Here is a 71,263-nt window from a genome sequence, read left to right as displayed (position 1 = left end):
ACTTTAATCTTTAGAATTGAATTTTTCAAACATTTTACTGATAATATCTCTGGCAGCTGACAGGAAGGTAGGATGGGATGGGACAGGAATGTTGGCAAGGAGCCCAGTCAGTGGTCAGGTGGGTATCCTGACAGGAGACAACGCTTGAGCATTGGCAGAAGCGGGTGGCATTCCAGAGCTCAGGCAGAATCCATGGGATTTGGGGCTGGGGAGGCGAGGATCCGAAGCAGAGAGCTACTGCCCTCCCCTGGCAGGTTCTGGGCAAACTCAGTCATGTTAGGCAGCCCTGGAAGCTCGCTGGTTCCCAGAACAGAGCCTGCTGCCGGGAAGCAATGTCAGGGGCTTCCTGCGGCTGCAACACAGCTTTTCATCTCATCTGCTTCCCGGCCCATCTGTCTCTGGCTCCCGTTTAGTGCGGTGCCTGGTGTAATCTGGAGAGGGAAATTGGCATCCTTCCTCTCTCCATGGCAGCAGAACAGCGTATGGAAGGTTGAGATGTACAAACAAGACCGGGGGCGTAGCTCCACGGAGAGAGGGCTCACCTAGCCCAATAGGAAGCCCTGGGTCGGCTCCCCAGCACGACACAAGGTGAACACGGTGGCGCAGACCTGTGGTCCCAGCACTTGAGGGGCAGGCGCAGGCATTCTGGGCTCACTGACAATAATGGGTAGGAAGCAGAGAACCCCGGAACAGGAGTTGGGGTGTGTGCAAGACGAGACCCAGTTCTGATTGAGGTTTTCCGGTCACTTTGCATCTGAGGGAGACACTGTCCAGCCCGGCACATGGCCGTAGACCCTGAGGACCACTTACGCTCTGCAACTGCCTGCTTCTGAAGCGAGAAGAAAGGATGACAGCCAGACATGGCGATACCGTCTCAAAAAGAAAGAAGGAAAAGTCTAGGGCTGGAATGATGATGGCTCAGCAATGCTCCTGCAAAGGACCCAGGTTCAGTGCCCAGCACCCCCATGGCAGCTGCTAACTGTCAGTAACTCCAGTTGCAGGGACAGGGAGTCCAGCAGCCTCCTTTTGGCCTCTGTGGACACCAGGCAGACATGTGGTACACATGCAAATGGACAGGCAAGAAAATGTTCCTACACATAGAAACAATTCTTTGAAAAAAAATTAGAGATGAATTATTTTATGATGTGAATAAAATTAAACTGATAATTTCCAAATGCTCCACGTTATCTCATAATCGTATTCTGATTCCTTCCAGCAAAATAGCTGAGAGCCTTTCAAACAGCAGCTTAACTCTGGCTGGAAGAAAACACAGTTCCAAGTTCTCTTTGATGTGCAGATGCATAGAAACAGAAGGTCTAATCTCAGGTAGAGGCTGGTGGAGTTCCAGGACTTCAGGCCGGCCTGGTCTGTATACTGAATTCTAGGACATCCAGGGAGACACAGAGAGAGAGAGCCTGTAGTTGTAGAATATTATTTTAAGGTGTGTTGCTTTCGTTTATGTTGCATTTGCCTAACTCTATGATACTATGATTCTTTGCCTGTCTAAAATACCTGATGGTCTAATAAAGAACTGAACGGGAGATCCCACCCAGCAAGTGCAAACCGTGGGATCCAGGGCAGTTTCTTGCCATTAACAATTTATATACAGTGAGCATGTACAAAGTGTGATCAAGGTTTAGGAAGCAGAGTCGGATCCTTTAGAAGGAACTTTAGAAACGGCAGGAAACCATTAGCCTCTGGAAGAACCTGGAGAGAACATGGGTCACGGTAGAAGGAAGGAGGCCTGACGTGGCCTTTAGTAGAGGGAGATGGTGTGCCAGGGGAACAGGAGCCAGGCAAACCAACACCCCCATCTTGGTTTCTTCCCATCATCAGCCTGGCTGAGTTACTGCCTCTGCCGGCCGAACCCGCGGTAGAAGTTGGTGGAAACAGGGCGAGTTGCAGGGGGGGGGATACAGGCGCCGCGAGGGGGCGGGGGAGGGGATAGAGACAGTATCGATGGTCTGGGCTGGGCATCTGGAAAGCCAAAAGTGAGATTTTTAAAAATGAAGAGCGGTAGAGCAGGATGGGGACGGCGGGGCGGAAAATGAGCTGCCCTGCTGATGGAGCTCAGGATAAGGCTGATTGCGGAGGACCAGAATGTTCTCTGATGGGCTTGGAAGGGCTTCCCGTGCAGCTGCCCGAAAACTGGTGTGCGACTCCCAAGTTCTTTTGGCTCTGTCCTTGGCCGAGGTCACAGACTTCCTTAAAGAGACAACGGGGGAGCAGTCTCCACCTTCCATCCCGCCCTGCTGTTGCCTCCACAGCAGGCAGACGCCATAAATAGTACACAGTCCATGATGGCGGTGCCAAAGCAACACTGTAGACACAGAAACGGGCAGTCTGCCAAGGCCTGGAAGAGGATCCTTGAGACTTTCTTTTATCACTTTGTGTTCAGATAGACATTTTCTTTTTCCCCGGTGCTGGGGATCAACCAGAGGGTCTTCGAGGCAGGCACTGTACCATGGAGTTACAGTCCCAGCCATTGATACACTTTTTTAAAATTATCTTTATTTTATGGTATAGGTGTTTTGCCTGTATGAGTGTCTGTGTGGGGGTGTCAGATCCTCTGGAAGGGGAGTTACACACAGTTGTGAGCTGCCATGTGGGTGTTTGGGATTGAACCCAGATCTTCTGGAAGAGCGGCCCAGTGCTCTTAACTGCCGAGCCATCTCTCCAGCCTCGGATAAATGTTTGCTGTATCTCTTCTGGAATGGGTCTGTCCCAAGGCCTGTTTCTGGCAGAGGAGCAGCCTGAACCTCTTTTGGAGTTCCAGGAAGGAATGAGTCAGTCATTACACAGTTAGCTCCTATGGAAATCTCAGGACAGAGGCTTACGTAACCAAGGAACCAAGAGATGGGTTTCCAGTTCCAGCCATTTTGATTTCAAGTATTTTTCCGGAAAATATGTTAAAGGGAGGTTTGGCTTTTGTGACAAGAACATATTCTAGTCCCCGTGAATGGAGATGAAGCTTGGCCACCGGGCAGACCTGAGTTGAAAAGTCTGTCATTAACTAGATGTTGGCTTTGCCCGTCTCCTCCCTTGTAATGTGGAGCCCTTGCTTCATGGGGAATGGCAGCTATTCTTGATCTGAAGGCAGCAGGAGACTGTGTCCCACACTGAGTGTAGTTTGAGCATGGAAGATCTCAAAGCCCTCCCCCACGGCCACACACTTCCTCCAACGAGACCACACCTCTTCATAGTGCCCCTCGCTGTGGGCCACGCATTCAATATCTGTGAGTCTAGGGGGGCCATTCCTACTAAATCCTTGACACCTAACATTCACGAAACCCCGAGTTGACCTCAGCACCACTTAAACTGGGTGTGGCAGCTCAGGCCTGTAATCCCCACACCCAGGGGATATAAGCAAGGGATTCACAAGTTCAAGGGCATCCCTGCCTGCACAGTGAGCTTGAGGCTAACCTGGACAACCTTTCTCAAAACAAAACAAACCAAAAACAAGAAGGATGGATGGATCGTGTGTGGCCCAAACCCACTCTTCTGAGCTGATTATCTTGACTGGGGGACGTCAGGTACTATGATAGGAAAGCTTGTGTCAATTTCACATATAATATGAATTTTGGATAACTGGGCTCACTGGGGCTGTGTGGTTAGAATGGCGGAAACCAACTGAATGACAAGTGGAATTCTCAAAAGCTTAAGATGTTTAACTTAGAGACAGCATTGCGGTGATAATACAAGTGCCATAACCAACTTTGACAAGATGTTGAGCAGTTGAGCACAGCGAGATTGATGTGGTTTGATGGTTGCCATGAACACCCCCCAAAATTACTTCACCCAACAAAAAGCAGGAAGCAGAATGGAAAGAACTATGCCAATATTCCCAAATATTGTCTTTAAAAGTTTGTTTACATTTAGAGGGGGATATGCTATAGAGATTTGCATTGGTATGGATCTTGGTTTATTGATACAAATTTAAGGTCAGTTTTGTTATATCTATATTTCTGCTCTTGATTAAGGTATTGTGTTTGTACAGCTCCTTTAAAATGCAATGTATAATTAAGAAATATAGATTAATAGATAATAATCTATAATAGTCAAGCTTATCGTCATGTTAGTTAGATTTTTCTAAATATACGGAGATGTATTTTGGATCGATAGGTATTCTTCAAACCTTTCAAAGACTACAGAATATGGCATTTAAAATGTTTTATGAATTTGGGGCTTTTCATGACAGTGAGATACATCTGCTCCTGGCAGCACCAATCTACTTTAAGAGAGAGAAAGATAGGCATCGAAGAGGCTCCTTATGGAGTTTGCTAGTCATTTGGGAAGAAACTGCTCTTGTCTAGAGTGCTTCATGGTATGCTGTAAAAGCTGGACATGCAGGACCCACAGAGAAATGACTGCTGAACTTGCCTAAAGGTGAGATGGTCCTTTGGGTTTCCTGCTTCATGAAGGAGTCTGCCAAACATTCTGCAGGACACAGAAGAAAGTGACTGGCAAACTGCCAATATAGGCAGAACTGTCTTTGAAATTTCCTGCTTCATGGAAAAGTCTACCAAATTCTATGATCCAATAGGTTGAAGATGGATGCCACAACATTACAGAAGAACTTTGGGTGACTGTCCAGGCAATGAGATGTCTCTGTCAATTCTAGAGTTTTAGAAGTTGCTTACAATGCATTTCCTGTTTACTTAGATAATATTATAGCCTTCTGGAGTCTTTGATTGAGTTGAAGAATTGATAGTTATAGTTTTCCTTAGTTATGATAAAAGATAAAGTAGATATAAATATTGTAACTATAATTCTTGCTTGATAACTGTTTTGTTATATGTAATTTTGCTACGTTAAAGTTAAAACCTTTTTTATTTAAACAGAAAAGGGGAGGTGATGTGAGAGTTCCCTATATGTGCTGTCATCACCATAAATAAATAAAAAAAACCTGCCTTGGTCTGTTGATAGGGAAGAACTTAAGTAGGGAGGGAAAACAGAGCTGAATGCTGGGAGGAAGAAGGGTGGAGTTAGAGAGATGCCATGGATCTGCCACAGGAGGTAGATGTGTTGAAACTTTACTGGTAGGCCATGATCTCATGGTGATGCACAGATTAATGGATATGGGTTAAATTAAGATGTAAGGGTTAGCCAATAAGAAGCTAGAGCTAATGGGTCACGCAGTATTTTAATGAATATGGTTTCTGTGTGATTATTTCCGTTCTAGGCAGCTGGGACAAACAAGCGGCCTTCCTATTATATTGTGGTGATACACAGCTTACTGGAGATGGGTTAAATTAATATGCAAAAGTTAGCCAATAAGAAGCTAGAGCTAATGGGCCAAACAGTGATTTAAATAATATAGTTTCTGTGTGATTATTTCAGGGCTGGGCAGCCAGGAACCAACAAGCGACCTCCTCACAACAAGGCATGTTGAAAACATCAGTGTCTGCAGCTATGTTGCTAACTTCATGGCGACCAGGGACAGAGAAAGAGGCTGTGAACCAATGTTTATCCTCAGGGACGCACTTCTTCCAAGTAAGTCCGTGTCTTTCCCCCGTTCCTTGACAACTGCCTACATGTATGCAATGTACGTGGTCAGTTTCACACACCTCTCCTTTCTAGTCCCAATGAGCTCCTTTTACCCAAGTTTCCTTTTTATTGTCATGTGTATTCCATTTGTTTTGTGGCCCACTGGGGTGGGGAGTCATTCACTAGACCGTGGGAAACTCACAACTGGCTACACCTCAGAAGGAAAGGGTCTTCCTTCCTCAGCAGCCACTAACTGCCAATAGCTCCGCAGGGTGGGGCAGCCCCCTCTCATCCAAGATGGGATGTTGATGAGCTACCCAACCCTTAATAATCCATTTAGCTATGACCTCGTCACCTGCTTAAACCATCGATGAAGTTGGGTATCTTCATGATCTACTCACCTCTCAATAGTGCCACTGTGGTGGTTTGGATGAAAATGGCCTCCATGGATGTAGCAGTTCAGGAACTGGGCAAGAGGCTGGAGATTAAAGAACACAAGAGACATGGGTCATTCGAGAAGAGGGAATGCTGAATGCCGTTTATTCAAGCTTAGAGAAAACCTTCTATTCCTAACTGCTGCACAGTGGAAATCCTCCAGGCAGGTGGGAAATTACCAGGTTCAAGACACTATAAGATAACCCCCAGGGTGGGCAGAGGGAGCACAGGAACAAACAAGATGTTTTGCTAGAAACTGCAAGTTGTCCTCAATATGAACTCTGGGAGGAGGAGTAGACCTGTGGGCTCTACACATGGACTTCTGGAGAGTGGCAGTATTAGGAGGTGTGGCCTATCAGAGTAGGTGTGACCTTGTTGGAGGAAGTGTGTCACTGTGGGGGTTGGCTTTGATGTCTCATAAGCTCACAATACCACCCTGATCTCAGTTGACTTCCTGATGCCTGCATGATGTAGAACTCTCGGCTGCCTCTCCAGCACCATGTCTGCCTGCATGTGCCGTGCCTCACCATGATGATAATGGGCTGAACCTCTGAACTGTAAGTCACCACAATCAAATATTTTCCTTTATAAGAGTTGCCATGGTCATGGTGTCTCTTCACAGCAATAAAAACCCCAACTAAGACACTGGTAAAAGCCAGGAGTTTGTGTCCTTAAGTACTAAGGGGAGCTTTCCTAGCAAAGAAAGTGCTGTTTCAGGGGTGTCATTAAAGCAGCGGTTATGGCCACTCAGAAGGGGCAAGGTGCAGAGGGCCCTTCACTGCAGGCCCGCAGACCCTGGGATTCCTCAGGGAACTGGGGCACTTTTCGGAGAGAGGCTCCATGTGCCACACTCTGAGCACAAGAGTCCGTCAGCCCTGTGATGCCATTGCGACTCTATTTTTTTACCCTTTGTGTTTTTTTGAACTTAGCGTCACCCCAAAGGCAACCTGGTGGGAGGGACCTCTGACCGCGAGGTGGTGGAGTGCGAGGGTCCTAGAAATGGGCGGGAGTAACAGAACCGAGCTGGCCAATTTTCTGTAAGTGCCTGATGGAGGTGGAGAAGTTAGGGGGAGGACGGGTCATTTATTCAATAGCTCATTTGTTTGGGAAATTTTATTCATTTCTGATCCAGGAGCCCTCCTAGGCATGGGGGAGCATGCAAAGGGGAGGGAGCATAAAAAAATAGAAAAATAGACATTTTTTTGGTCTGTTTCAACAAAATTTACAAACCCAACCAGGCATGGTGGCACATGCCTGTAACCCAGACTTTGGGAGGTGGAAAAAGTTCAACATCATCTTGGGGTACTGAAATGTGCCTAGGCTACTCTAGACTGTCTTGAAAACTAACAAAAAGAGCCGGGCATGGTGGTGTATGTCTTTAAAACCCAGCACTCAGAAGGCAGAGGCAGGTGGATCTCTGTGAGTTGAGGTCTGTTTGGTCTACATAGGAAATTCCAGGGCAGACAGGGCAACATAGAGAACCCTGTCTTGAAAAACAAAACATAACCAAATTGTAAAAATAAATAAACAGGGGCTGGAGAGATGGCTCAGTGGTTAAGAGCACTGGTTGCTCTTCCAGAGGACCTGTGTTCAATTCCCAGCAACCACGTGGCGGCTCACAACCGTCTGCAATAAGATCTGATGCCCTCTTCTGACCTGCAGGCAGGCATACATTCAGGCAGAATATATATACATAATAAATACGTCTTTAAAAATAAATAAATATTTTAAAATTATAGTTCAAAGAGGTGAACAGAGGTTAAAAAATGGATGTAATTTAGTGGATTGGAGGTCAAGGTTGTTTTCTGGAGGCGGTGTGCCTCAGCTTTGCCGTCACTGACAGTGTCTGAGGCACCTTTGGGGAGGATTCGCTTATTTGGCTAGGAGTTTCGGAGGCTTCAGTCAACGCTCTCCTGGCTCCGTTAAGTTCCGGCTCACAGCAAGGCAGGAGCACAGTAGAGGAAGCTTAAGATGGGGGACAGCCACTCACATCACAGCCGCCAGGAAGCAAAGAAGAGGAGCACGAAGGGCTCAGAGCCCCCATGCCTTCAGATTCCACCAGGGACTCACTTCCTATCCTGGGCCCTGCTTTTTAAAGTTCCACCGCTCTCCCTAAATTTTTTCAGAGCTTAAGTTCAAGCCTGTGCCATCAGTCCCATCCCTGGGGACAGAAGTAGGCGAAGTCAAACCAGAGGTTCTCAAGGAGAAAAGACCAAGTTCATGATTGTATGATTAAAGCAAACTGTATTTGGGGGTGCACTCAGGACTGGCCAGTTGGCTGTCTCCCCGTAAGTCAGGATTTGAGAGAACAACCCTTGCTGGCCTCTTGAAATCCCTTTTATAGGTGAGAGAAGGTGTTTACAGGGGCCAAAGAGTTGGCTGTTAGACACTGTTAAACACAAGGGAAGGGAAGGAGCAAGGCAAGGATATACAAACAGGCAGACGGGGGTCACAGTTTACATCAGACCTAAGAAACAGAAACATATTTGTTGCACGAATAATAAAAGCCTGCCTCTATTCCTGCAAATGGGACTTCTTCACCCCCTCTGCCCGGTTGCTGTGAAGCCTTAGGCAACAGCCGGGGTAGAGTGGTGCCGGCTCACGGGAAGACAACTCAAAACCGCTAGTCGTTCGTTACCGTGATTGAGACGGTTATGACCGAAGAGGTTGTTAAAACTAAGAATAGCTGAGTGCATAGGCGGTGTAATCTTTATTAATATTCTCTACCCCAACAGAACCATGCCATCCAGTAGGGATCACCTAGCTTAACCAGTTCCGGAAGTAATTGACGTGCTTCCTGATAATTAACACTGTGGATTAGTGGTGCCCCAAGGGAAGGAACAAGAGAGCAGTAAACTTTAATAAGGACTCCAGGGAACGGCTCTAGAAGGGAGGGGTTGCCGAGGCAAGCTGAACCTGGTGGGGAGGAGATAGAGAATTGCGGCAGGAACTGGAGGCCTCTAAACATACTTCAGGTACCGTGACACACTTGGGATGTTTAATGGTACTACCTTGGATGTTTAAGGCCTTTCCCGTGAGTACAATATTTCAGAATGAAAAGGGAACTTTGCTGTAAAGTGTTGGGGGAGATTAGATCACACTGTGAACCCCGAGTTTGCATTCATATTAATTAATAAAATTAACCTTGGGTCAGGAGGCTGAGTTAGCTACTAATTGACGGACAGTCATCATAGAGCCTCAGGGGGCATCTGGGAGAGACAGAGAGATGCCCCAGAAGCAGTGGGGAGGGATTTTGAGTGGCATGGGTTTTCTGTGTAGCCTGTGGACCCCAGAGTACTCAGCTGGCAAAGGGCAGCAGGAGGATTCTAATCTAAACCCTAATCCAGATTCCAGATTCTGTCCGCCAGCTACCAAGCCAGCGATCCAAGCATAAATGTCATTGTTGTTCACTGTTCCCTTTTGGGCTAGAGTGTTCTATCACTAAAGTGTAATAGCAACCCAGGCACTTCTCTCTCTCTCTCTCTCTCTCTCTCTCTCTCATCCCTAACTCCATCACTTTGGCTTAAAAGTGCTCCCTAAAGTTCAGGCGTCAGAACTTAATCCCCAGCACCACAGGGCTAAGAGCAACAGCCTTTAAGAGGTGAATAGGGGAATAGGGTCCCGGGGGTCTGTTCTCACAAATGCTAATGTGATCATCTCCAGAGTGAGCTTGTTAGAAACATGTCTCTGTGACTCTCCTTTCTCTCCATCCTCCCTCAACCCCCCCCCCACTTGTGGGCCACGAGATAAAGGACGGTGCTTCCCAGATGCCCCCAGGTGCAACATGTATCCTTCGATTCCAGCCTCCCCAGCCTCCAGAGAGGAGCCAGTCACTCTGTTCACCGTGAGTTACTGAATCTCAGAGATGGGTGACGGCAGGCTGGACTAAGACAGTCCCCCCCCCCGTTAGGAAACAGCTCGTGGCCAGCGAGGGGCGTTCATCTGCTAAAGGCAGTTTGAGCCTTGGAATCCACATGCCAGAAGGAGGAACTGACCTCTGACCTCCACCCACGTGCCACAGCAGGGGAACATTACACACATACAAATTAGTAAGCATGAAAGCAAATGTTGGGTTTGGTGTTGTGTGTACAACTGTAATCCTCGTGCTTAGGATAGGGCTGGGGGACCTCCATATTGAGGCCAACTTAAGATACAAAGTGAGCCCCCCCCACAAAAAAAAAACAAAAAAAATTCTTACATGCACTTTTAGTCGGTAGCACGCTATTTTGGTTCATGCCATACCAATTCAGCCATTTCAAATTGTTAGGTCATTAGCTTGTACTGATTGTTTAGCACTGTGTAGCAAGTCATCCCTAACTGTGGGAAAACAGCAAACACCGTCTCAGTCTCTGTGGGGAAATACTTTGCATGTGGCCGTGGCTCTGGGTTTATTAAGAGGGCCCTAACCTCAGCTCTCAGCTGGGCTGTGCTCGGCCTAAGGCTGGGGGGGAATTGGGTGGGGGGGACTCTCCAACCTCACTCCCAGGCAGCAGGACCCAGCTTTTGCTAAAGTTCCAGCTTTTGAAGCCTGTCCTGGAACTAGCTCTACCAGGCTGGCCTCGAACTCATGGAGATCCGCCTGCCTCTGCCTTCTGAGTGCTGGTATTAAAGGTGTGTGCCACCACCACCCGACTCGAATTGGGGTTTGAAACAGAGAACATACTATGAAGGACGCTGTGGTGGCTATTCAACTTGACCATATCTGGAAGTAAGTAAATCACAAGTGTCTGGGCACACCCGTGAGGGATTTTTCTTGATTGGCTCATTTGAAGTGGGAAGACCCACCCCAAATCTGGATCTTCTGAGGTGGGAAGACCCACTTTAAATATGGGTCAGGTTTTCTGCTGGCGGCCTACGTAAAGGACAGGGAAGAAGGAAGTTTGCTTTTTGCCTGCTTGCCCTCAATCTTGCTAGCAAGTCCATTCCTTGGCTGGCATTAGAGCCTGCTTCTTCAGGATTCCAGTGTGCACTGAAGACGAGCTCAGGCATCCAGCCTTGTGGGCTGAACTGGATTTGTGGCCCTTCTGTACAGAGCGAGCCATTGTCTGATTAGCTGCACCACAGCCTGTAATCCATTCTAGAAAATCCTATACGTCTATATGGAATTTATTTTATCCATACAAATGTATATATGTGGGATTCAAAAGATCCATATATATATATATATATATGTGAATATCTACATGAATCCTTTTCTTTTTTTTTTTTTTTTGGTTTTTTTTTCGAGACAGGGTTTCTCTGTGGCTTTGGAGCCTGTCCTGGAACTAGCTCTGTAGACCAGGCTGGTCTCGAACTCATAGAGATCCGCCTGCCTCTGCCTCCCGAGTGCTGGGATTAAAGGCGTGCGCCACCATCGCCCGGCCATGAATCCTTTTCTATCTATCAGTCTATTCACTCTGTAGTCTCAGTTACTCAGGGGGCAGACGCAGGGCCAGGGCCAGGGGATCTTGTGTTTAAGGCCAGCTTGGACTACACTGAAACATCCCCAAAAATAAACTGACCAAACAAAAATCTTAGAATTAACTTTTTTTTGGTGTTGGGGACTGTTGATCTCAGACCCTGATTTTCCTCTAAGCAACTTGATTTCCTGTGTTTGCAGCTGATCTGAGCATGAGACCCCCAGGAGCTCCTGATGGCAGGGGAGTGGCTTCTGGTGGGTTTGGCTGGGGCCTGGCAGTTAATCATAAGTTAAGGATCCATATATAAGCCGCCCTAGTACACAATAAGGGGGCCATTTCTGTTTCAAGGATGATCCGTGTCTCTGTCTGTGTGTCCTTGTGTGTTTCATTCTCCAGGCTCTTGCCCGGCTCGCCAATGGTCCTGTAGTGCAGGCTCCGTACTACATGTGTAGTACCGAAGTACACGTAGTAGTACGGACGGTACATTTTGGGTCTTTGTATGTATAAATTGCAACCAGTCCTAGTGGTTAGTATTTACAGAGGAGTAAATCTAGCCAGTAAGAAGGGGTCCTGAAATTCAAGTCAGGTAGTCCATCAGATCACAGCCAGTGCCTCCTACTCCTCTTGGAATGACTAACTTAGCAACCCGTAGTAATATTTCATTTGTATTTTAACAAATAAAGTGTGCCTGAAGATCAGAGAGTAGAACAGCCACCCCGGTTAGCCTTGCAGACCAGGCCGTGGTGGCACACACCTTTAATCCCAGTAGCCACACTAGTTTGCCAGAGAAACGGGGTGGTAGTGGTGCACGCCTTTAATCCCAGCCCTAGAGAGGAATATAAAAGGGGAAGAAACAGCTCTCAGACACAGTCTCATTCTGAGACTCCTGGAAGCAGGATCGTCATTTTGGTCAAGACAAAAGCTAGTGGCTGGCTGCTTTGCTTTTCTGACCTTTAGGTTGAACCCCAATATCTGTCTCTGGGTTTTTATTAACTGTGCTAAAGGCAACTTTTTTTTTCTTGCTTCCTTACTTACCTGAGAAATATTTATATGTTCTCGATATAGTAGGAGCTCAAATAAACAACATCTTTCTCAACCTTTCTGTAATTTTTACGCACACACACTTACATGTTTGCTTTTTCGAGATAGGGTTTCTCTGTGTATCAGCCCAGGCAGTCCTGAAACTCGCTCTGTATACCAGGCTAGCCTCAAACTCACGCTATCTCTCTCTCTCTCTCTCTCTCTCTCTCTCTCTCTCTCTCTCTCTCTGCTTCCCGAGTGCTGGGATTAAAGGCGTGGGCCACCACTGTTTGGTTTACTTATATGTAATATATAGCCACACATAATTTCCCCCTCCCCCATTTTGAGATAGAGTCCTGGGCTGACTGTGAACATACTAAGGAGCCAAAGATGGCCTGTAATTTCCAGTCTTCCTGTATATGTCTCTTCAGTACTGGGATTAAAGGCATTAAGGCACAACACCAGGATTTTATTCATTGTTACTATTGTCTGTTTTCAAAAACGGTCTTGCTGTGTAGCTCTGGCTGGCCTGGAACTCTCGATTTTCTTGCTTACTTATGCTTGTAAGTCCTAGGACAATACTTTCCCACAGATTCTTAAATAAGTAAAGCTATAAAGTTAATGTGCCAGGCATCGTTCACAAAAGTAAACAGATCCCCAGCGTTCACAAAAGTAAACAGATCCCCAGGTCCGGGTGCAGGCATCCTGCAGTGTTGGGCCGCGCAGGGTGTTTGGATCTCCACCCTAAGAGAGCACAGCAGCCAAGGAACGTTCGATCCAGGTTTCAGTGAAGCCGACCGGGAAGCCCTTGACTGCGCAGAGGCCATGAGTTTCTGTAACCCACTCTCAACTGGTTGGGAAACAGGCACATAGGGTAACAAGCCACTAAATCACTGGGCCTAGCAAGAAAAAAAAAGCAGCATCTTCAGGAAAGGGCAGTGGTCTGATGGACTGGCAGACCTGAAACTTGGAGGAAGGTGGGGGATGGTGCGCTAAGGCGAAACCTGAAAAACTAACAGCCGTGTTCAGTGACCGAGAGGGAACGCTGTGTGCCTGAGGGCGCTTGGAGGGACACTAAGAAAACACGAGGTGACCATGGCATTCCGGAAGGGTAGCTCCGCTGTCGATCCCCTCCGGGCAGAACTCAGGCGGGCGAGACGCTGGCACGTGGGGCAGAAGGAACAGGAAAGCGAAAAGAGGCCGGAGCGAGCCAGCTCGCCACCTACCCGCCGCGGCTGCTCGGTGAGAACGCGGGTGCGGACGCCGGGCTCCCCGGGATCCCTGCAGCAGGGAGGTACGGAGCGCCCGGAGAGCCCGCCGGGTGTGCCCATGCTCGCGCGCGCGCGCGCGCGCGCTTTTCCCGGACTAGCCGCTCCCGGGGCTCGCGGGCTTGGGGGCGTGGTGTGTCCTGGAGGGGGCGTGTCTGGGGCGTGGCCTCGGGCGCGGGCGCCGCGGAGGGAGGGTGTCGCGCAGAGGGAAGCGGCCCGCGGCGGAGGGAGGGGAGGCCGAGTCCTGGAAGTGGAGCTCCGCGCTGGGACTGGTTCCTTCGCAGCCATTTTCTGTCCAACCAAACAGCCGATTGGAGACGGGAGCCAACCAGGGCTGCATTGGAGGTTTGTGTCTCGCTTCGGCCAATGATCGCTCCTAAACCGACTCCACTTTAGCTCGAATGAAATGTCCGTCTCCTCCCGGCGCCGTCCCCGCCGCCCAACGCCGCGTCGGTCGGGGGGCCGCTCTCCGGCCGCAGCCTCCTGGAGGGTCGGGCCTCCGGGGCGAGGCCGCCGCTGTGCTTCGGGCCGGGCGCGGGGCGGCGGGCGCTTTGTGCGCGGGGCCGCGAGCTCGGCCGAGCTGGGCCGGGCCGGGCGGCTGCGGGGCTCTCGCGGCGGCAGCCCCAGGGCCGGCTCCATTTTGTTGGGCGAGCGGGCGGGCGGGCAGGGAGGGAAGGCTGCCCGGGCGAGCGCGGCGCCCCGGAGCGGCCGCTTTGTCTCCCGCTTCCCAGCGACGGTGGCGGCGGCTGTTGGGTGCGGGCGGCGGGGGATGCGCTCAGCTGGGCCACCCGGGCACCTGCGAGCCGAGCAACGAGCGGCCTGGCGCTCCCCCGGCCCGCTCCGCGCCTACAGCATGCAGCCATCTGGCGGCTGGCGCGCCCCGGACTTGCCCCGAAGGTGGGATGGGAACCTTGGAGGTTTGCACGGTGGTTTCAGTCACTCGTGCTTGGTGGGGGTGGGGGCGCGGGAGGGTCTGCGAGAACAAAGAATTACCGAGCACCCACAGATCGTTTTTCTGGCGCAAAGTGCTACAACAGGGCTGTTTGGTTTAGGCAAGGTTAGGTAGCAGGCGACCTTTAAAAAAAATGGCATCCCGCTAATCCTGAGGACCCTAGTTTTGTGAATCGTGCCACAAATCACCAGGGTGGCTTCACCTCTCAGTTCGGAAACTAGATCGGCAGCCGAAAGTGATGGCTCAACTCGCCAGTAGTGGTGGCATTAATAAACAGGAGATTTACGGATGAAGTGTTGAGAGTTTTATCAGGATTCCTTTAAAAGGCAAATTCCTCCTCTGCACTGCTCTTGTAGCTTAATTTAAGGATTCTATCGATGCGAAACTGTGGTTGTCGATGCCAAAGAATGGAGGTTGGAGGAAGGGAAGACTGCTTTTCTTGGATGCAGATTTGCATTTCTCAAACATTAAAGCAGATGTATGGATTCCCTTGAGCTATTGCAGATTATAACCTGCCCCTAGGAAAATGTTTTCCATGCCCAGTGACGGCGTGATTTTATTCTTAATGGACGCAACCTAAATATATACTTAGCCAACTATTTGGGTTACTTGTGTGGTAACCCACACCCTTTCTAAGCAGTATTCATACACATACCCAGCTCCTGTGTTTACGTGTTCAAACACTAAAGCTACAAGAGCAGTTTTGGATCTAGAAAAGGGACATAATTTGGAAGGATGATACAAATTACTTTTAAGAGTCTAATATGTTAGGCAGTCGTGGCTGTCTGGTCCTTTAATGCCATTTTCAGAATTCAACTCAACAGCCCATTTCTTCCCCTATTTACTACATCCCATGCTTTAGTGGAAACCAGTATTCTTCCTTTAACATTAACACTGGAAGGAGTTTTGCAAACCCCCATTTAATTGTTTGAAAAAAGGGGGGGAGGGACGATAAATAGGAAGGGTGCCAGTTCTGTCATTGGTTCTGATTTACTCAGTTATTTTTGCCTTACAGTGAGACCGAAGCGCTGTCTTGATGCCATTTTAGTTCACAATGATGGTGCTCCAAAACTACAAATAAGGGCCCTGTGGAGTTTTTGTTTTGGTGGGCCCTTTGGGTGGTGTGTCTTTACTTGTAAGATAAATGCATTACAGTTTGACATAACATTTTTTCTTCTTTTTGAGTTAAAAAGAATTTATATGTCCCTGGAACATTTAAGGAAGCCATCAAAAATTGAAATTAACAGATGGGGTATTTCTGTCTTGGTGTTAATACATATACTTTGGCCCCTTATTTGGAGTATTATGATGAATATTGTAAAATTCAGATCAGGCAGTGGTAGCACACGCCTTTAATCCCAGCATCCGGGGAGGTAGAGGCAGGCAGATCTCTGTGAGTTTGAGACCAGCCTGGGCTACAGAGTAAGTTCCAGGACAGGCTCCATAGCTACTGGGAAACCCTGTCTTGGAAACTAAGGGTTATGTTAGAAACATAACCTCCCTGTAGACCCTCCATTGAGGAAGTCTAAGAGGTAAGATGACCTGTCTCTAATTTTAAGAAAGCCTGTAGACTGTGCACTTTACTATTAAGAGATGTTTGTCTTTTAGGTTAAAATTGGGCAAGGATCCACCACCTTTTGACGGGTGTTTGAGAGCACCTCCAATACACAGTTGTGACAGTGTTTCATGACAGTAAGTATCTGGCCATTTTGGTTAATTGTGTATGAAATAAAAGGGGAGGGCTGTGTAACGAACCTTAGAAGTCTGGACAGACCGTGCCTGTGCTCATCCTTTTGCCTCTGGTCAGCTACCGGCACATGCTCACTGGTTCCTACAGCCCCTTAGCACTGGCTTCTGGGCTGTCTGTTCAGCTGGCGGGGTTATGTGCCGGATGGAAAGGGCTGAAGAAGGGGGATGCGGTTTATCTGGGAATGTCAGGAGGGGTCCTCCCTGGCCCAACATAGCCTGACAGATGGGTGTCACTGGTACGTCACAGGCTTGGAGATGGAGGCAGGTACTTGTCCCGGATTGGGGTTTCACAGGCTAGTGCTGTGGCGGCCCCCACCTGGCCATCTGCATCTTTGGGTCTGACTCTGCTACAGGATCCGTGACCTCAGGCAGGGTAGTTCCTGTGAGTCACAGTTGCTTCACTCTCAAAGGGAGACCTGCATTTGGTGGTCCCTCGGGCATAGGCTAGTGCTAAGAGTTTTCTCAGGGTAGAAGGGGAGGTTTGGATTCGATGCCAGAGACCTTATGGAAGCAGTTTTGGGAAGTTCGCCTTGATCGTGTGCTAGGCTGGGCTGGGTGGTGATCCAGTCGGATAGAAAGGTGGGAAAGGAGCTGCTGCTGATCAGTTAACCTAGACCAGGAGACTGGTGCTCTTTCGAGTCGCCAGATAGGGAGATGACTTAAATTCCGGTGTCCTAGTGTTCGCTGATGGTTGCTTACATGGCAGGCAAAACCGTGATTGTAACTTTGGTATTTATGAGAGTGGAGGTACTATTTAATGAGTTGATTAGAAGAGTAGAGAAGAAAGAGCCAACAGTAACCTTGGATGCAGCTAACAGTTAGGGGACAGAGTAAGAGAGTCACTCTGGGAGTCTCGGGAGGGAATCGGGCAGCGGGGTCAGTCTGCAGTGGGAGATCTGGAAAGGTGGCTTTCCGAGGGGTTCCGTTGGCACCTTGGCGTTTAAGAGCCTGGGAGTGAAAAGCTTCGTAAGGACCACGTGACTCCATGTGAGCAAAAGCCAGAGGGAGTGGGAGGGTGTACCACAGCCGTGAGGGCACTGCCCTGTGTAACGGGGCACACGTGTGTCGGGAGAGTGAGAAAGGCAGGCAGGGCTGCAAACAGGAGATGAGGAATCCCCATAGTGTTTCTGACCCTGCAGAAAAGACAGCCACAAGAGGTTAGGTCTGTATGAGAGGAAAGAGAAGAGCCAAGCTGTTTGAAAAGGCGTAATTACAAGCCGCTGAGGCTGGTGTGCTCGTGGGAAGCACCATGCCTCTGCTCGGGCCTTTTGTGCAGTAACCTGTCCCAGCAACCCCGGCTCTTTCCATAGAGGATGGACACGACCCTTGACCAACACTTGTAGTTAGTGGGAGCTGCCTCCACCTCAGACAAGCCCAAGGGGCACACTGGTCCCGAACTCCAGAGCACATCTTGAACCACTGTATCGGAGCAGCTTCAGTGCTTTCGTTATATACTCAGTTGCTGGAGAATGAAGAGAGAGGTACATGGAAAATCAGACCTATGAACTATAGGAAAGTGACCAGGACCATGTCTGTAAAGAACACGGGGGCTCTAGGTGTGAACCCCACTTACTCCATCAGCTCGGGCAGGTCCACACCCTCATCTCCCTCTTCTTTTTAAAAATTGAATTTGGTTAGTGTGTGTGTGTTGGTGATGGCGTGAATTTTCACGCCAAGGCCAGATGTGGAGGTCAAGGTCACTGTGACTGCGGTCTGAGGGATCCAGCTCAGGTGGTTAGGCTTGGAGCCTGTGTGCCTGCTGAGCATCTTGCTGGCCCCGTAAAGCGTCCCCCCCGCCCCCCCCTAAAGCGTCTTAAGCTGCTGCATAGGACCTTGAAATCTGAGATAGTTAGCAGTGCTCAATAAACACACGTATTAAAGAAGACACTTTTTACCAGTGCTTACTGTATTAGCAAGTGATTAGTCTGGTTTGAATAGTGCTACTTTAAAATCAGAATAAAAATAATAAAAATGCATTATCGCGTCATCTTTAAAGAACAGCATTATCAATTCAGCTGGGTAGCTTAGTCGTTGGACCTAATATAATGAGAAGATCTCTGAATTTCAGTTCCCCAGGCCTAGAAGGTTTCCAGTCCCGCCCAACTAGGCCCCTTGTTGCCTTATCCTTGCGTCCCTGGCCTTTCCATCCCTTTCCTGCCCCGCATCTACAGCCACACCGGTAGCTGGTGCGGATTCCAGCATCGCTCTCCCTTGAGCTCTCTGCAGCCAGGCAGAAGTGCTGTGTGGCCACTCTGCCCTGTGCACGTGCAGGGCTCACCTCACTTCCACTGTATCAACAGTGCTGCAGACCCTTCTGTCTTCTGGCTCTAGTCGTGCTCCCTCCAGGCATTTTCTGTACTGGATGAGAGACTTGTACTAGAACTCGCCCTTTGACGGCTCTTGGCCACAGGGGAGCAGCTTAGGGTGCGTGCGTGCGTGCGTGTGTGTGTGTGTGTGTGTGTGTGTTGCTCTATTTCTTTCTGAAACATCATCGCACGCCCTCCCCCCCACTCCCTTTGGGCCTGATTTCTATTCTTTTAGTCTCAGTTTCAATGCCATATCCTTTTGTTGTTGTTTGGTTTTTCAAGACGCTTCTTTATGTTTCCCGTGTGTCTGGAACTCACTCTGGCCTCAAACTCAGAGATCTGCCTGCCTCTGCCTCCTGAGTGCTGGGATTAAAGGTGTGCGCCACCACTGCCAGCTAAAAGCCATCTCCTAATGAAGCTTTCTTTTCTTGGCCCCTTCAGACTAGTGAAGCCCTTTTGAAATAAGGTCTCACCACTGACAGCATTAGCAGCTGGCTGATTGGATGTCATTATTTATGTAAATACATAACACAGAACACTGCCATTCTACTGTGCTCAGTATTTACAGATAGGTCTGAGCCATACAGAAGCCCTGTGAGCGTATGTCCACTTCATCCACCTGTTGAAGGTCTCGGGGCCAGTGAGGAGCAGGAAATTCAGACTGGGAGCCCGTGGACTGCTCCCTACTCCCTCACCCTGTCCCCAGATTACATAACACTTGTTTTCTCTGCAGGCTGAGGACAGAGCCCTTATCTGTTATTTGCTGTTAGATGGCCACACAGTGTGGACCAGTAAACACTAAGTACTCACTCAGTGAAATGTTTGTTGGCCGACTTTCATCTATTCTCTTTCATAAAAATTCCATAGCAAAACAACCCTTTAGCCTTTCTAACAAGCTTTCCCCACTTCCTTCCTTACAGCAGGGCAGCTGGCAGCAGAGCTGAGGCTGCTTATCCCAGCAAGGCTGCTGCTGCTGGTGGGTCAGAGTGAACATTACAGATCCCACAACAGGAGAAATGAAGGATTTCCAGCAGGGAGGGGAGTGCTGGGATTAGGTCTGGGTGGGGTCTAATGGTAGATAGGTAGAGGTGAGAAACAGAAGGAGGGAAGTGACAGGAAGGCAGAGACTTGCGGCAAGCCAGTGCTGCAGGAACTGCATGCCAGGCACTGTTTTCGCAGCCCTGTCGTGCTAATTCTGATGGCATGGAAGAGAGGAGTGCAGGCGGCCCACAGGACAGCACGATGGCAGGCGTCCGCCCTTTCGCTCTGGTATCTTTGGTTGTATTTATAAATTAATTCATCTCTAGTCCACGGAGCTCTTAGAACAGTCTCTTGCCCAGGGGCGTTAAGGCGAGTATCCTGTGAACATTCACTTAGCCAAGAATTTCAGTTAGCTGAGCTCACTAGTCAAGATTTAGTTCCAATTGTGGGTTCTGAATCAAATCTTTTGTTCTTATTTTTCCTTTAAAACAGTGAAGCCTCAGCTATTCTAGTAGAACATCTCTCCATGGCCAGTAGGTCCATTGTCATAGCCCTGAAAGCATTTATGACCAAAGACGTAGCCTTTCTGTTGGGGTGGTGGATGCCAGGTGCTAGAGTAAGATGGGGAGGCAGTACTGGTCCATGTGTGTAGAAATGAGTGTGACCCTACATCTCCACAGACAGGCTCCTTTAAACAGTTAAGTTACAGAGATGTATCTGTCTACAACGGAACTGGATGGCAAAGCCACCAGATGCATGGGAGACATGCCATGTTGGAAACTTGGAAATCAGCCTGGTGCGTTGGTTTAGAAGAAACCCACAGCGATGGAGAATGCACTCTATGAGGAGTGGGTGGCTGCAGTCAGTGCTGACTTCTAGGCCTTAGCTCAGTGTGCCAGTTAGACTCCACATGCTTGCCATGCAGATAATGCAGCCTTAGGTTTTCCATACACACAGGCCAGTCCTTCCGTGTTTAGTATTTGCAAAGCAGAAAGCCTTCTGGATCTGCTGGTGGTAAAATTAAATGGAATCTGTTCAGGGCTAATGCGCCCCGCCCCCCCAGATTTTTTTCTCTTAGAGATCTTGTTTCTCATAGCCCTAAGCAAAATAAGACAAGTTGGGGCTGAGGAAGAGCGTAGTTGACTCAGCACCTGCTACATGAGGACCTAAGTTCAATCTCTAGCACACGTATGAAACAGCCCAGCGTGTGTGTGCGTGGTGTGCGCATGTGCCTGCCTGCCTGTCAGTGTGTGCACCTGTGTTGGAAACAGACACCCAAGCCTGACTGGCTAGTTGCAGGCCTGACACCTGGGGTTGACCCCAGGCCTCCATGACACAAAGAGTCACTGTAAGGCTTCTTCTTCTTCTCTGTGTTTGTGCTTTTTCTATGTCTGTATTCAGGTCTCTTAAATATTTCCTTTTGTTTAAAGAATCAAAAAAATTGTGGAGCTAGGGGAAGAGAAATCACTGGTGATGAGCTCGTTCAGAAGCTGATGTAAAGCCTGCGGTGGCAGCATATGCTCGTCTTGTCAGGTAGGGTCAAGGCAGGAGGCCGCGTGTGCAGCTGTCTGTGTGACGGGACCTGGTGGACAAAGGTGGCCAGTCCTTAGCTGTGCAGGGCGTCTGGAAGGGGCGGGGCTGGCCACTGCCCAGGGACTGCTGTGCTCGCTTGATCTGGTGTTCCAAGGAGAAAGTGTGAGCTAAGGCTGACTGCTCTGTATTTGAGCATTATGTAGTTGATTTTAAACGTATTACATATGGAAGGTAGACAGGAATGCTGAGTAGTTAGCAGATTATTGAGAAACTTTCTTCAGTAAGGTAAACTGAAAATTCGAATTGGCTCACCCAGCGAGAGTTTGTTTTCTGAAGAGCACTGACAGACTTTGTCTCCTTAGATGGATGGCGATAGCTCGACCACAGATGCTTCTCAACTGGGCATTTCCGCGGACTACATTGGAGGAAGCCACTATGTTATACAGCCTCACGATGGTAAGACGCACAGCTAGAACCAGACACCGTAGGGCACCAGAGTCTCGACAGCACAGTGAACAATTGCATGCCGTGGTTCCCTGGAAATCTAAATGAGGGCCTAGTCTAGGCACACAGTCTATATTCCCACCTTTCTGGGAGGCTGGAGCAGGAGGGCTATAAGTTCAGGACCGGCCTAATCAGCTTGATGAGACCCTGTCTCAAAAAGTTATGGCCAGGTATGGTAGTGCATAGAGCTTTAACCCAGCACTCAGGTGGCAGAGGCCAGCCTGGTCTACATAGTGTTTTGGGACAGCCAGGGCTACATAGAGAAACCCTGTCTTAAACGAAAGAGAAGTGGGGAAGAGAGGAAGGGAGAGGAGAGAAAGGCATCAGCTAGATAGAACTCAGTGCTTGGTCCTTAGCTCTTCCCCTAAGACCCTTGCTCCAGTCCAAGTATCCCAAAGCCAACCTGTTGTAGAAGCACACACTGCTGTCTTTATTAGACACACTCTTTGGGAGAGTGGCAAGGCCTAGGCAGAGTTCTCTAAAAGGGAGCTCTAAAGAGTGTCAGACTTTAGCACCGACTCCCTCTGAATAGTAAGGGGAATTCTTATGCTAATCACCAGGAATAGTTTGCTTTTGTGGCATTTTAATTTGTAAAATTAGACATTAACATGTATTTTTTTAGGAGCTCTGAAGGGATTAGTGTTACTAGATACTATTACTTTTTTCCAGTTGGGTCAGTAATATTCAAATCTTAATTTTTTAAATCTATAGAATTCAATATAAAATTTATATGAACAGGTTTATGTAAGTGCTGGCTAGGAGTTTTATACTTTATAAACTTTACATATACAAGTTTATAGAAACTTGGCTTTGGATAAACATAAACTTAGTCTAGTAATATTTAAGGAGCGTAGGTTGCAAACAGTTTTATAGCTAACTTAGGCAGTGAATGAGGCTTGGCTTTGCCAGTGCTGGGGATCGAGCCCAAGACCTTGTGGGTGCCCGCCAAACACTTCTCACTGAATTCCTTCCCCTAGAGGTGCGCATCTGCACACAAAGCTGACCCTGGTATCAGGAAAGGATCTTGATAGGGAAAGGAACTGTAACACTGTCACAAGAAGAAGCACAGAGAACTAGCCAAGGCATTGCCTGGAAGGGGAGGGCTCTCTGCAAGGTGCCATAAAGGGCTGTTAGTGGAGCCTCTTGAAGAATGGGTGGTGGGGTTTACATGACAGCAAAGACAAAAGAATTGTAGGCACTGGGTTTGAGATGAGGAAATGTGGTCTTTGAGGAGCATCGGGTGATGAGCTGCAAGGCTCTTGCTTTAGATCATCAGATTGTCTTTCCAAGGTGGAAGGAAAATATGAGTAGTGTTTAAACGATTCTTTTTACTTGTGTGTATGTGCCTGGGTGAACCTATGTGCACCGTGTGTGTGCAGTTGCCTGTGGAGGCAGAGGGCATCAGATCCCTTGGAACTGGAGTTACAGGCGGTTGTGAGCTGCCTGATGTGGGTGCTGGGAACCGAACCCGGGTCCTCTGCAAGAGCAGTAAGTGCTCTTAACCGCTGAGCCATCTCTCCAGTCCCTAAACCTAATTCTTAAAAAACTTTCTTTAGATACTGAGGACAGCATGAATGATCATGAAGATACAAATGGTTCAAAAGAAAGTTTCAGAGAACAAGATATTTATCTTCCAATTGCAAATGTGGCTAGGATAATGAAAAATGCCATACCTCAAACAGGAAAGGTAACGTAGAGGAGACTTTGTCTGGCTTTTCTTTCCAGGGGGAGGGAGAGGGCGTGGAAACTGGAAGACACGTGGATACATAGTTCAATCAGTAGTGAGCTATTGATTTCCATCCCCAGCCTTTTAGCACATCAAATATTTGTTGGTGATGATGTGGCTGCCGCAATGTCTGTATCCACTCCATACATACACCTAGAGTGCCGGTGGCTGAGGTGGCATTGGACTGGCAGCTGTATGAGTTCCAGGACACCTTGGTTTGGAAACAGCTGTGTACATTTTTATACAAATAGAGGTGCGCGCATGTGCACACACACACACACACACACATTCATCTTAGACTTCTCAGCCAGCTGTGGTGGCACTTGCTTTTAATTTCGGGAGCTGAGGCAGAAGGATTGCCAAGAGTTCAAGGGCTACATAGCAAGTTCCATACCAGTCTTGGCTACATGATAAGATCTTGTATCATAAAACCTTATCACTCAGCTTATCATTTGGTCTGAGGTAAATTTCCTACTTTATATATTGCTTTATATATATAATATATAAAACTTTGAAAGAAATATACTGATAATACGTTACTCACACTGTAGTTCTGATCTGAGCTATTCCTACTTAGGTTTCAGGGCAGAGCAGTTGTTCTGGATCTGCTTTTAAGTAGCTCATGCCTGCTCAGTCTGTCATCAGAACCCCAGCCATCTGGGCCACCAACAGCTGAAATGCGGCTGCTTTGGAAGGGGTCACGCCACAACTAAACCACCATATTTTAGAGGCCTGGTGTGAGGAGGACAGTGATTGCATGGTTCTGCTACAATATGTACTATATACTCTAGCTAGGAAATGTCATGGACATGGCTTCACGTGGAAGTAGACAAAGTCAGACACTTGGCTTGCAGCCTTTTGTTTCTGCCCAGTCCTTTATGCAGCTCATTTACTTCCCCACCGTATAAAGTGGACATGGAGGTGAATGACAGTGTATGTATTTATTTAGAGAGGAGGGTGCGCGTGCAATTGCATATGTACACATACCACCAAACATGCATAAAGGGTAGGGACAACTTATGGTTCAGTTCTTTGTTTCCATCATTTGGGTCCTGGGGACCAAAAACTCAGGTGGCCAGGTTTGGCCGCAGGCACCTTTACTTACTGAGCCATCTTGATAGGACCCAGCCATAGTAATTTTTCAGGGAGGAATCTGAGAGTCAGCTACTGCTGTAAGTGGCTCTAGAATTGCTTGATCTATTTTGTTTTCATCATTAGACCCCAGACCTTTATTTTATGTGTATGCTTGTATGTATGTATTGAGACAGGGTCTTACTGCGAAGCTATGCGTGGCCGGGAACTTGTCATGTAGCCCAGGCTGGCCTTTGCCTACTTCTGCCTCTCAAGAATGAAAAGCACTTACCACCATGCCCAGCAGACCCCAGAGCTTGAAGAGAATTCTCATTCTTCATAATGATGTGGAGGGTGTGTGCTGTTGTAGGCAGCACTCAGAACCCAAACCTGACATTTTCTAGCCTCAATAGTTAAAAAAGAAAAAAATCAGTAATTTACTATTAAGTTTTCTGTTGTTGGAGGAGGTGCTTGTTTGTCCCGGCCACCCTACTAGTTTAGCCCTGAAATAACCACACAGAAACTGTATTATTTAAAACACTGTGGCCATTAGCTCTAACTTCTTATTGGCTAACTCTTACATACTTATTTAACCCATTTCTATTAATCTGTATATCACCACAATGTTGTGGCCTTACCTTCTTCCAGCATGCAGTCCAGTCCTCCCCGCCTACCTAAGTTCTGCCCTGTCAACAGGCCAACGAAGTTTCTTTATTCATTAATGGTAATCACAGCATACAGGGGGGACTCCCACATCATTCTGTGAATTCAGATTTGTATTTTCTGAACTTTTTTATTTTAGCATTTTGTGTGTATTAGTGTTTTGCCCGAATGTATATCTGCACCCGGTACATACCTGGTGCCTGTGGTAGCCAGAAAAGGGAGTCAGGTCTCCTGGAACTGGAGTTAGATGGTTGTGAGCCACCATGTGGGTTCTAGAAATGGAGCCCATGTCTTCTGGAAGAGCAGCCAGTACTCCTAACCACTGCACCAACACTTCAGTCCAGGGTTTTTTGGGGGAGGGGGCATTTATTTTGTATGCCCTTATTCATGGAAACGCTGAGAAGTGTTCCCTGAGTCTTGGCCCTCCGTGTGCTCGGTGCAGGCATCCCTGTGGGATGGGAGCTGCTCAGTGTACATAGCGGCAGCTCTTAACCATCTCTGTTCTGGTCTCTTTGAGTAGTTGCAGAAGTTCCTCTCACTTTTATGTCCGTTGTTCTGTTTATTCTCAGTCCGAGTCGGCTGTTGCCAACAATGTTAATATTTAAGGACTGAAGCCCAACCATCCTCAGTGCAAAGAGTGTAGCGCAGTTGCTAGAGTGCTGGCCCAGTATGCAGGAGCCTGGGCTTTTATAACTGGGCACGGTCCCAGCCCTTAAGAGGTAGAGGCAGGAAGATCAAAGGTTCAGGTTATCCTTGGCTACATAGAGCGCGCCCAGCCTGGGCTACATGAGACCATGTATTGAAAGATGTCTGTCAGTACAGTGTGGTATGGTGTGTAGCTTTGTTTTCTTAGGTGTTAAGAAGGTAATACTTAGTTTCTACAAATTCACCTATGTTTTTTTTCTTCAGATTGCAAAAGATGCCAAAGAATGTGTTCAGGAATGTGTGAGTGAATTCATAAGCTTCATCACGTCTGAAGCGAGTGAGCGCTGCCACCAGGAGAAGCGGAAGACGATCAATGGGGAGGATATTCTTTTCGCCATGTCCACCCTAGGCTTCGACAGCTATGTGGAGCCTCTGAAATTGTATCTCCAGAAGTTCAGAGAGGTGAGTGCTGTGCTGAGGACAGTGGGTGTCACCGTCTACTCAGGGTTCGGAATATGTCCCTTAAAATGCTTTGCAGCAAAGTATGTGACATTTCCAGTAGCGTTTGCTGTATTAGAGTATGTTAAATACCACGCCTTTCCTTGTTTGCTGTTTATTATGAACTTCAGCAGGTGAGCGGTGATGAAAGGGATTCTGGGTTTGTGCTGCCAGGCGGCAGACCGGTGGAATAATTCAGGCTTTGGTTCCCTGTCTGTAACAAGACTTCCACCGTAGGATTACTGAAAAGACTGAGTGGTGGGCAGTGCTGCTGGGTTTAACTTAGGAGCCTCTGGCCAGCGTGGGACTTCTTAGTGACCATCCCCTTGTGTGTATGCACACGAGCTACGTCTGCTGTCTAGCACTTGGCACCTTAGTTTTTGTGACAGGTCTCACTGCGTCAGAAGCCCTGTACCTGGCTAGGCTGACTGGCCAGTAAGTCCCCAGGACCCTCCTGCCAGTCTCCCAGCACTGGCACACACCAGCTCTTAGTGGAGCGTTAGGACTCTGTGATCGTGTCTTTAGTCCTTGGAACTTAGTGGCTTTTGTGTGAAATAATTTAAGTGGGAAAACGGAGAGTCCACAATATTCTTCCAACTATTTCCCACAATACTTTCTTTGATGCTGAAGAGTACCACAGACCTGGGAAGAAGGTGGACTTTTGATGTCTCTGGTTTAAACTAATTTGCATAGGGGTTGGAGAGATGGCTCAGAGGTTAAGAGCACTGACTGCTCTTCCAGAGGTCCTGAGTTCAATTCCCAGCAACCACATGGTGGCTCACAACCATCTGTAATGAGATCTGGCGCCCTCTTCTGGCATGCGGGCGTACATGGAGGCTGAACACTGTGTACATAATAAATAAATAAATCTTTAAAAAAACTAATTTGCATTTAAGGATATTATACACTATGCTTGGCGCTTCCCAGTATTTCCCGGCTGGCTGTCCACATTGACGACACACAGGAACATGCCATAAAGGGTTAATAAAAGACTGTTACGGTTGTCCAACTCAAGTTTCCAGTTCTGGACATCACGTTCTCATTTAGAAACAGTTCAGATGTGAACCCTTGTTTTGGCTTCTTTATTCCCTAGGCCATGAAAGGAGAGAAGGGCATTGGTGGAGCGGTCTCGGCTACTGACGGGCTAAGTGAGGAGCTCACAGAAGAAGCCTTCAGTAAGCATTTCCCAAGCTGTTGCTGGGGGTGGGCTGTCGAGTCAGGCGCTGAGCAACTTGTCAGGAACTTGTTCTAAATGACCTCTATAAGTTCATGTCCTTGTGTGAAGGCAGCGAGGGAAACGTGGAGATTTTAACTGGGAGGACATCATGACTTGAGCGATAATTCCCAGTCATTTCCATAGCTTCTGAGAGGACATGGAGAGAACTGTGGGTTCTAACAAACCCATGTGATGGAAATGTTGGCACGGGAGACGTCACCCCCACAGCGTGCTGCTCAGTCCCGTGTTCTCTGGCCACACCCCGTGTGTGTGGGGCCAAGCATAGAGTCCCTGTTGCTAACTACAGTCTAGAGAGGCACGCGGTTGAATTGGAAGGCACAACAGGACAAAATATAAAGTTTATGATCTTACATAGGATTATATTCTGCATATATGGGAGAACTGTACTGGGACATTAATGACTTGGAATTAAGGGTGAGGCCAAGAGTGTGAGAGTATTTCCCCTTTAATTTTTTTCTTCTCTTTCTTTAGCTAACCAGTTACCGGCTGGCTTGATAACTGCAGACGGCCAACAACAGAATGTCATGGTTTACACAACGTCCTACCAACAGGTACGGTGCCTGCCGGCTCTGCGTTTCACCCAGAATTTCAACTTACTATTAAGGATGTAGTAAAATTGCTTTCTCAAAATATTTGTCAGAATGCCTTAATGATGAAGACATTTCCCAGGTGCTCGCACTGTAGAGAAGGTAGCTGGCGTAGCTCTAAGGGGTGGCGGGTGGCGGCCAACTGTGGGAAGCAGATCTGTCCGGGGCACAGAACTTTAAACTTTGAGATATCGTAATTTACATTTTGCAATCCTAGATTTCTGGTGTCCAGCAAATTCAGTTTTCGTGATCTGAAGAAATGATGGAAAAGGCTGTGGAGAGTCTGACCGAGTCTGGAACCGGCTCGGGAGGAAGTGAGGGCCAGGTCGCCTGTTTGTACAGTAAGCAGCTGTAATGTAGCTTCCTGATGCTTGACTCATTGAGAATCTTTTTCATGGGTAATTTTAAAGAAAAAATTGGACTTCAAAGGTATTAAAATATTTTTGTTTTGTATGAGAGTTTGTTGCTCTGTATGACGCCTGTATGCATTGTATATTGCAATTTATTCCTGTCAGAGATTTGTAGACAGTTTCTTATTTTCATATTGAATCATGTTATTTTGTAATTCAAGTAAGCAGCTGGGTTAATTCATGATGTTTGCCCTTTTAATAAAATATGAGGGTAGAGTTCATTTTGAATGCAAGTTGCCTTTTTTATTAAAATTTTGAGTTTGTCTTGGCTATATACTATCTTGCATGATAACCTAGCTAGATTTTTGCATTTACTTTATTTATTGAAATTAATTTTTTTTGGTAAAGTAATAGCTTAAGCAGTATCTTTTTTCAATGTAATTGAATAATGAAGTTGGATGCAGAAGCAAGTATTGTCTGGCCTATAAACCTGGTGTCCACCACTGTCCATGACCTACCTGTTCAGGTAGCTCTAGTTATTATGTGTTAGAATTCATTTCCATTTGACATAGTCGTACAGCCCTTAAGACAGTTTTTCTGCGCAGCTTTGGAGCCTGTCCTGGAACTTGCTCAGAAAACCAGGCTGGCCTCGAACTCACAGAGATCCGCCTGCCTGTGCCTCCCGAGTACTGGGATTAAAGGTGTGTGCCACCACTGCCCAGGGAAGTAGTCCCTTTTTTAAAAGTATTACAGCGTCCTCTTCAAGAAGAGGGTGTCTTAATTCACAATAATGTCATATCACCTTTTGCACAGAAAGGTCAGACTCCTGTTGAGCTGTGGGGACTAGACAGGCGGGTGTGGTTCTGTGCAGGCGGTTTACAGGGATGAGTGAACACGCAGGAGAGCAGTGAAGACTACGGACGGAGCCTTGTGGTTGCTGTCATGCTGTGCAGTGAACAGGAGATGATACAGCTTTGTACAGTTAGTAGTGTGTGCTTAGGTTCCCTTTTTAAAGTAAAGACTTATTTTCCCATCTATTCTTTCTAGTAATGATTACTTTAAATTTTGTGCATGTGGTGGTAGTTTTGTCTCTATCAGAAAATGGCTTATTGTCCAGTTTGTCCAGAAGGAAATTTGTGGGACTCTAGTGGAGGAAGGAGAGCAGTTTCCTGGAAATAAGCCGAAGGGTAACAGCCACTTTGCCAGGAGTCTTGGAGAACATAGCTGACTATTCAGAGACAACTCCTCCCTCTTGTACCCCTTTCAGTAATGCTTCATGGTAGAAAATGCACATAGGAAAGAAAGGGAGAGGATGGTTAAGCAAAGTCAAGTCACCCTCTGTGTTGAAATAACCAATGTTAATATTTTGATAAATCATCTGTCCTTTTACTTTGCTAAATATGTATATTTTTATAAAAATGGGCTTATGTTGTGCACACTGTTTGTAACCAGCTTTTTCACTTAACAAAATATTGTGAACATCTTCCCAGGTTGTGAATGGCCTTTCGCATCATGTTTACTGGGTTTTTATTCTGTTGTATGACTAAATCATGATTAATTTATTTAATCGCCTACTGGAGATTTTGACTTTTTTCATCTCTTTATAGTTATAAATAACCCTTCACTGAATCTTGTATAAATCATAACTTTTTTGAAATAAATTCTTAGAACTGCTGGATTACCAGACACACAGAGAAGGAAGGTTTTGCTCCGGGGTGGGGGTGGGGTGGGGGTCACTTTTGGAGTGTGTCTTACCTGGACATTGTTGCTGCCTTACTGGCAGTGCGAGACCCTGGGCATCAGACCATCTCGACAGCTACTCAGAGGTTAAGAGTGAAGATAAAAAAGAAATTACCATTTTCAAGTTTACAGCATAACATCAAAACAGGACTTTGAACCTGATTGTGAAGGATCCCTTTTGGGGCAAAAGCAGGTCAACTCTGGGTCGATCTCCTTACTCATGCAGGGAAGAGAACAGGCTGTGTGTGCCTGATACAAGTCCTTCATGTCCAGCAAGTGTTGGCTTCACGTTCATCCTGACTCACATCTGATAGCATCCTCAAGCCAAAAATAATTTTATAATTTTTTAAATAGTCCTTTTTTGGTTAAAAGTGACTTAAGGTTTTAGTGATTAGAGTTACAGGTGTCATGAGGGAGTTAAACTTTCCTGATTTTGGTGTTTGGTGCGGTGGTGCACAAGTTGGAAGTGTTTATTTCTCCTCCATGTAATATGTATGTAGCATTTTCCTTTCGTGAAAAAACAGGCCTTATTGCCTTGGTGAGCAAATGAAACCCAGTAACATCTAATATTCTAGTTACAAATACTTAGGAGGGTCTATCTCAGATGTGTATAGTGGAGCAGTGAGATAGTCAGTAGCAAGCAGAGGCTGGCAGGGTGGCACAGTGGGTACGGGCGCTTGCTGCCAAGACTGACCTGAGTTCAGTCCCCTGGTCTTTCATGCACACACAATAAATACGTGTAATTTTTAAAAATACACAATCTTATCATTTGCGAGATGTAAATATATATAATTGAGGAAGTTATGCTTTATCAGCAAGAAATTTATATACTTTACATGGTAAAATATGCCACCAGACAGTGGTGGTGCACACCTTTAAACCCAGCACTCAGGAAATGGAGGCAGGCAGATATGAATTCAAAGCCAGCCTGGTCTACAAAGTGAGTTCCAGGACAGACACAGAGAAATCCCGTCTTGAGAAACTGGAGGGGGGGGGAAAGGCCTCCCTAGGCTACTCTAGTTCTTTCAGAGGGTTCTAGATGGTGTGGGGCACATGGCTCTTGTCCTAGTGCTTTGGAGAGGGGACTTCAGGGTCTGGTCTAGAGTCACGCCTGCAGATGACGCTGGAGTGTGCTCTGCACAGGGTTCTGGTCAAGGACAAGGCATAAGCAGTACCTGTCTGCCAGCGAGGCTCATCCACACATGAATAATCCTCGTCGCTGGGCTTTTAGGAAACCAGGTGAGATGGTGGCACGGTGCCAAAAGGCCCCACACTTGTGAAGCTGGCAAAATAAAAACACGAGGGACTAGAGAGAGGGCTCAGTGGTTAGGACTGCTCAGTATTCTTGCAGAGGACTCGAATTTGGTTCCCAGCATGCGCGCGCACACACATGCACACACACACTGCGTGGCTCACAAGCATCTGTAACTCTAGATCTAGGAGATGAGACAACTCAGTTCCCCACCGGCCTCTTCACTCATACACATCCCCACTCCCCCAATTTAAAACACACAAACACTAAATGAGAGCACGCAAGGGACTATCTGGGCCATTTGATGAAATGCCAGTTCTGCTTCTTACTCGGGCGAAAATAACTTGGAAAATCCTTCCCTGGGGCTGGAGAGATGGTCAATTGATTCCATGCTCGCCAATCATGCATGTTCAGTTCACAGGAGTCCTGTAAAACTAGAAAGGTAGTACGTGCCTGATTCCAGTACTAGGGAGGTGAAGACAAGCTCCCAGGACAGTGAGCGGCCCGTTTACTGTTACATTTTCTCATCTGTTGTAAGTGGATTCCCCAGAACCGCAAGTGCTGCTGTACAGGTCTGTTTCCCGACTTCCGTGTAGACTTTAAACACCCTATAGGGCTAGGTATCACGTCACAGGCCTTGTAATTCCTGCACTAAATCAAGAATTTAGACTGGGCAGTGGTGGTGCATGTCTTTAATCCCAGCACTCAGGAGGCAGAGGCAGGTGGATCTCTGTGAGCTTGAGGCCAGCCTGGTCTACAAGAGCTAGTTCCAGGACAGCTAGAGCTACACAGTGAAACTCTGTCTCAAAAAACAAACAAACAAACAAACAAAAAGACCAAGAATTCAGGGTCATCTTTGACTGGATATCAAGTTGAGGCCAGCTTGGGCTACTTGAGAGACTTTCTCAGTAGACCAAAAAAGGCTGCATGCAAGTGTGTGTTTTCCTGCTCAAATCCACAGTAAGTTACTTACATCTTCAGACTTCACCTAGGAAGCAGCCTAAATGATACAGCTTCTCTTACACCGAGCAGCAGGGGAAGGTAGAGTAATATAAAGTGATACAGTGGGTAAAGGCATTTGCTATTGAGCCTGTGGACCCACCAGAATAAAGCTGGGGACTGACTTCCACCCTGGACTATGGATGGCATCATGAATAATGCATGCACATAAACTGTACTGTTAGATATCCCCTAAAATGTATCTGACAGAAGAGCACGTGTTCAGAAAAGACGTGGAAATGGGGAGCCTTTGGTAGGCCAGCACCCATTTGCTTCTCTGTCTGCAGCGGTGCTAAGCCCTGCACACGTGGAAACAGCCAGGCTGAACAGAGGCTGAACTCCGAATACTCGGACACCCCTCAGTTCTGGTGCTGGGTGGAGAGACAGAAAGCGCCACTCTCAAACAATTCAGGATAGGCCATTCCTCGGTTTATTATTTTTAGGAGTCTCAGGCTAACAGCCTTGGATGTCTTTCTGGGCAAACAGATTCTCTTAGGGATTTTCCAACTTCAGTCTGACTCAATTCATCCGTAGCTGCTAAGGAAGATACCAGAGACTCAAGACAAATGGCATCATTAATAGAAGACAGAATCCATCAGATAAACAGAACCACCACAAAGAACATGAACGGGAAAAAGATTGATGTTTGAAGAAACATAAGAGGGAAAAGAAAAGATTGCAGAAAGATTTGTAAACCAACTTGTACAAAAAAAATGATTGAAAAATAAAAAAGAACCCTATAGAAGATAAGGCCACTGTCCTCTTCCCTTCATCAGGACTCAGGAGTCTGGCACATAGACCAATGTGGTGGGATCCCAGAAAGGCTGTGTCAAGCAGGGCATGACTAGGGGACCTCGTGTGCCCGAGTGAGCACTAGGTTGGTTGCTCTAGGCCAGTACTTACGAGCCAGACTCCTGAAAACCTGTCTTCATTCCTGGACAGGCGTGGTCGCTACTCTGGTGGTAGGACAGTCTGGTGGCCAAGGCTGACTGGTGCACCTCTCAGCTGGGAGCTCATCTGGGCAATGCCCGAGGGTTTCCTGCAGCAGGGAGGAAGTACTGGAGATCACAGGATGTGACTCGCAGGCTCCCTGTGAGTTTGACCTAGAGCCCACCTTTTGCAAGCTGCGGACTTCCCTCAAGGCCTCAGGTGGGACATTTGGCAGAGTGTTTGACCCCTAGTCCATATGGAGAAAGACACGACCTCCACATGCCTAAGACTGGGATTAAACTAAAAAGACAATTTATGTTTAAGACTTAGAAATAATCACAACAAACAAATAGGTTAAATCATTCAACTTAAAAAAACCTCTTGGCATGGTGGTGGCGCACACCTTTAATCCTAGTACTCTAGAACCAGAGGCAGGTGGATCTCTGAATTCGACACCAGCTCTACAGAGCGAATGCCAAGACCAGCTCCAAAGCTACACAGAGAAACCCTGTCTCGAAACAAACAGAAGGCATAATCACTGGAAAGACATATAGTGCTTCTGACCGGGAAGACACAAGGAAAAAATGGGCGTTTCCTCCAAGTTGATTAGCATACTCAACACAACTACAGAAGACAATGCACGGATTTGGTAGGAAACGTGTGAACCATAGGCAAAGGACTGACATCCAGAACATACATAGAAACCATAGGCATCAATGAAAGACAGTTTATCGAACGTGCTCAAAAGACACTAATCACTATTCACAGAAGAGGACCACGTATGGAAACGTTACTGAACCCACCAGTAACGGGGAAATGCCATTTAAACCCACCATGAGATACTGTGTAATAGGCATCCAGCTGTGCTGCTGGTGAGAGCACTTGGAAGCCCAGCTTAGCAGTGACTTCTGCAAGCTGCGGCATGCAAACTGATCATCTCTGAACCTCTTACATTCTTAAAAACTGAGGCGCTCAGAGCTACAGCACATGCTGCATGTGCCTACTAGTACTTCCCACGTGCGAAACTACAGTGGAGACTTAAAGACTCAAGGCATGCACACGCGGGCCTGGCACACGCCAGCACAAGACTTACACTGTGGAAAGACTCAAGGCACGCACACGCGGGCCTGGCACACGCCAGGACAGTACTTACACCGTGGAAAGACTCAAGGCACGCACACGCGGGCCAGGACAAGACTTACACCGTGGAAAGACTCAAGGCACGCACGCGCGGGCCTGGCGCACGCCAGGACAAGACTTACACTGTGGAAAGACTCAAGGCACGCACGCGCGGGCCTGGCACACGCCAGGACAAGACTTACACTGTGGAAAGACTCAAGGCACGCACACGCGGGCCTGGCGCACGCCAGGACAATACTTACACTGTGGAAAGCAGTGAACGGAACAAATGCCTCCGTGGTGTCTCAGCTGTCCGAGAACTGCACATGCAAGGAGATGGGTACGAGAAGCATCGCATTCCTCAAACATTTATTTATTGAGTATCTGTCCTGTGTCATTCATGATCTCAACACTGAATACAGCAAGGAGCACAGGGTTTACACTGCAAGTGGGCAGAATGTCCACAGCAGCACTGTCTTCAGTAGCTGAAACTGAAAGCAATAAACCCAACCCTGGCAGACAGAAGAGCAGGTAAAACTGTACAACAGTAATACAATGGAATATTATATAGCAATGAAACATGAAATACAGGCATGTGCATAAACAGGGATGTAAATTTTGAAAAAATACCAGAAAAGTATGTCACAGGAGAATACATACATCATGATTACTTTTACAAACAAGTCCAAAACCAGGTAAATCTAAACATTTTATTTAGAGCATACACATGTATGATAGAGCTACACGTGAAAGCACGGAAATAATTACTAGAAACAAATCCAGAGAATGTGCACTGTATGGTGTGTATGAAGAGAGAGGAGATGGGGCAGAGGGATTTCTAGGCGTGAAGAACGCTCTGCTTCCTAAGTGAAGCTCGACAAGTCTTGTCGTTTTACTTTTCCACCCAGACGGTTTATGGTTGGCGTGCACTGTTTCACAATACTCCACCAAACACGGCATCGCTACTTCAGTCACTGCTGTGCAGCAATCAAGGGGCAAGTCCGTAACATACAAGACAACCAAGTGTGGACGATTCTTCACGGGAGCAGGCAGAGCCAGTGAGTTTACAGAACTACAACCTTGCCTTTCCACACCAGCCCACAGCCACCACTCATCTCTGCATGAGAACTTTTCTCACTGTGTGTAATTCTTTCTGTAAAGCAGATAATGAACCCTGCCTAGTGGGGCTGCAAGTTCAAGGTCAGCCTGGACTGCACAAGGTCTGAGCTAGCCTAGGGTAAGGTAAAGGGTACAACTCCTTACTGAATGCTGTTGCCTAGGCACTTTCTCCTGATTGTGCATTTGTGGGCTGTTTCTACAACCTGGGCCACATATAGGCATTCTCAACTGCCTCCCTACAGGACAGCTTCCTTCTGGGTGTGCAAAAAATGTCAACATCACCTATTTCTAGAGACTGTCTGCCAACATCACCCCTGTCTGTGCCATTTTATGGGCTTGCAGCAATTAAGGTACAATTTCTCCCAGTTCAGGGAATTCACTAAAAATTCTGGTCTTCAATTCAGAAATCTGAAAAACAAAAGAGCTCTGGAAGTATTGAAGCCATCAGCAGCTGAAGTTTTTCTCTGCTTGGTTTATGGAGTGGTTCAGGGCAAACTAGTCATGGCAGCAACACTCAGCTCTACCTAACACCAGTAGCAGGAGCTGCTGTGGCTGTCCCACCAACAACACACGTGTGCACACACCTCGCTGGCTGCACAACCCAGAATCTCATCACATTGAATTGGAATGGACAATTGGAATGCATCCAACACTGGGAGCTTCCAAACTCTGCCAAGCACCTGCCACGCTTTGTTTTACTAGATCAACCTGTTAGGATCGGGAGACCTCCCCAAGTATACATTTTCTTTCTCTTAAATTTTAGTTCTGCCAAGGACAGAGTAGCACACGGATAGGGAGGTAGAGAGCCGTTTGGAACCAGGAGGTTAACTGTCCTGAGATTTTACAGCTTTCATTCCCTGTACAGATCTCTTTTTATTTCTCCCAGGACACTACAGTCTGTTTTTCCATGCATGATCAGAATGATACATTGTAGTTACAGAAATATACAAGTCAGAGACTTGTAATTCTAACTGTACCTGAAGGAAGGAAGCCCTGTGAGTAAGAACCTTAAACCAAGTGCGGTGACTCAGGCCTGTAAGCCAGCACCTGAGAGGCAGAGGACTGCCAGGAATTCCAGGTCAGCCTAGGTTACAGAATGAAACGCAGCAGTAGCGTGCCCAGCAAGCTTACAAGGACTGACACTGGCCTGCCCGCCCCAGAGAGCAGCAGGAGTACAGTTCTAAGCCAGCCGTCAGTCCCCAGCAGCTCTCTGTGCCTAAACCGCTACCTAGCTTTCTAGTGTCAGAATAAATGACTGATTTCTGCCCCGTGTAGTAGCGCGCGTCTTCAATCTCAGCACTCAGGAGGCAGAGGCAGGCAGATCTCTGGGAGTTCAAAGACAGCCTGGTCTAAATGGTAAGTTTCAGGACAGGCAGGGCTACACAGTGATACCCTGTCTCAAAACAAAAAATATACAAAAAGACAACAAAAAACCAAGAGATTTTTAGGTCTAACAGATTTCTAGATCATTCTGATCTTCTAGTGTCTCTATGCCCACCAATCTCATTACATCCTCAAACAACTGAAGATTAGACCCTCCTTAATCCGTTATTTATCTTGTAGTTTCCTTAGTTAGGAACCCAGTGGTGGGTAAGGCTAGACAAAGCTGAAACGTCCATGTCCCCAGTGTCATAAATACACTAGAGCCACTCTCCCTGAACCACCCCATTCTAATCATGGCTTGAGACTGGGGAACGGAAGACTCCAAGGGTGGCCAATGTCTTCACCAGCCTGTTCAGTTATTTACGTGCTATTAATGGCCCAGGATGGAAGAGCATGGAAACCCAGTCTCTGTGCAAACACCCACCATCAGAGACCAGAAAGGGACAATGCTAACAACTAAGGGACAACGTTTTTGAGACTGTGCAGCAGCTGCAGCTCCGTGAAGGTGGAGGAGGCCAGGGAAAGTGTGGTTAGGCTGGTCAAGTTCATAAAAAATGGCAGGAGTGGAAACGTGGACTGCAGACAGGACGAAGAGTAAAGAGCGACACATGTGCATCACAGGCATGAGGAGCTGGGCAGATGCCAAGAAGCAGTGCAAGGAGAGAGCCTCCTGGATCTGAAAATGCGGCATTCTGCCTGATTTTTGTTAAAGCCAGCACAACGGAGTAGCAGGGTCGGACCTGGCTGCTGTGAAGCAAGAAGGGTGAGAAGCTTAAAGGAAAGACAGCTCCACACGTACAGAAGACTCCAAAGGGGAGACAAGTCTAGACTTTTCTTGGAGCCATCTGTGTGCCTGCACACAGCTCAGCACAATTGTAACACAGCAGGGGGCAAGTAGGGATCAAATCTTGGAGAAAATGACTCCTGCCCACCATCTAACTTGAGTTTCTAGACCGTCCATCTTCAGCTGAGACTACCTTTGTGTTCAAGTGAACGGCACACGCACCAGCATCCCACAGACTGGCTCTGCCAACACTACTCTGCATCACTCAAAAGAAAATAACATTTCTTACTGTTTATAGAAAAGGGGCATTTATTTTCCATATCATTGGTACACAATACAGAGAACTGCCTAAAATCAGTCCTAGGAAATACCAGTCCCACCTCAGACAGCAAAGCCAAGCCTACTTGCGGTCTCTCCATGGGGAGTAGATGACTGCAGGAGCTCCAAACACTGACCACTCCCGACAGAATGGAGCAAACGGTCTTCATGTTATAAGTGCTATCACTTTAAAATAAAAGTCCTGTTATCGCACACGCTCAAGCAGAACCCACCTTTGCTAGTCTACAAGTCTTTGAAATAACTGATCAACAGTTTTACTTCTCTACAGATGATTATACATGTAATTGGATTACGGGGCAAAAGTGCCTCATACATGCAATTAGATTTTAATCTTTAAATACAGATTGAGTTTATATATAACTTATTTCTAGTTAAATTGCCAAAATAATTTGCTAAGCTAAATAAAGTCAATACAGTATTTTAGAAAACAATTCTAAGAGCATACGATATTTTTACTTCCTATGTGAACCAAAGTCCGGAACACAGGACAGAGGCTGTGACACAGACGGTTATGCAGCTCGCAGAGTAAAGAAAGAAATTTAACTTAATGTCGATCCTCTTAGTAAGAGATTATCTGCCCTGGTGGGGTGTAGCTTGGTGTAGGGCACCAGCCTAGTTGCCCAGGGCCCCAAGTTCAATCTCCAGCATTAAGGAAAAAAAAGAGGAAGGAGGAAGAGATGTGGGAAAAGAAAATCAAGTCTGCATGATGCAGACCACAGCTTCACAGTGTGTGCGTGCTCATGAGCTCCATGCCTGTGCCGGCGTGCCGGGTCCTATGCAGCATCTGCTAACACCAAAGCCACACACACCTGCTAAGCGTGTCCTTCAGTCACGAGTCCCGGTACAGAAACAAACATGACTTATGCTTAAGGAAGTAGGCCAATGATGAAAAAGATACCATTTGGGCAATTCTCAAGGAAAAAAGGTTTATTATTTTAACAAATCGCTTGGTATATAAAGGCCACTCTTTTGTCAAAGAAGCAAATTGTACGTTAGAACCATGGGCTCCTATCTGTCTCCTGGTCTACAATAGAAGATTTCTTTAAGCAAAATAAACTATGTCACATACTAAATAGATAAAAAAAAAAAAGTGCACACACAAAAACAACATTCTAGTCTGCTTTACATCAATTTTATTCCTCAACAATAAGATAAATGTTTCAAGATGTAAACTGTTAATGCAGAGAATAGAGATTGAAAGACAAGATTTTCTAGTAAAGTAATTGGGCTTGAAGCATACACTTCCTGTAACTGGCTATTCTTCTAAGCTGAGCACACGCGTACAACAAAGCCTGCCACTCCCTATGTGCAAATCTGCATACATACCATGTAACTTTGGTTAAAACATGTTTAGCTTCTATCAAACACATCATGGAAGCTACACAAATGACTATAAACATAACAATGAGGTAAGTTCAAAGTCTACTAGTGCAAAAAGCAAGCACTGCCCAAAGCAAAGCACACACGTGAAATGAAGGCGGGTGACTCTCCCACGGGAGCTGCTAGATGACCAACCAGAGGTGCTCCTTGTAAACACTGCTTGGAAAGTACCCATTTAATGACTAAGGATCCATGTGCCCCAGAAAGGTCTCCTACCAACACCAGACGAGTGCTCAGAGATCACTCGTGTGTCTAACAATTTGCATATTTTCTTCAAGAGAAATTTAATTAGTGAGACACATTAATTACAAATACTGTAGTATAAAAATCCCAGTCTTTACAAAAATCATATATTAAAATATTCTATACACTTTAAGTTAGTAACTGGCATATATATCAATTCTTCACAATTAGAGTCATCTTCACTGGGCATATCATATGTAAAGTTGGAGGGCACAGCTGCTCAGCCCTCTACACTGGCATTGAGATTGTGTGGCAAAGCAAGCTAGCTAGACCTGCGCTCCTCCAGTCCCAGCAGCTCTCAGCCTGAAATATCTTCTGCAGTTATTGCTCTACACATACTCATTTCCAAACTGACTATGCGCTCAAACTGAGACTCGAGAAGGTGTAAAGAAAGTCACCTACAGCCAATGGTCACAGGGTTATCAGCATCTCTCAGTGGTCAGGAGCCTGGACTGGCTGTCTAATGCTTTTATTTCTGGTATAAAAAAGCGTAAACAATTTTGAGGTAAAAATAATGCAAAAATAAAACATCTAGGCATTTACAAAAATCTTACAAATGTTTAAAACACTATTAAAAACTTGTGTCCTATTAAGGTGCTTACTTCTTCAAGAGGAGGACACGCTCTGCTTTCTACTGAAGTGACAGACAGCACATCTGGACAGCCAGGAAGACTGCTGACAAGCACAGTGTGCAGGCTGCACCCAACTTCTAGGGGAAACACAGTTTAGAGCTGAAAGGGACCTTCACCTGCTAGTGCAGGCATTAAGGGCCAGACAGGTTGAGTGCTTTAGCTGAAGATATATTCAGATATAATGGTCATATATAGAAGACTAGCCACTATCATTTTCATAGTTTGCTATGATTCTCAGGAAATAAAAACAGAGTTCCTGAGCTTGTCTTTTCCTTTTAATTTCTTAAGCTTGTGAGAACTATAATAGGGGAATAAAGTGGCTACTAAGGTCAGTGCAGAAAACCTGTGCACTGGGCAGCAGCTGGTGGAAGAGCACCTGCTCCTGGGCAGAGCTGAAGGGCATTTACCATGGGGCCCACCTTCGCCACAGCAAGGCCTACAACAGCCACTTCCTAGACTCAACTCAGTCGCTGCAGAGCCTTCATAAAAGATAAGGGGCAATGCACCTTACAGCTTTTATCTTTGCTATGCTATTTTTTTCTTTATGAATAGCTACATGGGTAAGGAAGAATCCATATACTAATTTTCAGTCTTTGCTTCTTTCTATTTTTATTGGGATCTAGAAGTGAGCAAATACATTTGAAGAACAATTTACAAACTCAAATTCATAACTGCTAGAAATACAGTCAGAGAATACTCTCAAAGAACACATCTTCATAACCAGTTACTAATAAATAACCATCACAACAGCGTTAATAAAAACAACTCAACTCAAAGGAGCCTTCTTATTGTTACCTTGGAGCCACCGAACTTGTGTGGCTGGTCCGTAGCCCTTGTCATTCTTGGCCGATATCCGGAACACAACGGCAGGTCGAGACGTGTAGTCAATGTGTGCGTTTGCGAGCTGCCCAGAAGTCACGACACATGAGGTTCTCAGGCCACAGTAGATCCTCATGAACACAAGCTGGCTTGGATTATCTTGCATCTGTGCTGTGCGGATAGCCAAGTAGGCTGAGTATTCCAAAATGTTTCCAGAAGGTGAAGTTGGAGGCTCCCAGGAAAGGTGGATCCCTTCGACATTCTAGAGAAGAACCGGAGACTCTATATCACTTATCCTGTCTTAGAACACAGAGCCTGCCCTCTGGCACTGCGCTGGATAACACAACCGCTGACTACGACTTTACTGTAACCGGCTCTGGAGTTGACACACACTTCACCAAGTGAGACTCAAGTGTCCACACTCTGTCTGTTGTGTCCCCCAAAAGGGGGTTTCTTCCTTAACAGAGGGCAAGAGATATTTATAAAAACACAATCAACTTCATATGTTCTAAAATGTCAAACTCTCCATGAGCTCTGCCTGGTGGAAACAAGACAATACAAACTCATCTCCAGCCCTGTGGCTTCATGCTGAAACTCTACTTGCTTGTAATTTGGGGTTGAAAAATACCATGCATGGCTCCCTAAACATACATTTACACATTTAACCCACCTCTCTGAAGGATCTTCCACGAGTCTAGTAAAAATTTGTAAACACAGAAGTTTCGAATCATTCACACCACTGACAAGCCTGACTGGACCTGACAGATTACCTTGGAAATCCGGACTGTAGAAGGAGCTCCAGGAAAGCCAGGGATACACGTTTTAAATTCACTGATTTTGCTGAAAGGGCCTATTCCACAACCATTGATTGCAGCAACCCTGAATTTATAAACGGTTCCAGGAATAAGATCCTGTTTTTTTAGTAAACTGTAGTCAGGCACATCTGCATTTCCTACCTAAAATGCAAGGGATACACGAGTCAGAAAAGAAGGTGCATTTATTATTACAAAGCTATAATTACTTGTTATTAGACAACAAAACTTTTGAAGAAACAGCTGTATTTGAGGAATCCAATTCCATCATGTATTTCCCTCTCTTACTCCAAGAACCCATCAAGGCCCTTCCTGAATCAGATTCATATCCAATGGAAGATGATCTGAACCTCTGACTCTAAGGGGAAAGGCAGGAAAAACTAAAACAAAAAGCCAGAAGTGATACCACAACAAACAAAACAAATCCCCATCCCCACATGAACTTGACGTGGAGAAGAATTTTAGACCTGCTGTCTGTCACACAACTGTCTTCCTGGGAGCAATGCCTTTAGAGACAGGGAAGCAAGCCTGCAGAAAAGGAGAGACTAAGGGCGGGCGATGGTGGCGCACGCCTTTAATCCCAGCACTTGGGAGGCAGAGGCAGGCGGATCTCTGTGAGTTCAGGACACTGCACAGATGTTAAATAATGCTATGCTCCTGGGTGGCAATACCCTCACATCTGTACCTTCCAAACATCTGGTAGCTGCTCTTCCTAACACCAGCACACCGTGGCACCAGAGTGCAGTAGAGCATCCCGTCTGAAGTCTGCTCATCTCTACTGTACAGGAAGATACCAGGCCTCAGAGAGGTCAGAGAACTGACTTGCTTCTGTTCACACTGAGGAATACTGGAACTAGAAACTCAAACTCAAGTTTACTAGCTGCAGATTTTGATCTTTTGTTCTTAAAGAAAAATTAGGTAGCTAGCATGCTTTACGATGGATATAACCTTATATGGACACAGATTCATCCCCAGCCAGGGATTTCAGTAGCCATAAAAGTAATGATGGCTTACTAGACTTTTATAAAATCAAGAACTGGAAATATTCGCCAGGTGGTGGTGGCACACACACTTGGGAGCCACAGGCAGGCGGATCTCTGTGAGTTTGAGGGCAGCTAGCCAGGTTTACAGAGCCAGTTCCAAGACAGCCAGGGCTATACAGGAAAATCCTGTCCAAAAAAACTAAAAAGCAACAACAATAATAAAATAAAGTGATTAAACATATTCAATGTGAAAAAGAGGGAAGAATGCCAAAAGCTTTGCCAGAGAAACTAAACTGATAGATGATGTGTGTACAAGATAAAGAGATTTCACGCGTGTGCTGAGAGAGACAGATAGGGTAACGGGGTACCCCTTATCTGAAATAATTGGGAACAGCTTTCTTTTTTGTTGTGACAGGTTCTCACCATGTAACCCTGGCTGTCCTGGAACTCACTATATAGACTCAGCTGACTTCAAACTCACAGAGATCTGCTGCCTCTGCCTACTGAGCATGTGTGCCACCATGCCCAGCTTGAAGCAGGTTTTTCTCATTGTGGTTGTTTGTCTTTTGCTTTTTCTAAAATGGTCTCTCTGTGTATCCTTGGCTGTTCTGAAACTCACTGTGTGAACCTGGCTGTCTCTGCTTCCTGAGTGCTGGGATTAAAGGTATAGCCACCACCACCTGGCAAAGTATTTTTTAAATGATGGTGTCATATTACAAAGGCAGCATTAAAGAATGTAAGATGATTACATATGCAGAGCTCTCGATAATACACCTTGGAAAGATCTCAATTTCCTTCCCTCAAATGACCGGAATCAGAGTTATTAAAACTAATCTCATTCTCGGGGTTCATAATTTACTTTTTGTATATTTAGCTTGCTTTTTGAAGTGTCAGGAATTGTAGCCAAACTTACACACATGCTAGACATGCATCCTGCCAATTATATCCTCAGCCCTCAAAATGTAAAAAAAAACACCAACAGTTACCTTTGACATACTTTGTTTTCCTTTTGGCAGCAAGTAAAACTGGCTCACCAAAGCGGTGTTGTTTTTAAAAATCCCCACATCACACCATTGATGTTCTGTTTTCAAAATGGCCACTGGATTTGAAGGTGTCTCTTTCTAATTTTAGAGAAAGGAAAATTTATGAAGACCTTATTGAGTACAGAAATGTCAAGACTTTTGTCAAGAGCGTTCACGAGTGAAGAGCACACATTACCAGCTCATGATGAACATTAGCTCAGAACCAACACGGTCTCAACAGACTGGGCCAACTGAAAATGGGATGGGGATGCCAATTCACCATGGTGTAACAGGACTCTCTGCAGAGCCCGCTACTATTAACCTGGCTGCAGTTAGCGTGTTTCCCCATCAGTGGCAGGTTAAAATGCCAGCTGTCATTTCAGAGACCCTCAGAAAGTATAATCCCTTCAGAGAATGCTACTATCTGCTCCAGCAGGAACAGGTAGGAAGCTCCATTCCAAGTTGGCCTTTTCTCTAGGTTCAAAACCAACAAGCAGAGATCCAGTTATCTTTGTATGTGAAATATCTGTGCTTCTCCAAACCTAAACGGAGAAAAAAATGTTCAAGACTGAAATGTAATGTGAATGTGCTTCACTATGTATTGAAAGAGTAGAGTAAGCTGCACACCTCTCTCTGCTGCAGAAACAGACCTCCTCCAACTTAGGCTACTTTTGGTGGTGCGTTATCCTACCCCTGGAACTAACCTTTTAAAACCATCTTCTTTTAAATGGGACACTGTTCCCAGAAGCTCAAAACCAAAGTGCGCTTCCGTGTTTATTTCTGACTTAAGTGCACACGCAGGGCTGCCGTTTCCTGTGACTCGGGCTAGGAGCAGCTCTGAGCTCGGCTCCCTGCGCTGAGCTGTAACAAGGCCTCAGAGACCATTACGGAGCACCTGCTGACTCCGACTGAAGGAACAACACAACTGTGACTGACATGCACAGCACAGACGCAGAAGGGAAATCTCTCCATTTAATAACCCTTCCCTGAGAAGAGTCTGCAAACACAGACTTAATGTTCTGGAAAGGTGAAAACCAATGAAGGAAAACACATGATCAAAATCCAAAAAAAAAAAAAAAAAAAGAGGGGGCTGGAGAGATGGCTCAGAGGTTAAGAGCATTGCCTGCTCTTCCAAAGGTCCTGAGTTCAATTCCCAGCAACCACATGGTGGCTCACAACCATCTGTAATGAGGTCTGGTGCCCTCTTCTGGCCTGGAGACATACACACAAAACAGAATATTGTATACATAATAAATAAATAAATAAATATTTAAAAAAAAAAAAAAGAAAGAAAGAAAGAAAGAAAAGAAAAAATTATGGAAAATTCTTAAAGATTCTAAAAGACAAGCAAGAAATCAAATAAAATTGCAGCAATAAAGTGAAATGACAGTTTTATTAACCCTAAAAACAGTCTGATGCATGATCCTCATTTTTATCTAATTAAGGCAATCCTAGTGTATCCGTTAAGACATGTAGCAAGCACTAAAGTTTGGCAATATGCATTATGACCATCCATAAAACAACTCAATGTCCGAATTTTGGGCTAGTCTACATGTATGTCAACCTATTATAGTAGTGTTCTGTTGTCTCCTATTAAGTAGTTATTCAAGTATTTCTGTTCCCTTAACAAATTCTTTTAACCATTAATGTAATTTACATTAATGCACATGTATGTATGTATGTTCATACAATAGAGAAAGCATGGAGAAGAATATTAAAATTATCTGTGGCCTCACACCCAGAGATAGTCCCCTAGCAACTGTGAGTGCAGTGTGAGTTGGTATACTCAGTGTGAAATATGTGTACTAAATGAATTTTTACATCCAAACTGGGACAAAATATGATTATTGTAGCCATCTTTTTTCACTAAATATATTATGAACACTTCCTTCTCATCACCCTACTTCTGAATTTAAATCAATTCCTCACTACATGAGCCCCGAGAGCCTCTGTATTCAAACACACATCCTGATCCATGCCATGCATCACCAGCAGACCATGTACTTACAGAGAACGGCACTGCTGCAGCATGCACCTCTACACGGCTGATCTTAGTTGCAGGCCGAGCACATATTTCATCAACTGAAAATCAAACCATCAGTTTAGTATTCAATAATCACTCAGACATATTAAAAGACAGTTCATAAATACAGAGGGTATTTAATGCCCCAAACACTTAGAGTCCATAGTGTGCATGTTTACCATGATTAGAAGCCTGGGAGATGGCTCAGTGAGTTCAATCCCAGGACCCAGGTAAAAACCTGCGCGTGATCCTATTATCCCAGTGCTGGGGAGGCAGAGAGAGGCAGGTCTCTGGGGCTTGTTGGTTAGCCAGCTTAGCTAAATTAGCAAGCTTTACGTACAAATTAGAGATCCTATCTCAAAAAACAGGGTGGAGAAGGACTGAGGAAGACACACAAGGTGTCTCTAGCCTTTGCATGCACACACATGCACATCTGTGGACACATGCACGCATGTGCACACTCACATACACACACCTGGGAAATATAACCAGAGATATCAATAATCAATCAAACTAATCACAATGTTCCTTTCATAAGGGTTTATGACGGCCAGAGTGAAAGAGGACGTTTACCAAGGATGAAACCCAGCTCCAAGAACACGGGAACCAGTGACAAAGTCAGCAATCAGTCAGGCTCGGAGGACTGCTAATCCTCTGCACTAATCTTTAAGATTCAGCTACTTATTATGTGTGCAGCGCTCTGCCTGCTTGTATGCATGAAGATCGGAAGAGGGCGCCAGATCTCATTACAGACGGTTGTGAGCCACCATGTGGTTGCTGGAAATTGAACTCAGGACCTCTGGAAGGGCATCTGGTGCTCTTAATCTCTGAGCCATCTCTCCAGCCCCTGGACTAATCTTTCCTAAGGGAAAAAGTTTGTTGAATTTATTCACAGTAGAGGAGATAAGCTGCATCTTAGTGTGTGCTGATTTAACATAAAGAAGCAGGGAATAAACTGGGATGAGGGATGGTACCTCAGTGTAGTATAAGGATGACAACATGGCAGACAACAAGACCTTGTTTAAAGTTGAGGTTAGTAAGAGCTACAGTTGGATGCAGAGATCCACATCTAAAATCTCAGCATTCAGAAGGCTGAGGCTGGAGGATCTCAAGTTAGATCAGACTACATAGTGATATCTTATCTTACCAAAAAAGTCAAAGAAAAAAAAAACTTTGTGTCTGTGTATGAATTTGATTTTTCAAGACAGAATTTCTCTATGTATCTCTCTGGCTGTCCTGGAACTCACTCTGTAGACCAGGCTGGCCTCGAACTCACAGATATCCTCCTGCCTCTGCCTCCTGAGTGCTGGGATTAAAGGTGTGCGCCACCACCTGGCTTGTTGTGTACTTCTTGGTGCTTTCAGTTTTCAGAGTCACACACACTCTGAAATGGATTAACCACTGGGTAGAACATGTTTAGAAAAGGGTGCACTGGACCTGTCATGGATGTCTGACATCGCAGCTTTTTTCCACTCTAAACTGACACTGTTTACTACTAAGCTATAGTAAACGGCCTTGTCACTCAGTTTCATGAGTTCTCTGCCTAAACTAGAAATACATTTGTGATCCTACTCATTTTCTGTCTTCTCTACCGTTGTGGAAGATAAACAGTGATGCCTATGGGTAATACTCATTTAGCCCAAAATACTGAAGGCTTCCTGTAGGGCATTATGTTTATTTCTGTGATGGTGAAGGATCATCTAGTAAACACATGTATACAAAGAGTCACAAAGCATAACGCCCATCTTAAACAAAACCCAACCCCCTTCCCAACATTCATCTTTTCTCGGTGTCTTCAGCTGGGTGACCTTCTATCTGGTGTTCCTTCTCTGCATGTACCGGTGTTGCAGACACAAGGCACTCAGCAGCCAAGCACCGGCTGTTGGGAATCTCACCGCGAGCATGGCAACAAGGCCTCTGCTCCTGTGGAGCTTACATTTTAGACAGCCTCTCCATCTGTATGTACAGCTGAGAGCCGCCTCTGAGACTCCACACCTATACACTCAACTGCCCAGGACCTCAGCTGAGTTCACAGCTGGATTCCTGCTCCTGCCATTTTCATTCTGATGGTCAACTAAAAAGTCTTATTTGATTTGCTTTTTTCTCTCATAACCAACAGCTGTCGCATCTAATTAATAAACCTTTCTAAGAGAGTCTCTAAAATGTTTTTTCTCTGTTCTGTCTTGCCACTGTTTTGTCTTTATGTACATCCATCCGAGAGGACTAAAAGAAGCCCCACCCAATCTCAGTTATTGCCTGCAGCATCCCTTCCTCTGGTACAGTCCGAGGTTTCCTTCAGTGAGAGCGCAAATGTAATCACATCACTCCACTGCTCCAGAGAACACGGCAGGTCTTCCCCTCTGCAAACAGTGTGGCTCTCCCGTCACCGAGACTGACACAGGTGTTTACTGTGCCTCAGGCACTGTCCTTTACTATTTGCTCAGGAACAATTTTACTGAGGATCTGGAAATCTCAAGATTGAGTTTGTTTCCAGCATATAAACTTCTTTGTAAGACAGAAAATTACAAATAAGAAATTTTAAACTATATAAGTTTAGGACCAAGTGTATCTATACCAAATAATATTTTTACATCAAGAAAGAAAGTGACCCTTCCATGTGTAGTGGACCACACCTATATCCCAGCACGTGGAAGGGTGAAGCAGGAGAATCACTAGGAGCTTGAGGCCAGATAGCCTGGGATAGGTTAGTCTGGGATACACAGTGAGCCTATCTCAAAAGAAAAAATAAAGTAAGTCAAGTGATTATGGCACATGCCTTGAATCCCAGCACTTGGGAGACAGCATCAGGAGGATCTCTGTGAGTTTGAGGCCAGCCTGGTCTACAGAGCTGGTTCCAGGACAGCCAGGGCTAAACAGAAAAGTCCTGCCTCTAAAAATAAACAAAACAAAAACAAAAAAATAGAATAAAAACAAACAAGCAAAAAGGAAGGAAAATCAACAAAAGTGCTCCTTTTGTGTAAGCAGAGCAATAAGAACAGTATAGGAAATAACCTTTTTGTAGTATTTTTATCTACTGTTCAAAATGGAAATAAAAAATGTTTATTCTGGGGGCTGGAGAGATGGCTCAGAGGTTAAGAGCATTGCCTGCTCTTCCACAGGCCCTGAGTTCAATTCCCAGCAACCACATGGTGGCTCACAACCATCTGTAATAGGGTCTGGTGCTCTCTTCTGGCCTGCAGACATACACACAGATAGAATATTGTATACATAATAAATAAATAAATATTAAAAACTGTTTATTCTGTTATATTTGAATCCCTGAACAATTAGATTTAGAATAGCTATCACAATATCTTAAAATTAAAAAGCTACATTTCTATTCCAAGGATATACCAGAATAATTTTTATTTATTTGTTTGTTTTTTCGAGACAGGGTTTCTCTGTGTAGCCCTGGCTGGCCCTGAACTCACAGAGATTCACCTGCCTCTGCTTCCCTGAGTGCGGGGATTAAAAGTGTGCATCACCACCACCCAATCCAGAATTAAAATTCATAAAGTAATTTTAGATATTGAAATCCCAAGAAATATTTGATATGTATCTCAGTGGCACCTGACTATAACCAGGCATGGTAGATCATGCCTACGATCTCATCACTTTATAGACCGAAGCAGGAGGATCACAATTTTGGGTCAGCCCAGGCTACAATAGTGAAGACAGCTAGTATGGGCTGCAGAGTGAGATCCTGTTTAAAAAACAAAAATTAAAAACATAAAAAAAAACAAAGTACAACAGAATATTCAGATAAAAAATAACAAAAGTATGAGCTGTCTTATGAATCAAGTGATTAATTAAGTCCCCACTGCTGAGTTACTGTCATCCAGACACCTGCAAGGCAGCTATTACTAAATGACAGCTCTCCATCCAGCCCACATCTCAGCATCGTGGAAACAGGAACAAGATGAACAAACCTCATACAGCCACAAAGTGACAGAACAGGCACAAGGACAGTCACACTGACCAAAATCAACGTCAACAACAATTCCCTGACTAAATCGCATCCTTACAGTCTGTCACTGAGGTTCACTGTGAAGAGAGTGAACAAAACCGTCATGTAAGTCCCGGCCTTTAGTCCCAGCACTTAGGGGCAGAGGCAGATGGCCTGCTAGTTCCAGGCCAGTCACAACTACACAGTGAGGCCCAGTCTCAAGACACAGCACCAACAGCGCAGTGTCTGCTTCTCAGTGACTCTCCACCTCTCTGCCAGTGCTATAAAAGTTGGGCTTTTATTGAAAGGCGACCTTGTACCTTCACTCTTCCAGAGCATATCTGCCACACAGCTGTTGTTATGAGGAGCATTAGGTGCCAAAGGCGAATGCAAGCCAGCATTAGAGTCGGCTGCTCTGAAGTCTGGTTTGCTTTTCAGTGAGGTCCCCTTCATGGCTGTGTGCTCAGTTTTTGCACTGTTTACTGTATCACTAACCTACAAGAAATAAAATAGTTCATCATAGCAAGTAATATTCAATAAAATATAAGTCAATATTTTAAAAAAAACAAGCAAAATAATTTCAAGTACATTTGGGGAAGTAAATTCACCAACAGGGAGTGGTGGTACACACCTGTAATCCCAGGTAATTTGAGAGATGGGGCAGAAGGCTCCAGTGATATAGGCTAGCCTAGGCTAGGAAATAAGATTCTCAAAACAACAACAGAAACAAAAACTTACCAAAATGCAAAATATTTAATATATATATAACTATATCCCTAATTTCTTTTTCGAGACAGGGTTTCTCTGTAGCTTTGGAGCCTGTCCTGGAACTTGCTCTTGTAGACCAGGCCTGCCTGTGCCTCCCGAGTGCTGGGATTAAAGGCGTGTGCCACCACCCCCCGGCCCACATCCTTAATTTTTATAATCATTCTTTAACCTAGCAGTTTTAAGATATTTTTACTTAATCTCCTTGTTCCAAAGATTATATTTTTAGTTTACCATTTTCAAATATTTATGTAGCATAGGTGAAGTCATGAACACCACTCAGTTTAGCATTTTTATTAAGAATTTTTTGTTTTTCGAGACAGGGTTTCTCTGTGTAACAGTCCTGGCTGTCCTGGACCTCACAGAGATCCACCTGCTTCTGCCTTCCGAGTGCTGGGACTAAAGGTGTGTGCCTCCATCACCCTACATCAATGATTTGCTAACTGACGGGGTGTATAATGTATGAGGGTGCATATGTGTCATGATACACATGTGTGGTCAGAGGGCAGCTTGATGGAGTCAGTGTTCTATGCTATGTAAGTCCCAGGGATTGAACTCTGGTGGTCAGACATGCATAGCAAGTTCTTGACTCACTGAACCATTTTGTTAGCAACCCCTATTCAAATCTTAAAAAAAGATTTTAGACACTTTAGACACATAGCTGAAAGATCTGATGATTCCTAAAAGAAAAAATTCAGCAAAGGAATTATTCTGTATGACTGGGTTTTACATATAAAGATTGAACAATGCTGCCCATCAGTATTATTTACTATTAAACATTTGATCAGAAACCTTCCTAATATTGAACCTGGTGGTCTGGGATTATAATTCTGGCTATATGGGAAGCTGGGGCAGAGAAGATGGGGTTCAGGGAAGAGGAGAGGAAAGAGAAAGGGGAGGAGGGAGGAAGGGAGAGACAGGGACTGTATTAATGACATTTTAACTTGCCTTCCTAGATATACTATAATGAACACATTTAAACTGTATGGCAGTCCAGGTTATCAGTGACATCATCATCATTTATCTTTAAACATTCCAGTGTTGCTGTTGTTTGACTTGTTTGTGAGTGTGTGTGTGTGTATTTTTATACTCCCTGAGCCATCTTGCTGTCCTCTAGATATCTGATTTCACAAGGAATTTCCACAATGTTATGTGTGTATATAATGTATACAATGGACCTGAACACACTTCTGCCACTTTGTCCACATCATCTGTGTGAAGAGCCATTCTCAGCACTTATAATAACAAAACCAAAAATTCATCAGTTTTCAAAAGCACTGAAGATGTTCTAAATACAACACCTAATCAGTATGCAAACTTGCTTTATCTTTAGTAACAGAAAAACTGCATATAAACCACATCGTTACTTTACAGCAATTTCTCAGGCCGGGGAGGCGACTCAGTTGATAAAACACTTTCAGTACAAATAAAGGACCCAGGACCCAAATAAAAATCCGTGTGAAAAGCTGCATCGCGGTGGTGCATGCCTGTAACCCCAGTGCTGAGGAGTGGGGATAGCCCAGCTGGATTTACACCACCTACATTCAGGTGGATGCCATCTTAAATATACGGTGCAGCGTGATTGAGGAGGATTCCTCGTTTGACCTCGGCCTTCCACGTGATCATACAAATGTACACTTGCATACACACACAATATACTTCTCTATGAATTATTACTAGCAAATATTTTATTCCTATAATTATTTTAAATACTTCCACATTGGATTGTACAAATTTTGGGGAAAAAAAGAGATTGTGATTTTTGAAAAAGCTTAAGAGGCGCTGGACCAGACGATGAAGAAGAGCTTCAGGAGACAAAAAAAAAAGAGGAAAAGAAATTGCTTTAGATGGTGGAATTTGATTTTGAATTAATTACAGGAAAGGAAAAAAGAAAACTAAAAAGGGAGATAACAGCAGGAAAAGCAGAGCTGTATGTGATGGATAACACCATTGGGCACTGCATGGCTCATCTATAGGTACGTCACCATCCTAACACGGACATCAAGTACAGTGTGGCTCATCTAGATACGTCACCATCCTAACACGGACATCAAGTACAGTGTGGCTCATCTAGATACGTCACCATCCTAACACGGACATCAAGTACAGTGTGGATCATCTGTGGGGACGTCACCATCCTAACACGGACATCAAGTACAGTGTGGCTCATCTAGATACGTCACCATCCTAACACGGACATCAAGTACAGTGTGGCTCATCTGTGGGGACGTCACCATCCTAACACGGACATCAAGTACAGTGTGGCTCATCTGTGGGGACGTCACCATCCTAACACGGTCATCAAGTACAATATGGCTCATCTGTGGGGACGTCACCATCCTAACACGGACATCAAGTACAGTGTGGCTCATCTAGATACGTCACCATCCTAACACGGACATCAAGTACAGTGTGGATCATCTAGATATGTCACCATCCTAACACGGACATCAAGTACAGTGTGGATCATCTGTGGGGACGTCACCATCCTAACACGGTCACCAAGTACAGTGTGTATCATCTGTGGGGACGTCACCATCGTGAGACAAACATCAAACTGAACTCCATTAAAAACACTTCAAGGCTGGAGAGGAATGGAAAATGTGGAGAGGGACGTCATCAAATCTTCGCCTTCCATTACCTTTTCTGTGTATGTATGTCCATGTGTGTGAACATACAGGCACATATGTGTGGAAACCAGAGGATACCTCAGCTGCAGTTCTTCAGGAATGCTATCACCTTGTTTTTTGAGACAAGAGGCCTCCACTGGCCTAAAATCTGCCAAGAAGGCTTGGCTGGCTAGCCGGCAAGAATCCTCCTGTCCCTGCTTCCTAGTTCTGGGATTTCAAGCACTTACCACCCCTCCCAGCTTCCTTATCTTTTTATTGAAGATACACGATCAAAAGCGAGAAAGTAAAGGCATAGCAAAATAAGAATTTTATTTATTGTTGTTGCTCTTTTGTCTATGTAGCTCTGGCTGTCCTGGAACTCACTCTGTAGATTAGGCTGGCCTCAAACTCACAGAGATCTTACTGCCTCTGCTTCCTGAATGCTGGGATTACAGGCAGGTTACCACACCCAGCTAGGATTTCATTCAAGCGTGCATAGTTAGATACTAAAAGAAAGCGAGAATTGTTTAAAGGAGTTGTTTTTAGCACGATCCAAGAACAGGGAGGGGCAAGGCAGTCATCCATTATCTTATCACAAGCCATGCAATACCATTCAGCTTATGATGTATATACACACATATCACATACAATACTCATGGCACATGTATATTATAATGTAAATGTAGTTTATCTTCTAAAATAGGCTACTCACAAAGTATGAGCACAACTTGTAATATCTCCTTCCTAGATAACCTCAATATTTTCTCACATTCTTGGTCCTCAGTCATGCTCAAAACAGGACCATACCTCATCCCTTTCCATGGAAAGGATCCACTGATGGCAACAGCAGTTTCCCAGATGAAAACAATGAATTTTAACGTCCACAAATACTTACCATGACCACCTCATAAGGAACAAGTAACTTTACACAAGTTGTTCAGCTTAGCTACTAATAGTCTTTAGTAAATGAAATATATATATAAGTATACTTAAATTATATTTTATAAATTCAGAATAAATATATATATGACATCTAAGAATATCACAATATAAACTTAAAATACTTTGTTTTGGTTGAGACAGGGTTTTGTGTAGTTGAGGCTAGCTCAACTCCACAGTATAGCTGAGGCTGGCCTCTTGACCTGGTTCCACCTCTCAAGCTCTGGGATTGCAGATACACAGCTGGTGTGGGACAATTCTGTATTCTGTCAATTATGTTTTAAATAAACGCTGATTGGCCAGTAGCCAGGCAGGAAGTATAGGAGGGACAACCAGACAGGACGTATAGGCAGGGCAATGAAAACACAGGAGTATTCTAGGAAGAAGGAGGTTCCTCCCAGACATGGAAGAAGGAAGATGTGACCTACCCCGCTGAAAAAGGTGCCGAGCCTTTTGTTGGCTACCATATACTAGAATAATGGGTTAATATAAATTACAAGAGTTAATAAGAAGCCTGAGCTAATGAGCTAATCAGTTTATAACTTATGGAGACTTCTGTGTGATCTTCTTTGGGGCTAAATGGCTATGGGAACTGGGCAGGACAGAAACCCCAACAAGCAGGCCATCATGTTACACACCACCACACCTGGTTCATAAGTATCAATCCAAATAGAACAGCATCCAATGCTATAGGCAATGAAACTAGGCTTCTCTTCAACACGGATTTCAATTCAGGCTTCTATCATAGAACGTCTTTTCTCCTTTTATTTTTGTGGTGCTAGAGACAGAATCCAGGGTCTCGTGTTTGCCACCAAGCACTCTAACACTGAGCCTCATCCCCAGGCCTGTGAAAACCAGGCTGCCTGGACAGTTTAGAGCTGATTCTCAAATGGAGCAAGGAGTAATGACCCTTATTCAGAGTAATATGCAAAAACCCTCGGCACAAACTGGCTAGCCCACGAGTATTCACTGTCAGCACAGGAGCTTCCACTTACACTGTTCTGAAGGATGCTATTACTGCCTTGTCTCTGAGGGTCCATCCTGCCTCCTGTAGGAATGAGAAAGTTCACACTGATATGCTCTTCATTGGCATCCATAAACTGCGTTGTCAATAGTTTTAAATTTACACATTAAAGATTAAAATACCATCTTTATTCAAGTGTATCTGCTTTCTTAATAGTTACTTAATAGTTGCTAAAGACTGTAACAAATTTTGTTGCTTTCCAGTGGCCTGATCAGTTAAAAACACTTCTGGAAACATGACTGGAACTCGGGACTGAAGATTGTCAGGTCCACAGAATGAGCTGCAGGAAAGCACTCTGCACCTGAGTTCGCTACGACAGAGTGAGATAGCTGCCAGGTTCAGAGCTCATGCTCAGGCAAGCTGGTTTGCCAGTCATGTACCAGGGCATCTTAAAACTCATGCAGTTTCCTGAGCCAAGCATCATCATGGGACTTTCGCAGTGTGTGTTCAGAAAGCACACGAGCAGACATGCACTCTTTAAGCACGACACTTATTTTACCTAGCGTATTTGGTGCTGCTGAAGAATCGGGTGATGCAGTTTGGTACGACAAGTCCGTATTCAACTGCAAGAGATAGCCCTCGACCGTCGGCACTTCGTCCCACTTGACGTGGAAAGAGTTGGTAGTAGCTTTGATCAGCTGGACTTGAGACGGTGCTGGTGGTTTCTCTAAGGAAAAACATTATATAGAGTCTTTAGTTTCCATCACAACCACGGTCTGCCAACAGTTTTGGTGGGCAGGAGCTTGAAAACACCAGCAGTGAACACCACACCTGTTTGCTGAGGATACTTAAAGACAGACAAACCAAAGTAGTTTGAAGCTCTAATTTTATTCAATTTCTTCTACAAATAAAACAACTCAATACCAAACTACTTGCGCCATTAGGATCAGAAGGCTGAAGATCTCCCCCGAATACACCTAATCATGTCTAAAAGGCTGAGAGGTGAGACTGGGTGTTATAGAATTATTGCTTTGTGTTTTACCTTCATGAATTTTAATTTTTTTTTTAATTTAAAGAACTGATTTTTAGGGGCTGGAGAGATGGCTCAGTGGTTAAGAGCACTGGCTGCTCTTCCAGAGGTTGTGAGTTCAGTTCCCAGCAACCACATGGTGGCTCACAACCATCTGTAATGAGATCTGGTGCCCTCTTCTGGCATGTGGGCATACATGGAAGCAGAATGTTGTATACACACTTACTTACTTACTTAATTAACTAAGTGATATCTTTTTAAAAAAGAACTGATTTTTAAGCAACAGCATACATGCTAGAAATACTGCTGTTAGCAAAAATGACTTGGATATATTTTGGAACAACATGAAGTTTTTACCCTTTAACAAAATTAGTACTACCCAAAACACATAACCTTGGTATAAAATATCAGTAACATAAAAAATATTGCTAATATTTCCACAACAAGTAACAGATCTTCTAAGATTTGAAATTATAGCCAGGTGGTGGTGGCACATGCCTTTAAACTCAGAACTTGAGAGGCAGAGGCAGGTGAATCTGAGTTTGAGGTCAGTCTGGGCTACAGAGCGAGTTCCAGGCCAGCCAGGACTACACAGAGAAATCCTGCCTCGAAAAACAAAAAGTATCTGAGGTTGTACCTGATGACAATATTGCTGGTCCACTCTTCCGTGTATACTAAGGGTGTCAGCAAGCTTCACAACTGAGAGGAAGTATGTCCCTAGCTTTGGACAGTTAGTTAAGAAAATTCATCTTTGTGATTTCTCAGCTGTCCAGAGCAAGTCCAATATCTACTTCATTTTTTAAATACCTCTTCAAAATATTTTAGTCATTACTTTATGTGTATAGGTGTCCTGCCTTCCTGTGTATCTGTGTGTCGTGTGCATGCCTGGTACACAGAGACCAGGAGAGTGTGTCGGATCTCCTAGACCTGGAGTTACAGATGCCTGGCACACAGAGACCAGGAGAGTATGTCGGATCTCCTAGACCTGGAGCTACAGATGGTTGGATGCTGGGAATTAACTCTGGTCCTCTGGGGGAGCAGCCTGTGCTCTTATCTGCTGAGCCATCTCTTCAACCTCAAATGTATCATTTTACTGATGATAACAACATACATCCAAGAAGCCACAGCCAGTCCAAGCCTATTCCCTAAACTGGTTTGTCGAAATACAGCAGTACTCTTTGTTAGCGTATTTTCCCTAGGCTTACCTCCATGCTTCAAGTGAGTCAGGAGACAGTGAAGCCTGTTCCTTCAACAATTTTTATGTAAAGTCCCCCACCACCCCTTCAGCAACCCAAGCAGTTTATATCCCTCAAAGGATGGCAGCCCACAGCTGAATTAAAGAAAACGTTTGGGAAAGTCCAGGAAGTAGACCAGATATTAAAGGGGAGGACATGGAGGGAATTTTTAAAAATGTAAATCCTGAAATAAATTTCTAACACACTAAAGACCATGAGTTTCCAGACTGAAAGGGCCCACTGAGTACTTATCACAGTGATGAAAACCAGGTATTGGGTTGGAGAGATGGCTGTAGCACCAGCGTTTCCCCAGAGAACCCGAGCTTCCATCCCAGCACACGGGCCAGGTGGGTCACAACCATCTGCAGCTCCCAGGCCCCCTGCACACACTAAAATTCAGACTCATATTCCTACAAATAATTTTAAAAAATCATAACAAAATTTCCTTTAAAAAGAAAAGGACAAAGAAGCAAGCAAGGAGTGGATGGTGGTGCACACCTAAGGCAGGAGGGCTGTGCATGTGAGGCCTCATAGGCTACTTTGGAAGACTCCATCTAAATGAACAGAAACAAACCACCAGCATTATAAAAATTTAAAATTTCAGGAACAGGGGAAAAAATTACAAATGCTTCTAGAGGCAGGGGGAAGTGAAAAGGTCATGTTAAAAAAAAGATTCAAAACAGAAACCTAGGAAATATAAGGAATATAATTTGAGTCACAGGCATCGGTACTTTTCTCTTTTTCTAGCTTTGGAGCCTGTGCTTGATGTGGGAGTCCCCTCTGTGTGTCGCTTGTATTGGTTAATGAATAAAGAAATTGCCTTGGTCTGACAGGGCAGAACTTAGGTAGGCAGAGAAGACAGAACTAAATTCTGGGAGGAAGAAAGCAGAGTCAGAGAGATGCCATAGATCCGCCAGAGACAGGTGCTGGGAATTTTACCAGGTTAGCCACTGCCACGTGGTGATACACAAATTAATAGAAATGGATTAAATTAAGATGTAAAACTTAGCCAATAAGAAACTAAAGCTAATGAGCCAAGCAGTGATTTAATTACACTCATATTCCCAAATATTGTTTATAAATGTTCTTTTACATTTAAAGGGGGATATGATATAGATATGAATAATTTACATTGGTATGGATCTTGGTTTATTGATACAAATTTAAGGTCAATTTTGTTATATGTGTGTGTATTTCTGATCTTGATTAAGGTATTGTGTTTGTGCAGTTCATTTAAAAATGTATAATTAAAAATATAAGTCAATATATAGCCATCTATAATAGTCAGAATTGTAGTCATGCTAGTTAGGTTTTCTAGATATATAGAGCTATATTTCAGTTAGTTAGGTATTCTTCAAATCTTGCAGAGACCTTCAGAAGATGGCATTTAAATGTTCATGCTCTGAGACTGGACAACAAGTGTCAGAACCTGGTGAGATATACCGCAGGTCCCCACTTTAAAACTTCTGATGTAACTATTAGCAAATGACCTAAAATGCCCTTTAATCTGAGGCTGTCTGGTACTTCTGCACCATAATACTGGGGTTACAGATTTGTAGGCAAGTACCACAGGGGTGGAGTGTTTCTTGCCATATTTTTGGGGAGAGGGTTAGACACAGGGCTTTTCTGTGTAGCCCTGGCTGTCCTGGACCTTGCTCTTGTAGATCAGGCTGGCCTCAAACTCAGAGATTCATCTGCCTCTGCCTCCTGAATACTGGGATTAAAGGTGTCACCACCACTTCCCAGATCTCAGCACACTCTTATCAGGGTGTAAATGATATGAATAGAATTTAGCACTACTGATAACAATCTGGATCACTTGTTCGACTAAGAACAGTTCTCCCCTTCTGCGCCTTGGAAAAGAATCTTTAAATCCATCCTACACTCGAGAGGAAGGAAAATCCTCCTTCCAAGTGGGGAGCGTTACATATTCCTCCCAGTGACTTCTAATTGTAAGGATTCCTTTTCAGTCTTTAAAGGCAGATGCTGAGTATCTGTATGAAGGACTTCATTACGCACTCTTACGTACCAGTATCGAGATACCAGAGATCCTTGCAGCACACTTGACTATTGAGGGCTTTTTTGTAGCCATCTCTTCCACTCCAGAAGTACAGTCGGGTGCCGACCGCAACGGCGCAGTGTCCGGCTCGTGGTCTTGGCCTTGAATTTTTTTTATCTTCCTGAGAATCTGACACTAGAGTGGTCCACTCTGCTGTATCTAAAAAGAAAGAAATTTCCATGACTCAGTTATTGCTCTTAAGCAACAAACAGCAAACATGACTTTATTACATCAACGAGAAAGTCTCGAGACTCACCTAGATTCAGGTAAGAAAATGAGCTCGTACATCTCCACTCGCAATCATTAGGTGAATTCTCAGGATTCTCCCCCTTGTGGGGAACCCATCCACCAAAAATGTACATCCTGCGTGACAGAAGAGAACCAAGGACTTAAAATAAACAAGTGCATCAATTTTACTTTCTGGATAGGAAACACAAGAACGAGTTTATTTGCCTGCTTAAAGCTTCAGAACTCCTCACCTACCACACTGTAAAGGTAGCACTGTATAGACAAAATGAATAAAATAGTCTTTCATAAAAGAGTTTACCATTGTAAGCAAGGGTGGTACACATCTAGGAAAGAGGAGGATGCTCGGAGCTCATGAGTGTAAGGCCACAGGGAATGGAACAAGAGCCTGTCTCAACAACAATAAACCTGACAACTCTATAAAGCAGAACTGAACCAAAATTACACTCCGTCGAGGAAGTGTAAGTGAACAATGTCTCAACTATATCATATGCTTAGTAAGAGCACAGGCACCCATCCATCTCTGCTTTTTAACTGCACATGCACAGGCCCCCAAACTGCTGGGCTTTCACCTGCAACTGTAAGCCCAATTAGCCCTTCCTTCCTAAGTTGCTTTTGTTAGGGTATTTTCAACACATCAACAGAAAAGTAACTAAGACAGTGATCAAAAAAGATAAAATTTCACTTAGCTTTGGGTCACTGCTGTTACTTAAACATGACAACTTTAAGCCTGCCCTGGCTAAGAATGCCTGGAGCCCCAGCTGTGCGGGAGGCTAAGGTAGAAGGATGCTGGAACAAGCATGGTGGTGCAGGCTTACAAGCCCAGCTTCCCAGGGAGGCTGAAGCAGGAAGATCACAACTTTGAGGTCTGCCTGGGCAAGTTAGGGAGACTTGGTCTTCAAAGGAAAAAAGGTTTGGTGATGCAGTTCTGCATGTTGGTTGGACACTGAGATGGGTTTAAGTGCACGGTTCCAACTCCAGCACTGTTAAAAACAGAAAGCAGACCACCTTCAACTTTCTCCAGCAGTCTAGAGGCCCTTGTCGGAACACTGTCCGAGAATGGAGCAGTGTGAGAATTCTGAGTACTTGTGGAAAAACTCCACGAAAACAAGAGTCTGGTGGCCTCAGTTTGTTCAAATACAGAATTGTTCTTGGAGTGTGTTTTCATCTACTCACAGGTGTAGCAGATAGGCATTTAATTCCAGCTCCTGTTATTCATATGCCTCTATGGAAAAACATGGTTTTGCCACATGTGTCCTTTTGACTCAACACCTTACTCATGTTAACCCTCAGAGTGTAAACTGTCCAATGCTCCAAATAAAGTTAGCTATTGTATGAGACTTTCAGGCCCTGCTCTCCTAGGCCCACGCCGCCAATTAGAGCAGCAAACAGCTTTTCTTAAATTTTTTTAAAAAACATTTTATTTTGTTTCTATGGGTGTTTTGTCTGCATATGTGCATATGCCTGGTGTCTCCGATTCCCTGGGACTGGAGTTTCTGATGGATGTGGGCCCTGTGCAGACACTGGGAATCTAACCAGGGACTGGAGTTTCTGATGGATGTGAGCCCCGTGCAGACGCTGGGAACCTAACCAGAGAGGACAAAGCAGCTTGGCAACACCCGCTGACACTTAGGTCGTGCCATACCCGGAAAGGCACAGAGAGGAAGCTAAATAGGTAACCCAGACAGGTGTTCCAGCTCCCACCGACAAACTACTTTAGCTGTGATCAGCATAACAAGGTATTATTAAGTCTGCGAATCGACTTCTAAGGAAGGACCGTCTTTACTTCTCTTTGTATCAAACGAGAGAAGGAAGCCATACTTGTTTCCTACAACACTGGCTGTATGAAGGCTCCGCGGAAGTGGCACTGTCCCCTTCGTCTCTGGTTTTGACCATGACATAGTTTCTAGAAATAAATATAAGGAAATCAGGAACTTGATCTAATGATAGCAAATCACCTCAGTTTACACACTTAAAAAAATAAAACAAAAGTACTTACCAAAAGAAGCAAAAACGTTTCAAATCAGTTATCTGAATTCATCTTAAACATTCCCAGACCACAAGCACATCCAATCAGAAATCTACTTGCACTGAATTTAACATTTCTACTGAAGAGCTGTGCTTAAAGTGTCACTAATTTTAAATGACAAATAATACTTTTGATTTAACCATATTAAATAAATTTAAAAGACAGTGAAAAATGAGAAGCACATTTTCAATTATTCACTTTCAGAGAGCTGCCCTCAGGTCTCCCACTCGTTAGCAATTCTGTGAAAGTCACACTTCCCATAGACAGGGAGGACAACCAAAGAAATTAGTAACCCAACCAGATACCTCTCAGGGTGAAAGACGGTCCCACTAACAATTACAGAGGACCATAAGCATGTACGTGGACCCTTCTAGACAACCAGAATCTATGGTGGGTGCTAAAGGAAACATAGGAAATTTACTACCATAAATTGAACATTCAATTGTTCAAAGTGACTAATCATGTCTCAGCTGTTCCTGAGACTGTAAATGCTGACTATAATACATATTTACAAAAACAAAAACAAATACATTTAAATTTTTCCTTTACCAATCCTAAGAAATTCCTGAATCAAATTAAGATTACCTAAATCAAGCTGCCATAGGTCATCCAGGCGAGCACCACACATTCCACCAAACACATACATCTTAGGACTCCCGGAGTCTTTTTTACAATATATAATAGCAGTGTGGGATTCTCTTGGAGAAGGTACAATGCCTTTCGTGGCTGGAATGCTCCAGCCCACCACACCAGAACCATGCTGTAGTTCCAGCTCATAGAAATCATTTAAATACCTAAGATAGCACAAAAGAAATGAAAACATTCAGATGATATGTATGTTTTATTTGTTTTTTATTTCAATTCATAAATATATATTAGCCACACAGTGACATGTGTCTGTAATCTCAGCACCCAAGAGTTTGAGGCAGGAGGACCATGAGTTCCAGGTCAGTATGAACCAGACATCCTATGTCAAAAAAGAAGAAAAGAAAAAAGAAAAGGGGGCCTGAGAGCAGCTAGAAGAGCTTACTGCTCTGGCAGAGGACTAAAGCGGGTTCTTAGTGCTGACATCTGGTGGCTACAACCACCTGGAACTCGGTTACAGAGGACCTGATGCCCTTTGCTGTCCTCTGTAGGCATCTGCACGCACACTGTGCAATAAACCCATGCAAACACACAGAAGACACACAAACATTTTCAAAAAGAAAAAATGTCTATCATATGCTTATTGTAAAAAAATCACATAGCACAGAAAGGCACTAAAGTAAGCAAACTTCCAGACATTCATTGCACACAGATTTATCACTCTGCTGTGTCCAGGGTGAAGACGGAAAACATCTGTCAATACAACGGTGACAGTCTTAAAACACAGCCTGTCAGGACATGAGGTTCCTCTCCCCTGTATTTTAGTCTGGTCTGTGTTGCTCTGAACCAGGTGCCACGGCTGGCTTGTGAAAGGCCATATTCATATACACACACACACACACACACACATATACATATTAGATTCTTACTATAACACTGCTTGTGAAACTCTCAACCACACACTGAAAGGCCACTCCATGGTCTGGGTAGAAAGCCAACCCAGCATGCAGGAAGCCCAAGTTTCAGTCTTTAGCAACATATATACCAAACATGGCGGCACACCCCTATAATCTCAGCGCTCAGTGTGGCAGGATGATCAGAAGCTCAGTTATTCTTGGCTACATAGTCCAAAGTCTGCCAGGGCCATACGAGATCCGGTCTCGAAAGAGCCATCCACAGGCATATGGGGTGACAGCCCCATTGCCTCCGTCCTTCAGCCGCCTCAGCTGACTCCCAGATGTGGGGTGACCACTGAAGAGTCAGCCATCACTTTGTGCCGTGTGATTTGCTTACTTACAGAGTTTTGAGCACAGTAAAAGTAATTTTGCATCGCTAGTTTACTACACAGCACTAGATAAGCGTTTTGGCAAACACCTTGAAGACACTGCTCTCTGGAATAAGCACTGCTTTGCAACTTCCAGCACACTGTAATGTCACAGCAATGTCCTAGACCGTGTCTTTAATTTAGAAACCATACTTAACTTGTCCTAAACAGCCTCTTTTCTTAAAAAGGTTTTTTGTAAACCCATGTACATGTGGTATGATGCATGTGTGAGCAAGGGGATGACATCGGGTGGTCATCTCAATCACTCTACCTTTTATAACTGAGGTGGTCTGTCCCTGAACCTGGAACTTGTTTGTTTAGTTTGCCTTTGTTTTGTCTAGTCTTCCCCAGAATGTTTCTGTTTCTGCCTCCTGTCAGCTGGGAGTTCATGCTGGCCACTGCACACACTTCATCTTCATGTGGGCTCTAGAGATCCACACCCAAGGTCCTCACACTTCATGGCAAGAGCTCAATCTGCTGAGCTAGCTCCCAATTCCAAAATGACTTTTGTAACAACTAATTCAATTTCCTACTAACTTTCTACTCAAGTATGAGCGAGAAAAAACAGTTTAGAACATAAACTTTCAAAGTTTAGGGACTGGAGAAATGGCTCAGTGATCAAGAGCACATCCTACTCTCTCAAAGAGCATGAGTTCCGTGCCAGCACCCACTGCAGCTGGCCCACAACTAACTGGAACCCCCCGCTCCACAGAGAGCCGACACTTGGGCCTCAATGGACACCCACACCCACAGGCACATATCTAACACATAAACACCCACACAGACACACAAACACACAAACAAACCCTTATGCACATATCTAACACACAAACACCCACATAGACACACAAACACACAAACAAACCCTTATGCACATATCTAACACACAAACACCCACATAGACAAACACACAAACAAACCCTTATGCACATATCTAACACACAAATACCCACATAGACACACAAACACACAAACCCTTATGCACATATCTAACACACAAACACCCACATAGACACACAAACAAACCCTTATGCACATATCTAACACACAAACACCCACACAGACAAACAAACACACAAACAAACCCTTATGCACATATCTAACACACAAACACCCACACAGACACACAAACACACAAACAAACCCTTATGCACATATCTAACACACAAATACCCACATAGACACACAAACACACAAACAAACCCTTATGCCTGGCATGGCAGCACATGTCTTTAATCCTGGCACTCAGGGATGCAGAGGCAGGTGGATCTCCGAGTTCCAGGCCAGCCTGGTCTACACAGGGAAACCCCATTTTGAAATAAATAAACAAACAAACAAATGATCAAGTAAGTATTAGAAAAATAAAAAGCAAGACATCTATAGAAACATACGGAAAACGTAAGGAGGAGAGTCTTGCTCGGCAGCACACCTTCACAGACTGCATGAAGCATGAGGACAATGGCTTTCACTTAACAGCCAACCACACCAAGTTTTCAGAGAAAACACATTGTAAAATAAAAACCACATGACTGGGGCTGTGCATGACCCACCCAATGGGAATCACACTCAAGACATACAAATGTACTGGCATAAGCAATTGTGCAAGTATCAATTTAAGATGATTTCTGACTAGAAAAGACAGTTTGAAAACATATTCTCAAGGGACTGAAAACCACAAATACACAAATATGTGTCTATTGTCAGTTTTCAATATGAAAATATAAGCTTAAGCCTTGTAGTAACTAAAGATAAAATATTTTAACCTAAATCATCAAACAAGCACTTGTCTACAAAAGCATACCTGGGGACATTGTTATTGGAATCTTCACTCTCATTTGCCAGACCGCCAAACAAATAGCATTTGTTACCATATAAAGAGAAACTATGTCCGAGACGAGGACAAGGAGGTAAGCCAGAAGGAGGAGGCTGGGGTTTCACTTTTCTCCATAGCCAACGACTTGCCTAACGAGAGAAGACATCCATATGAAAGCAGGCAGCGTGTCTATGTCAGTGCTATCAACAGTGAGCCACCCATGACTGCCTCTGGGCATGAAGGACAAACATTGGCTAACACTGAGACTCGGTCTCACTATGAACTCTACACACAGTGAGTTTCATGACACTTCTAGGCTGGCCGCAAACTTCAAGAGACCTGCATGCTTCTGCGTTCCAAGTTCTAGAAAAAAGTCATGCAACACTATGCCCAGTGAACTGGCTAACTTCTGAAATTAACAGGTTTATCCTGGGAAGGCTGGCTGTGGTAACCCCAGAATTTGTGAGGCAAGAGGACCAGGAGGTAAAAGCTATCCTTGGCTACCAAGTGAGTTTTAATGGCAGCCCGGGTTATGTGAAATTTGTGTCACAGAGCAGTGTGTGTGTGTGTGAGAAAGAGAGAGAACGGACATTCAAATGAATCTCCTATACACACACGTTTCCATAATGATACACTAAGTTTATAATAATAAATATCATCACTTCTAATTTCTTCCAAGTGAAAAAAATAAGTATCTACATATAGAACTTTAAGATAAGGTGTAATTCATGAAATCTAACTTTTATATATTAGGTAATCTATGCATGCTAAATATTTAACCTTTAATAGCAAATCAAATTTCATTAAATCACATTAAAACAAAGTTCATTTAACAAATCAAATTCCAATTTTTTTTTTTTGGCCATGAGAATCTTCTCTATTTGAAATAGTGGTTTGCTTGGAAATACATACAACCAAATTACATCTGCCAGTGGCAGACACCCTCATAATCAGGGCCCTTGGAACCTATCAAGAACAGTCACCAAGAACAAGCTCCGGTTTAACAAGCAAATCAAATCTGGAAAGGCTATATGAAGCTGTGACCTCTCGGCATGACTGTGTGGGTGGGTCACTGCTGCTGCTAAAGGAAGCCATTCCTCTCATACTGAGGCACGCGTTTTCAAAGCATGCTCTGGGTTAGACACGCAAACGCCCAGGTCCCTGCATGGACAATACTGGCTCCAAACACCAGAGGCAGGAGCCAGCAGTCTGTTCCAGCAGTCCGAGGGTGCCGGTGTTGGAAGCTAAAGGACTACCGCACTCGCACACAGAAGCCTACGCCTGAGGCAGTACAGGACTGCTAAAGGTCAGGCATCTTTAAGCTGTAAATGTCACCAGACACAGTGAGGTGGAAACATCGTCTGGGAGGCTACAAAGTGTGGAGCATCTGTTACTGTACCCATGCTGATAAAACATTTTGTAATCTCTTCTTAAAACTTCTGACAATTTCCTTAGGCACTTCAGACTGAGATAACAAATGTCAAACACACTTACTTGCAGCTCATATAGCTCATTGCTGTATCTTCCATATTCAACCATGCCCCCAAACACTAGTATTCTAGTGCCGTCACAGACAAATCCATGGGCCGCACAGCCTGGAGGGATGTCTCCTCTGACAGCTGGTAGGAACCACTGATTTGTAACTAGTTACCAAAAAAATATTGAAGTCAATTATAACAAACAAGAGCTAACATTCCATGAGTTTCATAATTAGATTATCAAGAATATATACATCTAATCAAAATATACGCGTATATATACATACATACCTATCCTTAGCCTGAATTCTAGTAGCAGTCAAAGGGGATTCTTTTGCTCCGAGAGGGTACTGACTTTGCAATGTCCACAATCATATTTAGTTGTTACAACTTTCGGAAAGGAGGGGCTGCTACCAGGGAACTGAGCCTGAGGATGCCAGCAAGCATCTTATACCATAAGAGGTGGTCTCTATGGCCAAAACTCACCTGTGCCAAAATGTCACTAATGTTTCTGTTGAAAGCCCTGATTTGCATTATTCAGCGCCTAGAAAAATCCTGATAGGTGTCCTGGCCATTATAGACATGGAAAACCTCAGATTTAGAAAGGCTTGGTAACTTTTAATACTGATTCTGAACTAGCAAAGCAAGAGTCTAAACAGGTGTAACTTCTTCTAAGTCCATAGTATTTACAGTATACCAAATCAAATACTTCGTAAACTTTTGATTCTGGAGTATTAGGGGCGGTAACAAAGAGGACCAAAAGTAACAAAATTTCTCCTACAGAATTTGGCCTTTAGAGGACTACTGTGATCAAGTTGTTTCATCAAAGAAAAGTTGTGTGGTTGGGAACTAGATAGACCCCAAACTCCGTATAGTTACTTATTAGTTTCTGATGATTGCTAGACTACTTACTAGTGGGGAAAATAAATTTCGACCCTGCATGGTGGTAAAGGCTTGTCGCCCTGACCAGCGACACTTCACGCTCTGCAGCGGTGCCTCAGATGGGACTGTCCTCTTTGGCGAGGACCAGTCCAGCCGAGCCGAGCACAGACACCCATCAACCGCAAATCCCTTCCCTGCCAGTTTAGAAAAAGTCTCCCCGGCTTCCGCCAGATACCGAGGACCGAAGACCTCCCCGCCCCTCAATCCTCTCCCGAAAGAGAGCGGGGAAGGCAAAGACTACCGAAGCCCGGCTAGGGGTGGCTTGTGTTTGACAGTGGCCGGGATCTCGGTCCCCCGAAGTGACCAGCCCGGGGTGGTGGGAGGGGGGAGAAGCCCAGACCGTGGAACCCGCCGTCTCACTCGGGTCCGCGGGCACGGATGGGTCGGGGTGTCTCCGGGTCGGCCGGCGAGCCCGGGGAAACCGAGCCGCCCTCCGGCACGCTGCCAGCTAGGGCTGCCGCCCACCCAGCCACCCAGCCGGCAGGCCGAGCGCTCCCCACCGACCGCCTGCCCCCGCCGGCCGAGGGAGCCGCGACCCCGGCGGTGACAGCTGTCAGCCCCGCGTCCGCCGCGCCTCCCCTCCCCCCAGCTCCTCCGCCGCCGCCGTCCCCGAGGCGGGGTCGCCGAGCCGCCGCCTACCGGTGTTGTAGACGTGCAGCTCGTCCGCGATGCCCTCGTTGCCCCCGCCGAAGATGATCATCAGCTCCCGGATGGCTACGGCTCGGTGTCCGTGCCGGGCGCGGGGCACCGGCCCGGTGAAGGAGGAAACCCGCCTCCAGTTGAGGAGGCTGGGAGCCGCCATCTTCCCAACCCCCGCCCCTCGGCCCACAATGCCCCGCGCGCCACGGGCCCCACGGCTCGTGGGGGAGACCGGGCACCGCCTCCAGCGGTGCGCGCGGGAGGCCCGGCACGTGACCCACGGGCCCCGCCCACCCCACGGGCCCCGCCCACCCCAGCCCGCGGCGACGTGGCTGGCCCTTGGGGCGCCGCCGGGATGGGGAGCCCTTCCCGTGCACCGGCGCTGCCCGCCCCTCCTCTGCCGTGGTCCGCGGATCCACTCTGAGCATCTTCCGCGTGGGCGTGCCGCGGCCTCTAGACGGCTGTCACGGAGGTCCCAAGTGCTGGGGCTCGGGCAGGGCCTGGGGCAAAGCTGTCACCTCACGGACAGTAGGGGCGAATGGCCCCGGGCCCGATCTCTGATCAGATTGGGAGGTGTCAGGCCTAGATAGCAACAGTTAGCCCCAAAGGTGATCTGGCTCCGTTTATCAAGCGGAAGCAGGTGGCTTGTTGCAGTGATTAAAAACCCCGACCCAAAAATGAAACGGTGGAAGGAAAAGGATTCGTTTTGACCCACGGAGAAGCCCGGCAAAGCGAGGAGGCTTGGCAGGAGGTGGCTGGTCACGTTTCATCTGCAGAGAGCCACTAATGTTAGGACCCAGCTGCCTTTCTCATTATTAAGTCCGAGGAATGGTGCCCCTGATGTTTATTGCCATCCTAATTAACCTAATCTAGATAATCCCACCTAGACCTGCCCACAGGCTAGGCCCCCAGGTAACTAGATAGTATCAGGCTGACAAGATTGACTTGTCACAGCAGGTCATCTCTGCTGCGTCCATTTTCACGGCTTCCAGCCTTAACCACTAAACACATTGTCTTTGACAGTGGGCATCTACAGCCCTTACTCCCTAAGTGCCTTGCAGTTCAGTTCAATACGGAAATCACAAAGTAAAGAGTAAAACACTTATTTCTACCTATTTATTTATTTATTTTTGAGTCGCGTTTTCTCTGTAAGGAATTGAAATCTCTAGCTCAGTTTATCAAGATGGCACTGTAGGGAACACCTCTTCTCTTACCTCTTACAGGTTCGGTTTCTCTCATCCAGCTGCCTCACACACCCCTCACCTCCCACAAAGCTAAGTGTGCGTCCACCTGAAGAGGCCTCCCTTAACATTAGTGCAGCCATGACAGGTGCAGACTAAGAATCCTGGGACTAGGCCTCACCTGTACAATACACAGGAAAAGGCACAGACTGAACCCTTGTAGGGGACCAATTAGACCTGAGACTAACAAGAACTAGGTGCTCAGAACATTAATAGCTTACCTAACGTGAGAATTTCACTTTTCATTAAACCTTACTGTCATTTTAGTTTCTACACATTACAGCCATGCTCTGTTGTGCCCCTTCTCTCCCTCCCTCCCTCTCTAATGTTGTGATTTAACCCAGGACTTCCATGCTTTGCCTGTGTTTCCTTGAGACAGCCTGTCGTGAATTAATTATTCTTTAAGCCAGTTTTATAAAATGACCCCCGAGGAACACAGAAACTAGAGGAAGAAGATGTCTGGGAACATATAAAAGATGCAATGAGTGTTTATATTTTGTCATATAACTCTTAAATGTGAGGGGACTGGAACAAAACTGGCAAAGCTGAGTTACTGTAGCGTGGATTCTAATTGTTCTTAATAATAAAAACACTGTCAGCTATTGGGGGTGAGAGCTGAAGGATCAGAGAAGCAGAGCAGCCAGCCACTAGAGAGTTCTTACCTCTACCAATGCTCATACCACAGGGGTGAGCCTGTCTCTACAAATGCTCAGACTGCTGCTGTCTCTGCAAACCTCAGACTGCATCCTCAGACTGCACTGAGCTCCTGTCTCCTCCTGCCTTAGATCCCTCTCTGCCCAGCCTTATCACTCCTGTCTCCACCTCTGCAGTGCTGGGGTTAAAGGCATATGATCCCAAATTCTGGGATCATCTTTGTGTGAACTCTGCTTCTCTTTTAGACAGCTTCAATCTCTTGTAGCTCAGGGTGGCCTCAAACTCACAGATATCTGTCTGCCTTTGTCTCCCGAGTGCTGGGATTAAAGGTGTGCACCACCACTGCCTGGCATCTATGGCTAACTAGAGGCTTAGCTCTGCACTCTGATAGTCAGGCAAGCTTTATTTGTTAGATTAAAAACAAAATATCACCACAGGGTAAAGAAGTAAGTTTTCGAAGAACACAAAGTGTTTTTTTTCCTGAGACTTCAGTGCTTATATGATACCTTGTTGCTGTTTTTATTCCTTGACAAAAAGACTAAGGGGGGGATTAAAAGTTCCAAACCCAGTGTTAACTGGGAGAGAGTTTGTTTCTCAGGCCTGCCACATCAAAGTACCCCAAACCAAGTGGATTAGAATAGTTGAACAGCACTTAGAAGGCAGAGACAGTTGGACCATTGCCAGTTTGAGGCCGGCCTGGTCTACAGAGCAAGTTCCAGGACAGCCAGAGCTATGTAGAGAAACCATGTCTCCAAAAATAAAACAAACAAATAAA

At 45.4% G+C, this 71,263-nt stretch overlaps 2 protein-coding genes across 6 annotated transcripts; one reads left to right on the top strand and one right to left on the bottom strand.

Annotated features, from left to right (window-relative positions):
* The first annotated feature begins 13,812 nt into the window (after nucleotides 1-13,812).
* Nfyb (nuclear transcription factor Y subunit beta) lies at nucleotides 13,813-30,097 on the top strand. Of its 4 annotated transcripts, none has more exons than XM_075954630.1 (8): nucleotides 13,816-13,954; nucleotides 16,170-16,253; nucleotides 21,493-21,586; nucleotides 23,191-23,321; nucleotides 26,004-26,201; nucleotides 27,331-27,412; nucleotides 27,946-28,025; nucleotides 28,279-30,097. In XM_075954630.1, the coding sequence occupies exons 2-8, from the start codon at nucleotides 16,248-16,250 to the stop codon at nucleotides 28,309-28,311; spliced, it is 624 nt and encodes a 207-aa protein (XP_075810745.1). In that variant the 5' UTR covers nucleotides 13,816-13,954; nucleotides 16,170-16,247; the 3' UTR covers nucleotides 28,312-30,097. The 4 variants fall into 4 exon arrangements, with proteins under 4 accessions (XP_075810747.1, XP_075810745.1, XP_075810746.1 ...); XM_075954631.1 differs by lacking the exon at nucleotides 13,816-13,954 and adding an exon at nucleotides 14,369-14,506 and having other exon boundaries at nucleotides 28,279-28,514; XM_075954632.1 differs by lacking the exon at nucleotides 23,191-23,321 and having other exon boundaries at nucleotides 13,813-13,954.
* A 10,826-nt stretch (nucleotides 30,098-40,923) lies between these two features.
* Nucleotides 40,924-68,780, bottom strand: Hcfc2 (host cell factor C2). 2 transcript variants are annotated; one of them, XM_075954628.1, is made up of 14 exons: nucleotides 68,594-68,775; nucleotides 67,029-67,177; nucleotides 65,523-65,683; nucleotides 62,398-62,606; nucleotides 61,605-61,689; nucleotides 59,794-59,900; nucleotides 59,508-59,696; nucleotides 55,773-55,940; nucleotides 55,245-55,297; nucleotides 50,257-50,431; nucleotides 45,976-46,049; nucleotides 43,932-44,066; nucleotides 41,921-42,106; nucleotides 40,924-41,412 (listed from the first exon to the last, which is right to left on the bottom strand). In XM_075954628.1, the coding sequence occupies exons 1-14, from the start codon at nucleotides 68,754-68,756 to the stop codon at nucleotides 41,098-41,100; spliced, it is 2,169 nt and encodes a 722-aa protein (XP_075810743.1). In that variant the 5' UTR covers nucleotides 68,757-68,775; the 3' UTR covers nucleotides 40,924-41,097. The 2 variants fall into 2 exon arrangements, with proteins under 2 accessions (XP_075810743.1, XP_075810744.1); XM_075954629.1 differs by lacking the exons at nucleotides 50,257-50,431; nucleotides 55,245-55,297 and having other exon boundaries at nucleotides 68,594-68,780.
* Nucleotides 68,781-71,263: the final 2,483 nt, after the last annotated feature.

This window comes from Microtus pennsylvanicus, chromosome 20, assembly GCF_037038515.1.
Source record: "Microtus pennsylvanicus isolate mMicPen1 chromosome 20, mMicPen1.hap1, whole genome shotgun sequence".
NCBI classification, from domain to species: Eukaryota; Metazoa; Chordata; class Mammalia; order Rodentia; family Cricetidae; genus Microtus; species Microtus pennsylvanicus.
This window is presented reverse-complemented; position numbering and strand designations above follow the sequence as displayed.

What these genes read in the sequence shown, in the direction of transcription:
- Nfyb (XM_075954630.1), top strand. An exon ending in CCATACCTCAAACAGGAAAG is followed by an intron (nt 23,322 to 26,003) that starts GTAACGTAGAGG and finishes TTTTTTCTTCAG; the next exon opens with ATTGCAAAAGATGCCAAAGA. An exon ending in ACACAACGTCCTACCAACAG is followed by an intron (nt 28,026 to 28,278) that starts GTACGGTGCCTG and finishes TTGCAATCCTAG; the next exon opens with ATTTCTGGTGTCCAGCAAAT.
- Hcfc2 (XM_075954628.1), bottom strand. Translation starts at nt 68,756, where the DNA reads ATGGCGGCTCCCAGCCTCCTCAACTGGAGGCGGGTTTCCTCCTTCACC. An exon ending in ATGAGCTATATGAGCTGCAA is followed by an intron (nt 65,684 to 67,028) that starts GTAAGTGTGTTT and finishes TTCTCTCGTTAG; the next exon opens with GCAAGTCGTTGGCTATGGAG. An exon ending in ATTTTCTTACCTGAATCTAG is followed by an intron (nt 59,697 to 59,793) that starts GTGAGTCTCGAG and finishes CTTTCTTTTTAG; the next exon opens with ATACAGCAGAGTGGACCACT.